Raw genomic sequence first — 60948 nt, 5'->3', positions numbered from 1 at the left:
GGCACGAACTTGCGGAAGTCTATGTCCAGCACTGGACTGCAATAAGCTGAACCGACTAACTGACTGTATAACTATAAAATAATATAATCGAATACCACGTGCTGACGCCGCTCTTATCCCGCAATCCTCAGTAATTTTTGCGCAGAGCGGCAACATCAAAGAGGTATTGGTAAAAATATCGTCATTTAGGTAACGTTATCGTTATCATTATAATTCGATTTATCGGAAAAATTAGAAAATAAAAAATGTAAGCTAACGCTTACAATACCGTAACCGGTAAATATATTACCGTTAAAAAAAATTAACGGTAGAAAAGTTATCGGAAAAAAATTAAAGCTATCTACCGGTATTTTACAATGGTAATTGGTAACGCGTTACCATACCAAGCCCTGTTTGTATAGCAGAAAGCCATCAGAGATTTCTTACAGGTTTCTTTCCATTTACATATGGGCGAATTTTTATTTTGTTTGAGAATAAACATTTTTATTTGAGTTATCAATGGGTTTAATAAGAAAACAAGGTTTAAATTAATATAACTTTTTATTTAGAATATATTATGAGATACTGCAATATAATAAATAAAAAACAAATGTAGTTATATAATAAATATTCTGGAATAAATCTAGTCCAAGCCATTTCTTCTTTTAGGGAACATTTTTTCTTCCACTTGCTCAACCTTCTGAGCAACTGCTGCTAATTTTTCTGATGCTGCAGATGCTGCTGTTCCACACATCTCTGCTAGTTCTTGAATACCATGAGACACCTAGAAGATAACATTAAGATTATTCACAATTATTTAAATGCTTTTAAACTATGTTTTAAAAATGGAAGGATTGTTAAAACATGTTCTTATAACTCATTCTATAGGTAATATTTGTTACTCAATTTACACATACATAAATTACAAAAATATGTTAGATTTTATAACCGATATATATATTTTATTATTTAAATAATAATACAGAACTATTTTATTTTTCTTTAGCTATATTATCTTTTCAGCCAAAGAGTACTGTATCTTTTTGGGGTGTGATAAGTGAAGGCTTTTGTTATTACATTATCATGTCCGTAAATTAAAATATATAAAAATATGACATTGCTTTATATTATGTATTGCAAATTAAAAAATCAACAACTTGAGTAAATAGTTAAAAATATTGTTTGTTGGAAAACGAAAAAAAAAAACCGACTTAAATTACATTGACAAGTAACACAACGTAGGTATAATGAAAAAATAGTCAAGTGAATACGCATTAGTAAATATAAAAGTTGTTATCAGATCTCGATGAAATTTAAATGTGGCTGTGATATGATAAACATCTGCTTTCGATTAAATTAAAATTCATCAAAATCAGTACACCCAGTAAAGTTATGCGGATTTTCGAGGGTTTCCTTCGATTTCTCTGGGATCCCATCATTAGATCCTGGTTTCCTTATCATGGTACCACACTTAGGATATCTCCTTTCCAACAAAAAAAGAAATATCAAAATCAGTTCATAAATGAGGAAGTTATCCCCGAACATACATAATATATATATATATATACGATCGAATTGAGTTCGAAATTGAGTAACCTTCTCCTTTTTTGAAGTTGGTTATCATTAACTGAATTCAACTGTCATTTTATTTTGTTTAGCTTCAAATTACGATTATATTAGTAAATTCGACAAATGATACTCACAGCATCAGCCTCTGCTTTAACCTCTGCAGCAGCCATGTGTAGTTTGTTGACAGTAGCCTGCATATGCGGAACTTGCTGTATTGCCTCTGATTCTAGTACCGGGGCAGCCTAACAACATATTTCAAAACAATATGTTAATTTTGTACTATAAAACTTAGTTTTTTTTATGTTTATGAAATAAAATTGCCTATAAGGAGAAAGGGGCTTTACCCAAATAGTATTATCTAATAGACTAAAAAAACATAATTACATTTTTGTAATTGATACATTATGTAGTATGAGCACTCATCTTACCTATAACCCATAATCTATATTAAAAAGTAATTTCTATTTAATTATTTATTAAATTATATAAGACATGAGTTTCTATCGCTGTAAAAATTTTTTTTCAAAAAATAATAAATACTATAATACTACAACTGGTATAAATAATTTTATATTAAAATTCAGATAACTTCAAAAGCTTTTATGTGAAACATACCTGTTTACAGCGGTGCATGCATTGACAGTGGTGTTGGATGACAGGCTCCGCTGCAACTACTTCATGCATATGCATGTTATTTTGTTGCATCTGGAACCACAATATGTACTGTGTTTGTTTTTGGTTATGTACATAATAGCCAATTTTTCAAATGAAGGTGGAGTTTAACTCAGTAGTACTGAGGTTCACTTTACATTTACTATAGTTTAAGTTGTTAATAGTATATTTTATAACTCTAACATAATATGTAAAAGCCTTGAGTATAACTGTATTATAGAGTTCAGATCAGGGTCAGTGGGGGGAGTATTACATCTATACTTCTATAGTAATATTATAAAGAGGTAAAGTTAATAACTTTGTTTGTATGTAGGGGGTAATCTTCGCAAATATTGATCCCATCATGAAAATTCTTTCACTAACAGAAAGCTACACTATTCAGGAGTGACATAGGCTATATTTTATTGTAATTGAACAAAAAATTCAGTAAATAAGAAAAAGATTAATATATAATATCAAAATGGTAAATAAACTAGCGCCATCTATCGCTAATAGAAAACAATTTATTAGTCTTTCGACGTTATTAATTTAGTCTTATTTTAGTCTATCGACGACGTTTTCTCGATTTTTGATAGATGGCGTTGGAGCAACATATTATTTATTTAAGTGCTATAAAATGAGGTAACTGAATTGAAAAAATGGTTTAACTGAGGTAGGGCACAGCAGGAATTTCCTGCTCAAAATATGGAGCAGTCCGACTGGGGTAGTACCTCGACCTTACAGGAGACCACAGCTAAATAATACTGTTTTCAAGCAGTATTGTGTTCCTGTTGGTGAGTAAAGTGAACAGAGCTCCTGGGGGGGGGGATTGGGGTCCGCAACGCGCTTGCGATGCTTCTCGTGTTGCAGGCGTCTATAAGCTACGGTAGTCTCTTACCATTAGGTGTGCCGTACGCTTGTTTGCCGAACTAGTGATATATAAAAAAAAAATTGTTCTTTAAAGTATGTCATTTGGTTAATATAATAATAATTAACGCTCAACGAAGTGGACACGGGTAGGCTAGTATATTATAAAGCTAAAAAGTTTGTTTGTTTAAACACACTAATCGCAGAAACTACTGGTTTGTATTGAAAAATTATTTTTGTTTAGGATAGTCTAATTACCGAGGAAGGGTATAGAATATTTCGGTATGTCTTTTCTTCTAATAAATGCGATTGAAACCGTGGACACTTTTAGTTTAAAATAAACTACTTACGTTCTCAACAAGGTTTGGATCAGTGTAATTATTCAGTTCACTTGCTATATTCTTAGCCTCAGAAAGTTTTTCATGTCCTGTAGTGGCATTGTTCATAGCTTGGGCCGCATTTAACAGATTTGTCGTCACAGAATCCCCTTGTTGACCATCTTGTTGTGCATCAACGAGAATATTATTATTAACACCCAATTTAGCTTCTAATTGTTCTATTCTACTTTGTAAAACCGCAATTGGATCCATCTTTAAAACAAAATTTAATACTATATTTAAAAAAAATGAGATCTTGTCGAATAAATATGACAAGCTATTCAAACAATTTGTTATTTAAAAATGTCTTTCAATAAAATTAAATTTCGAATTTAGAACTCTCAAATGCAAGATTTTATATTGATTGATGATTGATAGAATCGGAGTATATAAAAATCATTGAGGTGAGAAATTAAAATTAAAAGTTAGATTTTATTTTTAATGACATCACAACAGGGACTTGACAGTGACAGACTCACGATCTATAACGGGCGTGTTCCACCACAACGCCATCGGTCCCGAGTCAACAACAACAACCAATAATATTGGCCTAAAGGTCTAGATACCAGGCCATAAACTCCAAAAAAAAAAAACCCTATAATAATAATAATAATAAAATTTATAGCAATAGCAAATAGCAATAGCAATAACGTTTAGACTTGCGCAAAACAGTGCTTCAAAGTGTAATGTAATATTACATTACATTTCGTACTGAGTAATATGGCATCACACCATCACACCGAACATTACCCGAAATGTGTACTGTTCGGCGTGACATATTTCTTATGAAATGCTATATATCACGTAATTGTCATCACACCAAACATTCCATGAGATTTTGTACTTATAGTATGTTTAAGTGTACGGTGTTCGGTGTATTACGTAGCAGACCAAACATCACTTTAGCATAAAAATGGTAAATGAGAGGTGGAAACTGGCTAAAAATTCATAATATTTGTTTTGTTTTTTTTTGTTTGGTTTTCTAAAAGTTTGTTCTAAAATTAGCTTTGATTTGTAAAAAAAGTTGGTTTCCCTTCATACTTAAGTAAACCCCAAGGAAAATTGGGATATTTATTCCAGGCTTAGGATAATCCAATACACATGGACAACTAAATTAATACTAGCCGTGATCCGCGATTTTACCTGTTTAGTTTCGATCCTCATGTGATTATTGATACCAAATTTCATCAAAGTCAGAAAACGTAAAAGGTAGATAGAGTTACTTTCGTATCCCTACTAATATTATAAATGTGTGTTTGTTTGTTCGCCCTTCTTTCACGTCAAAACGGCTGAACCGAATTTGTCAAATTTTGGTATACAGATAAAACAGACCTTGGAGAGCCTTAGGCTACTTTTTATCCCGGAATCATAACAGGAACGGGAACTACGCGAGTGAAACCGCGGGACGCAGCTAGTTTATAATATAAGTTAGGAATAAACTAATGACCATGAATACTGGCGTATTTAAAAATCAACTTTATATACATACAATGATTACCTACTTTTTTTATGCCAATACTTCATTTATAATTTTATTTTCACAAGCAACATAAACAAACAAAACATTTTAATAAATGCAAAAGCAGAAATTTGAACTCGAATTTTAGCGGCAGTCAAGTGCGTAACGCATTATTAAAAAGTATTACGTACAGTGTTGTGCTATAATATGCCTTAGCATTCTTAAATACGATTCATATTTCACTTAAAAAAATGACGGAAACTCGCCACGGCTCGGAAAATAATATAGAGCTAGAGAGTGAGGTTATGACTGGTTGCAAAAGTGCGCCGCGCATCACCGTGTCTCACTCAGTAAGTGAAGTTAGACAGAGCAAATAGATAAGAAATCCAACATTCCGACCGAACAGAGCGCGTAATGTCAAGTGTGATGTGTAATACTTCATTTCGTCGCGTAATGTGTGATGCCATATTTCATGTTCGAGTAATATCACGCGTAATGTATCAATTGCATTACTTACACATGTCTAATAACGTTTGTCTTTTAGATTTCTATACTATAAAAATATTTTGTGTGTTTTGGAAATAATAACTTGTTTTGAAATATAAATAACTTCTCTAGACCAAGATGGACGAGGAACAAGGAGGACTAACAGAAGATGATTTCTACATACCGCCGGTGAAGTACGAATGTAAGCACTTATTTTATTTTATAAACATAACCTATAAAACGCTTCTGATAGGATTATCGACTTTTGATACACATAAATTTCTTACTAATAATTTTCAATGAGAAGATTGATCGTCAAAGCATGGTGTAATATATATAAAACATTTTCTATGAGATTGACAATTTTTTATTATAAACATACTAATATTATAAATGCGAAAGTAACGTCTGTCTGTCGCGCTTTTACGCCAAAACTACTGAACCAATTTAAATGAAATTTGGTACACAGATAGTCTAGTCTGAGAAAGGACATTTTAATGCGAAAAAGGGGTGTAATGGGTTGAAAGGTGAGGATGAAAAATTGCATGGAAGTATCATCGGTTTTAGAGCTAGAAGCTTGAAACTTATTTTATAGGCTGTCGATTCGATATTAATAAATATGACATTCAAAGCTAGTAAAAGCTTTACCCTCAAGGGTGTAAAATAAGAATAGGGAATAGAGGATAAAAGTTTGTATGGAAATATGTAGGATTTATGTGACGTTTCATTAGTTTGCGACAAGAGACAAAGTATTAGAGCTATTCTGATGTCCAAAATAAACCAAAAGATATATATCCAAAAAATGCTGTCCACTATTCCATGCGAACGAAGTTGTGGGCACAGCTATTATCTTATATATATAAAATGTTTTAGTAATAAAGATAACAATAAATAAATAAATAATAAATGTAAAGCTAAAAATGTCGAGAAGAAAAATAAAGGGATTTTTGAATTGTTTGTTTACAATGTTATTTTATGGTACAAAAATAATTAAAATTAATTCTTACTTTCTGACACATTTAGATAATATGACCCGGAATAGTAACATGTAATATATTTTATTTTCTTTACTTCCTTTTTATTAATTTTTGTTACTTAATAGTTTTTCGCTTTTTTTATTTTATTAGTAGTATTAAGTTTATCTATAATAAACTCACTAATTTCAGGTTCTATTGCTCCAATTTTCAAAAATCGTAATAGGTGCCTTATTCATAAAAAAACTATCAAATGCTACACTTTTCATACATATGAATTAGATGCCAGAACTATTCCCAAATAATCGTAATAAAATATGATAAATAGTATTTAACTTCTCATTTTCAGATCTTGATCACACAGCAGATGTTCAGTAAGTGTAGATAAATTTTTAATTGTCTTATATTTTAATTGTCTTAATTATGTCTTATATACTAATATTATAAAGAGGAAAGATTTGATTGTTTGTTTGTTTACATTGAATAGGCTCCGAAACTACTGAACCGATTTGAAAAATTCTTTCACTGTTGGGATGCTACACTATCCGTAGGTGACATAGGCTTTATTATATTTTAAAAAAAAAAATATTTTGAAATTTTTGTTAAATACCACCGTGCGAAGCCTGGGTGGGATGCTAGTACATTATTGTCACATGACATTAGTCAGTAGTGAAAATTAAAAATATCTTTGTTCAAATAATTTTCAAAAATATCTCAAAATTGTCATTTTACATATTAAAAAATTTTACAATTTAAAAGTTAAGCTACCACCGGTTCTGAATGCAGATTCTGCAGAGAAGAACCGGTAAGAAACTCTGCAGTTACCCTTTAAAAAATATATAAACTGTTTTTGTACAAGTTTGGTAACATCTTGCATTAAATACAGTGTCACTAAGTTAATTTTATTTAAAAATGTTAAATATTATTAAAATTCAAATGTAATTTTCATTTTCTGGACATAGGCCTCCTTCTACATGGATAAAGAGGCCTTTGTCCAGCGGTGGGATGCTAGAGGCTGAATCGTGAAACGTAATTTTGCTTAGAGTGCAAATATAACATGAACATTGTGAACATTTCAGATTGCATGCATGGGGAGATACTTTGAAAGAAGCCTTCGAACAATGTGGAATGGCCATGTTCGCTTACATGACTGAAATGGAATATGTTCAGATCAAAGAAGTTCACACTGTAGAAGCAAATGCTGATGATCTGATGGGCTTACTTTATCATTTCCTTGATGAATTACTCTTTCTGTTTTCTGTAGAACCATTTCTGATTTGTAAGAAACTAGTGATAACAGAATTTAATACAGAAGAATTTAGGATAGTTTGTAAGTGTTATGGTGAAGAGTTCCAGATTGGTAAACATCCTCAAGGAGCTGAGGTTAAGGCTATCACTTATTCAGCTATGCAAATCATAGACCAACCTAAGGATAATAAATATGAAGTTTTTGTAATTATTGACATTTGAATATATTTATTTTTTAATTATACTTTTTAATTTATTCTGTTCAGAGTAAACCTAAAGAATACAAAGTAATATGAAATTACTGAAATAAAATATATTATCTAAGTATTACCATAGGTGTTTTTAAGATGTATCTTTTATATGAAATTATATTTCTGTATAGAAAGTATGGTTTTTGGAATTACTATATGCTTTTGTTTAACTTTAAAGGAAAGGTACAAATTAGTTGTGTTGTTTCTTTATGCAAGCTTAACAATAACGTCATAAAGCCTATTATAGATTTAGTATGTTGCTGTTTACATGAATAAAAATATGTATAACTTTTTTATTGTGAAGTTGTCACAAATGAAAATCATTTTAATTTTTCATACTACAAGGATAAATGTATGATCTGTGATTTATGTTGTAAGATTTTTATGTAGCACAAAATTTGTGTGACTCATATAGGCGATAATGATCTGATAAGCATAGGGCTTCTTTTATTTTAATTTATTATTCAGATTACCAATAGAAATATCTGACAATTAAACAGAATTTTGTGGTAAAAATTAATGGTGCATACAGCCTAATTTTTAGGTGAATGTCAGATAGCTTTATACAATAAAACTTATAAATAAACTTTGTAAAATTATAACAAGAAAAACAGGCCCTCGATGAGCTTAAATGTTTTGCTACTGATTTCTATTAACACGTGGTTCAATAAGTCCCGAGACTAAGTACTAAAAAAAGGTCTTTTTTATAAAATTAATTTTTATTCATCAACATAGTCTCCTCCAAGAGCGATACAGTCCCTCCAACGCTTTTCTAACTTTTCTATCCCATGTGTGTAGAACGATTTGTCTTTGGCTTCAAAATAAGCCTCCGTTGCTGCGATAACTTCACTATTTGAGTCAAATTTCTTACCCTGAAGCATTTTTTTGAGGTCTGCAAACAGCCAGTAATCGCTGGGGGCCAAGTCTGGCGAATAAGGGGGATGAGGAAGCAATTCGAAGCCCAATTCGTTATTTTGGCCATCGTTCTCACGGACTTGTGACAAGGCGCGTTGTCCTGGTAAAACACCACTTTCTTTTTGTTCATGTGAGGCCGTTTATCCGCAATTTCGTACTTCAATCGCTCCAATAAGCACATGTAATAGTCACTATTTATATTTTGCCCCTTTTCAAGGTAGTCGATGAAAAGTATTCCATGCGCATCCCAAAATATAGACGCCATAACCTTACCGGCCGATTTCTGAGTCTTTGGACGCTTCGGGCGGCTTTCACCAGCCGCTCTCCACTCCGCTGCCTGCCGATTGGATTCCGAAGTGAAATGGTATATCCAGGTTTCATCCATTGTTACATACCGACGTAAAAAATCCTTTTTATTATGATTCATCAGCGCCAAACATCGCTCTGAATCATTGATACGTTGTTCCTTTTGATTAGTTGTAAGCAAACGCGGCACCCACTTAGAAAAAAGCTTTTTCATGGCCAAATTTTTATGTAAAATAGTGAAAACACTACCAGCTGAAATCTTCACTATCTCGGCTATCTCTCGCACTTTTACCTTCCGATCTTCCAATACGATTTTGTGGACTTGGTTAATATTTTGTTGAGTCACTGCTTCATTTGGACGACCTGAGTGTTCCCCATCATTGGTGTCTATGCGACCGCGTTTGAAGTCGGCATACCACCGACAAATGGTTGCTTTAAGGGGCCTACTCAAAGCACTGCCTGCAGGGCCTGCTTGCAGTTACTGCCGCAGAGGATGTTGCTCCACAAAGCACTGCAAATCATTTACGTGGCATACGTTGTCGTGTTCATTTGTGTTCTCTTTGTCCTTGCCTAAATTCGTCAGTTTTTATAAATGGCTCCTACATTATTCAAACACCAAAAAATAGCATTGGGTTTGACTGTATTGAGTACTTGTAGCGTTCAAAAGAAAAAAAGGAAGCACTGGTGTAAAAAAGTTTTATATTTTTCATGTAAAAGCGACATAGCCTGCGACCGCATATCTTTGTTATGATAATGATCGTGGTTAGTTTTCCAAAGACATGGCAAATCCCTATACAATTAGATTACGTCCCTCCACACGTCTTTTTCTCGCTGGCTCATTTTTCTTGAAGAAAACAGAGCCAAACAAATAATATAATAAAACCAAACCAACTAACCACCAACTAACTGATTAATTGCTAAATGACAACCACTGACAAGACAAACCCCAGGTCAAATAGAGTAGACAAACGTCGTAATGTACCGACGTAAACAAAATGGTGGGCTAAATCGGCCCGACCTAGCTACACATGTCCCTGATTGCAGTTTACGGAGTGGGGAGATCGTGTGTCGGGCTGGCAGAACGACACTGCGGCCCTGCGACAGGGTGAACAATTAAAATATCGGCCCTGCATGCATACATACAATACGATCGGCAGTGGCACTGCAAGCAGGGCCCTGCAGGCAGTGCTTTGAGTAGGCCCCTTTAGAGGGAGCTGATCCTGCATAACATTTTATAAGCCATTGCTGTGCTTCAACGGTATTTTTTCCCATTAAAAAACAATGTTTTATCAACACGCGAAACTCGTTTTTTTCCATTGTATCGAAATTACAACCGTAGCATCACTTAAATATTTCAAAATCAATAATTTTATTGTTCCATTTTTAAAAATTTGACACATATTCTTGTATTGATAGCCAGTACTTTTTAAAAATCAAAAGTTTTTTTAATATATGCGCCATTTCCAGGTTAGTCTCGGGACTTATTGAACGATCTAGTATTATTTTTACACAGTCATTTAATAACCATGTCCGGGGGAAAACCAATATTGTAGATTATTTAATTAACATACCTGCTATTAATAAAAGAGTAAATACTTTTGACGAGATCGTTAAGGACGTAATAGCGAAATGCTCTCACCATTTATTATGTATAGGGTTTTGAGTCTCTGAAGCATGATGTATAAAAATACGCATGCGATTTGTAAATTACAACTATATTTTATCAATGGTAGTGATGATTATAGACATTCTTTATTCGATTTTAATGTGCTCAAAGACAACTTTGTCATATTATTCTACGAACCCATTGGCGCAGTTGATAGTGATCCTGCTTGCCTCCCCAAGGTTTTGGATTTATTTCCGCCTAGAATCTTGTTCTAATATTTCTGTTATTATAATCGATATGTTATTATTTGCATTACTTAAACATGGTATCGTTCGACTATTACGTAGGTATAAGTAGGTAAAATTATTTAAAACACAGTATTAAGTCGCTTACCTCAGGAGCAGATATCCATAATTATGTGTATGATAAACATATTATGTAGATATATAATACTCATAATGAGTTGTGAATAAATGTGATTTTAATTGTTACCTACCTACTTTTTTGTCTTTATAGTGTTTTCTGCGTACTTGGAGACGCGTAGGGGGAGGAGTTTCCGTTTGCCGCGTTTACGAAATACTACTAAAATTATTGACAACGTTTTGGTATGGCAAAAAAGATTGTTAAAAATTTTTCGTCTCATTTGAGCATAAATTCATATTTTTTTATCCTTTTTCTACATCTTGAAAATAATGATAGATAAAATTAACTTGTAATAAATTTGTTTGTAAGTTCAAAGTAAACTTTAAAGCCCATTCAGATGTTTTTTTTATGTAAGTATTTGATGTATCAGACGGCTTATCGAAGCCGACCAGCGCACAGAGGGTGATTTGACCCAAAAAGCTGGTCAAAATTCAAAAATTCAAAATTTATAAATTTTAGAAAATTTTGCTACATAATCATAGATAAGGACATAATGAATGATATACCGTAAACTTTCATTCACTCTTGCTTCGTTAAACATATCAATCAATCGTCATTTTACCGTCTCGTTTAGATCGTCTTTGTTCTATACGGTTTGCTGCGAAAAACAATTGAAATTTATATTTTATTTGAAACAAGATTAAGTGAAACTGAACTTTTTTATACAATGGACCTTTATGCACCAGGTATGTGTAATTAATGTTTATTAGTAACTTGGTATTATATTGCTTAGTATCTTTAGAAACAAGTTTTTTTCTAACTACCTTCAACATATTATTTATTTTATTCAAAGATTAAATACTTAAGTTTTTTAAATATGTTTCCCGAATGGTCCCAGCTTGTATTTTTTTTCTACTATTAACCTAATGAGTTGTGAAGAGAATTACATAAAATTTAGGTGCCAATAAGTGCCAATTTTGAAATGATATTTTTTAAATTAAATTTACTCTTTTACAAAGCAAAGTTTTATTTGCGTTCAGATATTTATTTACCGTATTTTATGGTTGTAGGTTCTTCTGGGTTAACTGTTTTATCAAGACACAGTATATATATGATGACTAAGAACATAAATGAGAAGAGTTTTAGCGAAAAAATAGATAAGGTACAAGAAATAATAATAAATAAATACAGTTTAAATGGTAAGGAAAGAAAAAAATTATCATTAAATTTTCAAAGCTAAAGTCGGAAATGAAGTCACAGTGGATAGCTGCAAAAAGAACAGAAGATAAATTTTTGAAAATGAATCGAGATTGGCTGCAAGGGACAATATCAATGACGAGAAAAAAATATCAAGTGTTGGTCGTCCCTCTAAAAACTTTGAAGACTTATCGGAGCGTAGCAAACGTCGCAAAACCGAGCCTTTTAGAAAGGAAATGACAGCACCAGAACTTTTATATGCTAGTCAAATGGTACTCCGTCAATCAGGAAACATAGGTGGGGCTTCGGTAGTTAAAGATATAATAACATCGAGGTGATAAGTATAGAAAAGCATTGCAAGAAAGCAATAAGTCTGATATTGCGGATAGATCCATGACACCTACTCAAGCTTTATCAATTTTTGTGGAGGCAGAATTGACGAGGAGACAATAGAAATAAAATACACCAAAAAAATCCAAACCTTTTACGCCAGCTGCTCTGGAAATGCTAGTTGCTTAGAAATATGATCAAAATGATGATGATGATCAATTGTCTAATATGCAGCTGCACATAGATCAAAGTGATGAAACTTCTGATGAAGAAGCATGGGATGGTTCTTCAGACTGATTACTTTTTTGTTTGATTTGAACTATATTTTTTGTGTGAATATGCCTTTTAGTAATTAATAATTACAATATGGTGACTAAATATATATTTTTTATAGTAAAGGTGGGCAAACGAGCAAAAGGCGCACCTGATGGTAAGTGTCACCGCTGCCCATAACCATCTGCAGAAACAGAAGATCCACAGTGGCGTTGCCGGCCTTTGAGGAAGGAATATGCTCGTTTCTTGAAGGTTATCAAATCGTATTGGTTCGGAAAGACATCCTCTGGGAGCTTAATCAAAATTTTGGTATATATTTTACCAAATTGCATCAAAATAAGACACAAAATATATTACATTATTTTTGACCAGCTTTTCTTATGAAATACCCCTCTGTGCAGCGCAGGCAGTTAGTATTAGCAGTCGTCTCAAAGTAACTACTATGGTATATATAATGTACTCTGTGCTACTACGTATTTTTTTGTCGAACTCCGACCATACTTGACAGAATTCAAGCTTTTTACAACTTTATTCTACGTAGTAACTACTACTTCTAGTCAAAACTATTTTGCTCGCTATTAAATCCAAAAGAAACAAGTTATAATTAATTTTATAAACAATGATTTGATGAAATATAGTTCGTATTATAACGAAAATTAATAAGCAGCCAAGTCTGCCTGATAATTGTTTTACACCAAATTTAAGGATGAACTCAACAATTTGAGAGTTTCCTCGACGTAGTGCGTATTTAACAGAGCATGACAGCCAATCACTCATCATTTCAGCTTATCGCAGTCCACTGCTTGACATAGGCCTACACAAGTTCGCGCCAAAAATGGAGTGAACTCATGTGTTTTGCCCATAGTCACCACGCTGGGCAGGCGGGTTGGTGACCGCAGCTACAGGGCTAGCTTTGTCGCACCGAAGACGCTGATGCCCGTCCTCGGCCCGTGTATGTCAAAGTCAGCAGTTGGATGATTATCCCGCCATCGGTCGGCTTAACAGTTCCAAGTCGACAGCCAATGATTATATAAAATTATATAGTAGAGCATTTCACACAAGCTCACGTCGAAAATTAAACACATGTATTTCTATACACTATTTATTTCTATTTACTCTTTACGTAAGAAAATTTGTTCGACATTACGCTACATATTCTCATTTAGGTGCGTACATTCATGATGCAGCAGCTCAGCCTATCTTACTTGATACCTTTTAATTTCGACCTGTCAAATAATATTTACCTTAAAAAACAATTCGAGAAGCGGCTGAAATGTCTTTAGTTTACTCCTTTTAAAAACGATTACCGTGATATTTAAAAATATACGAGGTTCGAGGTCTGAATATGAAAACAAACCCAGAAAATTTTAAAATTATTTTTATTTTTTTTCGTAAACACCACTCTTCTCAATGCTCTTCTTTCATCTGATTTCTAAAGCCCTTATACCAATTTTTTAAAAATGCCTCATATTGGCCGCCAAAAGGCAATGTGCTGAGCTTCAATCTCTTCGTTTGATGAAAATTTCTGTTCTCCTATATGTTTTTTTTTTTTTTGATTGGGGATGAGGTCGAAGTCAGATGGTGTCAAATTAGGCGAATAAGTGGGATGTGGAAGTAATGCGAACCCACAATTATAGGTTTTTTTTAGTTAACATTACTGGGCATTTTTTCTTAATTTACAGATAGTAATAAGTAGAGTTTATAGTGGTTCTTTTCGGTAGGTAATCGATCATAATGATTCCCTTTGAATCCCAAAACACTGACACCATTACCTTGCTTACAGACAAAATTACATTAGTTTTCTTCGGAGGCTTTGAGCTTGGTATTCTCCATTTTTTTTATTGTTGTTTTGACGCAGGATTATTGTAATGACCCAAGATTTATCAGTAGTAACAAATTTCTCTAAAAGGTTTTGTGGATCGGCTTCAAGTAACTCCAAAAAATCGTGCGAAATCGTAAGTCAGTTGCGTTTACGTTCGGCTGAAAGGAGCGCCAGTACCCATCTTTCAGAAACCTTCAAAAACCCCAATACATTATGAATTATATTTTAAGTTTGTTCATACAATATGCATATGATGTCACCTATCTCTCTGATTAAATCTACGGTCTCCCAGTATAAAATCGCAAAATTTTCCGATGTTTTCTTCAGTACTCGAAGTTGATGGCTGTCCAGTGCGTAAGTCTAGTCATCAAATGTCATTGGGAGAGCATGGAGCTCTCCCAGTGACATTTGAATTCTGCCGACCACATACGATGGAGGTAATTCTCTTAAAGTCACCACCATATGTTCATGAATCTGTTTCGGCGTTAACACTTTTTTAAACAGATACTTGATAAAGCAATGTTAGATTTTCTCCGTTTTTAAAAATCGCTTCATTTAACGCTCAATAAAACACTGTAAACTCTTAACCTAAAGTAACACTAAAATGAAACTTCACACAATAAAAACTAAAGAGTTACTGAACATAATGAAGACATAAAAAAATTAAAATTGTAATCATGTCTATATGATGCCGCAAACTTTTCAATCCACCCTCGTATTTATGTCTTTCTTGTAAGGGACGTTATGCGATAATACGTCTCTCAGAGCAGGTCGCGACACTACTCAGCGTTACTGTTTCACACGATTTTACTCCCCATAGTTTTTTCATACCACGGCCTTAAATCGTTTTTAGGAGTAAACTCCAATACATAAATGTCAAATTGACAATTCGAAAGTGTCCATATCATGGAGCGTTTTAAACGTACCGTAATTCAAACTTTCGTGTACACAGTGTACCGATAGATACGCCTCACGAACCCACGTAAAATACTGTAAGACCTATGACATTCACATGAAAGTTTACTACTTTATTTTAATGACTTGTAACGTGATATAATCCTGCCTGAAGCCTATAATCTTCCGCTTTAAATGAACTTCAAACATATTTAAAAAAAAAAAAATCGTCCTCGTTGATAGTTGTTAGTGCTTGCCAATAAACAAACTATTTCTTACTGATGATAAGTGGTTACCATAGCCTTTGGTCGCTTGACACACCAGGAGCAAACGCGATGACGGCTCTAAATCCGCTGTAAATACAGTGCATCCCTAATAGCTAGCTTTTGGTTATCTTATTGACTACAGGGACACCACACTTTTTGAGAACAGAAAGTACTATTATTAGTATTTTGAGCAAAATATTTCTTGAGGTGCCTCAACTCAAATAAATACACGTTATGCAGGAATCAGGAGTTGCTTAAGCTACAAAGCAGGGGTTGCGGTGCACCTGGTCGCAGTATGTCATTGGACACCGAAAACCGCATACCAGGGCAAATGTAATATCGATATAAATGTTTTAATATTTAACCCGCACGTTTGGGGCAGATTTTTTTTTGTCAACAAGGTTCAAGGTACCTATTAGTTGCACTCGGGCAATACATGGGCTAGAGCCTTCCTTGTTAGGAATTTAAATTACAGACAGATGCAGACAGACAGACAGGACAGTATGGAGAAAACGTACGTAGTGACGTTAGTTGGCGATTATAATATTGTATTTATCACCAAATCTGTTCAGAAATGTATTGTTGTCGAAATCACATTAGCGAGCCCCATTTTCTTTCCTTTCCGAGATGTAAGCAAGTTCGTATCTCGTCCATTTAAAGGTTGTAGTCTATGAAGGTATGTAGTTACATTGGTCTCGTACCTATCTGCACTTAAGAGAATGTGTGAAGTGATTGAAACAAATAATCATCTATGGTAGATTGCGACCATCGCGGGGTATCTTTAAAGGCGAGGCCGTGAGTGTGCCTCCACTGTGCCTAGACCTAACTACGCCACAGGATAGGTTATATCCATACATTTTGAGGACCAATTACATTGCTAAATCAAAATTGGCATCGATTTATTAGTAAATAAAAAACGCTATTGTGCTTTATGTGAGAAAACTTTAAAAAAAAATCTAATATATAAAATTTTCGTGTCGCGGTGCTTGTAGTTAAACTCCTCCGAAACGGCTTGACCGATTCTCATGAAATTTTGTGTGCATAAGGGGTAGGTCTGAGAATCGAACAACATCTATTTTTCATCCCCCTAAATGTTAACGGTCCACCCCTAAAATATAGATTTTTTGATTTTTAGATTCTTCGTTGACTAGCAAACTTTAGTGTGTCGGTTTTTTTTTTTGTTTTGTTTAACGCGCCAAAAGAATAATAAAGAACAACAAGTATAACTTTAAAAAAAATTGGGTGTCTGTAAAGTCGGTTTATGGACGATAGTTTTAAGTTGGGTTTAGACTAAACTAACAAAGTGCTAGAGCTAGAACAAGAGCATTCTTTCTTGATCTTTATGTATAAAAGAAAAAAGAGCTGTAAACGAAAGCTAGATCAACTGAATGAATGTTCTTTGCTCATTCGTATCAACTCTGTGGTTGGTATTGGTAATGCTTCGTTATGTCTGACTCTGACAGCGATATCATAGTTGCAAGTGCAGCGTTTATTCTTTTGTCGCAAAAACTCAAAAATAAAAGAAGACAGAGACGTTGGTGATTTACAGATTTAATAAACGAAGGACACTGGATAATGTAGGTGAAACACATCTGGAATTTTGGTAGGCTTCTATCATTAATAAACATTTTTCTTTAGACCAATCTATGATTTAATCGATTAGATATTTATACAATCGCTAAAACACAAGAACACTTTGAAGAGACCGCTCAGGGGCGCGAGCACGTCCTAACACGCAAGAACGCTCTAAGCAAATGTTCGCGCGCTCTAGCGCCACGCTACATCGAGCGAGCGAACATTCTTAGAATATTCCATAGAATCTTTGCGAATTCACTAAGAACAACGAAAGAATGCACTACGCCTGTTTACACTAAAATAATTTGATAAAATGAGGATGGAATGAGCATTCGCTCGTCTGATGTAAATCGACCTTTACGCGATAATGTCATAAAGAAACATTGATGAAAAATTGCATATTTCTATGAATTGAATTGAATAATTATTATAAGAGAGATAAATGTGTCACAAGCCAATGCTAGGGCCAATCGTGCCTCTCTATCGCTTGTTGCGAGCTCTTGCTTGCACGCTCAGGCTCGGGCCGAACGTGACACTTATTCGTGCGTGTAGTAGTAATATTGCTTTTGCCATACTCAAACACCTTAACTCCTCTTCATCAGTTCTGGATTGGTTCTCCTCCTATCTCCGCGGTCGTCAACAGGCTGTTCGTCTTGATGATGTCTCTTCCAATTGGCTTGAGCTATCATCTGGTGTTCCTCAAGGTGGCATCTTGTCTTCTCTTATTTTCTCTCTTTTTTATTAATTCACTCGCATGTTCCATCGAATACTCTTACCATTTCTACGCAGACGATTTGCAGCTTTATGGCCACGCCAAGTTAGAGGACTTACATTCAGCTATAAACAGGATTAATAAGAATTTCCTGAATGTAAGCAATTGGTCTAATGAATTTGGCATTTTGCTTAACCCTACCAAGTGTCAGGCGATCATTATTGATAGCTCTCGCCTAGTCTCCGCCATCGACCTATCCTCTCTAACATCTATCATGCTGAATAATTGCATAATACCATACTGTCAACGCGTTAAGGATCTCGGCCTCCACATTGACTTTTCTTTAAGCTGGAAGGTTCACATCATGGAAATCATTCGCTCTATTACTTCAAAGCTAAGGTATCTTAATCGCTTAAGAATCTTTCTTCCTACAAAGACTAAAGTTCTACTTGTCCATTCTCTTATATTTTCCATCATAGACTATGCTGATGTCTGTTATCCTGACCTCAATGAAACGTTTCTTGACAAACTCGATCGTCTTTTAAATAATTGTTTGCGTTTCATCTTCTGTCTCAGAAAATTTGATCACGTGTCTCGTATTCGAATTCAACTCAAATGGCTTCCAATTCGACAACGCAGAGAGTTGCGAATACTTAGTTACTTCCCTATACTCTATTCTTTTTCACCCAAACAGTCGGCCTTATCGCTAAAAAGCGATCTCTTCCAGGCAACCTAGGGGCAGAGGAGATGGTATTGTGTCAGTGTAGGTGTTCAAATTGAGACATAAACGTTTGAATATATTTACTTATTTACATACATACATAAATACATACATACGTACATACATACATACATACACATATACATACATATATACATAAATACAAATATACATAAACATATACATACATAAACATATACATACACAAACACATACATACAAACATACATACATATATATATAATTTTATTCACGTTGAATATCAAGATAATACTTCCTGACAGCCTTTTTAAAAATAGAAAGCGATTGTACACGTCTAATATGCACGGGTAAAGAATTCCAAAGTCGAGAAGCTTGAACAGTGAAAGATTTAGTATAAAAGGAAGAGGAGTGAGGGGGAATTTCAAGAAGTAAGGTATTCTCAGAACGAAGACTGCGTTCATGGATATCGCTAAGAAATTTAAATCGTTGCATTGGATAAGCAGGTGCAACAGGGTTAAATAGAATAAAGTAAGTTAAAAATATGCGTATTACTGCGAAAGCGAATAGGGAGCCACTTAAGTTTTTTACGGAATTCAGAGATATGATCATATTTACGAAGTCCAAATACGAATCGTATACATAAATTCTGGTTTCGCTCAAGTTTATTAATCTGCTCTTCAGTAATGTCAAGATAACATGTGTCTGCGTAGTCCAGAATTGGTAATAGAAGACTATTTGCAAGAGCAATTTTGGTGGGAATTGGAAGTAGGTTACGCAGCCTGCGAAGAGATCCAGCCGAAGCAAAAACTTTACGACTGACTTCAAAAATCTGCGGGCCCCATGATAGATGTTGATCAAAAATAACGCCTAGATTCTTCACATTTTCACTATATGGAATTACAATACCATTAAAAATTACAGGAGGTAGTTGAGATCGATTTATACGGCTAATTAATTTAGAACTTCCTATAATTATAGTCTTAGTTTTGGTTGGATTTACTACTAATCCGTAAGCTTTACTCCATGTAGTAATGGCAAGTAGATCACCATTTATACGAGATACACATTGAGGCAAGTCACTTACAGTAGAATGAGAGTATATTTGGAGATCGTCTGCATAGAGGTGGTAGAGAGAAGTTATAATATTACAAATGGAATTAATAAATATAGAAAATAATAGAGGGGAGAGCACACCACCCTGGGGGACACCAGCAGCAACCAATGACCAGTTTGAAAATGTGTCATTCAATTTAATTCGCTGCCGGTGACCCTGCAAGTAACTTTGAAACCAATCAGTGGCCTCTGGAGATATGTTAAGAGAACGCATAATGTCACAAAGTATATCAAAGTCTACAGTATTGAAAGCGTTACTGAAATCAAGCAACGTCAATACTATAACCTCGCGCCTGTCCATGCTAGATCGTATATCGTCAGTTATTTTGACAAGTGCAGTAGTCGTACTATGACCAGGACGGAAACCGGATTGCGAGGTATTTAGGAGACTGTGTTTCAAAAGGAATAGGTTAAGTTGATTATACACAAGGCGCTCGAAGACTTTGGATAAGAAGGGAAGAATAGAAATGGGACGATATTCGGACAGGGATGATGGATTAAGTTTTTTCGGGATAGGTATAATATCAGCATCTTTCCACGTAGACGGAAAAGAGCCAGTGGAGATTAAAGTATTAAAAATTTTGGTTAATATGGGTGTAAGTAAATTAAGGAGAGGAATGATCATCTTACGACTAATGCTGTCAGATCCGACGGAGTTGGACTTAATAGCTAAAATGTTCTTCTTAACATCACATTCAGCCAGCTGATTAAGAAAGAAAGTGGGAGTATTAGGAGTTGGCAAGGTTGAAAGTCGATTTCTTGTTTTGACAAGTTTTAGTCACACTATCAATGGTAACAGATGAGGAAAAATGGAGATTCAACTCGTTAAGGTCTAAATTTTGAGAGCGATAATTCTGATGCGCTTTGCCAACTCCTAGTGGTTTTAGAAAGTTCCAGACTTTACTAGGATCTTCTTCTTCGATGACAGATTTATAGATGTGGCGTCGTTGTGCATCTCTACACACCCTATTACAACGATTCCGAGCCTTAATATATATCTCTCTATTAGCTTCACAGCTATTCAATCTGTATCGTGACTTTGCGCGAACCTTTTTCTCCTGTAATTTTTATTTTAGAATTTTTTTATTTTAGAAATTTATATATTTTATAACTCTGCGCACTGAACAACGACGAAGTCGTGGGCACAGCTAGTCTACAATAAGATAGTGTCAAAATTATTAATTTGGCTTCGATGGTAATTGATATCATGACCGTGAATGATAGCTCATTATTTGCGGGATTGATTAAGTAGTAAGTAGTAGTAAATTTTTTTTTAACTTTTGTAACTTGATACACCGATAAACATAACGTAGGTACATAATTTCTAATTTCACGTAATTCATTGAACAGCGGCTTAAACCATATCAAGAAAATTTCGCAGAAAAAGATTAAGATATACCTACATAGGACTTTATGATTAACAGGTTGTTTAGCTCGTGAAGGAAAAATAGGGATGTTATATGTTTGACGCCAATGTCTGTGTCGCTCTTAGATGGATGAACCGATTTACCGACAGGTAAAAAATTATCCAATAGTTTAAAGAGTATCAAATCTTTTTCAAAATAAAAAAGCATTTTCGGCATATAATCGAATTATTTTCGATTGTCAATCAACTTCGTAAAAAAGAGGCGGTTCTAAATTCGACTGTATTATTTTATGTGTAATACTTCATTACATTTCATTAGGCGGACCGATTTCGATGATTCATTTTTTAATCGAAACACCTTTCGTGCTTATCCTTTGATCTTATTTAAATTTAATCGAGATCTGGCAAGTGTTGTGTGGTTACGGCAGTAAAGAATATAGTCACTCCCTCTTTTCCCGTGGGTGTCGTAAGTGGCGACTAAGGAATAACACAGTTCCACTACCATCTTGGAACTTAAAAAGGTAGCGGGATAACCATCCAACTGCTGGCTTTAAAATAAACGGGCAGGAGCGTATTTGATGCGACAAAGCCAGCTCTGCGGTCACCAATCCGCCTAGACTATGGGCAACACATATGAATTCACGCCATTTTTTGGTGCGAACTTGTGGAGGCCCATGTCTAGCAGTGGACTGCGATAGGCTGAAGTGATGATGTGATGATGAGATCTGGCAAGTACTTATTCTGTTATATCTAATGAATAATAATGCGTATTTACTAGACTAATTTTTGTCGACCAACGTTGTAATGATTCCTCACAACTTTTTACTGGGTATATTAATTTTGATGATTCTTTTTTTAAGCGAAAACTGGTGCTTGTCATGTTTTTTGATTTAAATTTGATTGAGATATGACGAGGACCTACTTTTTGAGCGATTTCTAATAATGGGTCTTGACTTGACTATTTTTTCTACCTACATTGAAAAAAGACGACAAACGACTACTCTCTACATGATAGTCCTTTAAATCAATCAAGAAGTTTTAGATAATATCGGGAAACACCTTTAATGTAAAATAAAATAAAACAGGTAGTTAATACCTTTTAGTTTAAAAACTTTTTACGCTTTTAGCAATAAGCTCTTATTTGACACAACAAACAAACACTTCAGTTTTTTTTTTTACTAAAAACAAAATAATTTATAGTTATAAATTTTATTGTTTCCATACCTACTAAATTAATTTCCGATAGACCTTTTTATCTGAAGTGTCCCTAATTGTTATTCTAATAGCGTGTAGGGCAAATGATCGGAGGAAGTAACTAAATAAACAATTAATTTTCTTTTTAGATATATTAAATTTACATTACGAATTAAGCAAATTTTATTTTATTTGTGCTAATTTTGATGTCTCCCTGGCTACCCAGCAGGAATGGTTTTTAATTCGGCAAAACTTGGATCCAATACCTGACCTTTTATTTTTTTTAACGCTGGAAAATCCTTTCACGTACCCTGCTGCTGGCGGCGGAAATGTGGCACTCTCCCGCACGGACAGAACGTGCCGAAATACCCACTAAAATCCAGCGGTGCCCTCATCGTCATAGTCGGGCGCTACGGAATCGCTAACGCATGAAACTGTGACGCGACAAAGTTTGGTTCGCGTATACGTGCCGCCTTCGCCTTTGGAGCGCTCACGGGCATCGCGAGCGCTCTATTACCCGGTGGCGAGGCAGGAATGGTGCCCTCCTCGGCTCTCCCAGTCTATTGCAGAGGGTTAAGGAGCGCAAGTCAGCGTCTAATTCTATTCTGTCATCTTCTGCGGAGTGGGTCACCGTGAACGTCGACTTTGTGCAGTAGCTTCGCAGACTCCTTTAAAGCCATGACCTACCCATACACTATCCTGTTAAAAACCTGAAATGAGAAAGACATGACAAATTAAAGTTTCAAATGCGCTAATTAATGCTTTTTAATCTTATTTTAGGAGCCTAGGTAGATTTAATTGCGAAATTATTTTAAAGAGCAAGCTACCATTATAATTCAACGCATGAAGCTAAATTATGAACCCCTTAGACACGGTCCTAAAAATCCTAATAAAATAAAAAAAAAAAATCCTATGATGATTTAAGACAGACTTATTTATAGCTGTAAGAAGTCCTATTCTGAACATTAAAAGGTATTTTGGGCCACTTTATAATCGATGGATACTAAAAAAAGAAACTACCTACTGCGAGCTTACGAGCTAGAATACTATTAGATACTTCTTGTCCAGTTCTTGTGAAGTTCAGAAAAGTTCCGTTTGCAAAAGGGGATGAGACACGATGTGTAGCTACTTATCAACATCTCATTATAGCGTGGTCCAGTTTCTACCATTCTTGTTTTATTAGATACGATATTTTAAATATTGTTCCATAAGTGCATCAATCATTTTTCACATTAATTGAAAAAAGGTAATTTACATGAACATGATGAAACAAGGCTACTTAGGTATATTTTAATTTCCAAAAGGTCAACTTCTAACATATTTTAGATTTTTTTACTTTTGGATATCCCTTGATATTAATATTATTTTAATTTATAAAATACCAAAAGAATAAATGCAGATATGTTTTAGAATAGAATAGTTTTAATTTTTATGCGATTAATGCTTAGAAACTAAATCAGAAATTCATTTTTGAACTTTTGAAATTATAGAGGTCACAGAGGCCCATGGTTATAAATCATAGTTTTATAATGAGTGAGTCATTTATGTAAGATCCTGTGCAATTCGTCAGAAGTTATTGTAATATTTTTGTACAAGTAAAGATAACGGATTTGAAGATGGCATGACGACCAAATGTTACTTTATTTTATTTTAAATAAAGATTTGATATGATCAATTTTAACTATGTAGGTACTCTACTACTAGGAACTAACCACCATAGTTCTGAAAGACATGAGCGTAGCGAGGTACGAGCAGCGTACAAATTAACTACCACAATACGAAAAAAGGACCGACTAACTCTCTAGATAGACAGATAAACAGACAGCGGAGTCGAAATTTTGATGAAGTTCGTGATTCACTATTCTGGTATATTGTTTTTAGTTTAGCATGGGACCGATGTAATTATGTGTATGATGAATAAATAAATAAGGTAAGTGTGATAAGGTGCATGATACGGAAAAAATCGTATATACCATTTAAAGGCAATAAAACATTCAAGAATATTATTAAAAAAAAAGAACAACGGATATTACTTCTGACAAAACATTAATAGACATCAAAACGTAAAGACTACTTTTTTCAATAAGCAGCCCTTTGTACCTTGGTGTACAAAAAAAAAGTTGTGTTATTTTATCTATAATATACCTATATAAAAGCGAAAGGTCACTCACTCATCGCGAAATCTCCGAAACTATAACACCTACAAACTTGAAATTTGGCAGGTAGGCTCCTTATAGGACGTAGACATCCGCTAAGAACGGATTTTACGAAACTCGACCCCTAAGGGGGTAAAACGGGGTTTGCAAGTTTGTATGAAAGTCCTATGTTTTTGAAGTAAGAGACTTGAAATATAAAATGTACGCTCTTTAGATGGTGAGAAGGTGTCCAAATAATGCATCGTTATCTATATATATAAAAGAGAAAGGTAAATAACTCATGCATCACGAGAACTCAAAAACCGCTGGATGGTCTATCCATCCAGGTTGGACAAAGATAAAATTTGGCAGGCCATTACCTCACATTATAGTTAGCAGACGTCCACTAAGAACGGATTTTACAATATTCCACCGCTAAGGGGGTTTAATTAGGGTTGATAGTTTGTATGAAAGATATACAGCCTGAAAACAAAACTAAAAATGTGGTGTATAGAGAGGTTTTATAAAAATAACTATTAAATTATACTAATACAAATTAAATTGAAATCGGTTTTATTTGTTTTGACATTTATATTATACTTTCCTTTTATAGTTCGACGAATTTCATTTTTTATGAGTTATGTAATTTTAATTATGTTTTATTGACTATGTTTCAAATTTGTATATTTTGATATTTTATTTTATTGTATTAATTGCATTTTTATCATGTATTTAATTGGATTTTATTTTTACTGACTAGGTTTAAACTTATTTATTGGTTTTAATTTATTTTATTTTTAATGAAAATTATTAAATTGACGAAATTATTATAGTTTTTATTAATATAGATTATGTAATTTGACTATGTATTGTGAATTTTTAATAATAACTTAGTTTTATTTTGTTAAATGAAATAATGGAATTGAATGTGATGTCAATTTTTATATTTGTATCTTCATATGACATCTATTTAATACGATAACGACACTAACGCATTAGGATAATATCCTGTAATGTTAGATGTATGATGGAATAAATAAATAAATAAACAAAATAAAATAAACAAAATAAATTGTGCCTTTTAAAAAGTTACTCAGTTTGATAAGCATTTCAAGTGACTGAAATAAAAAAAAATATTTGCGTTCACCATCTTAATAGTAATGCATATCTTCATAACCACACGGACGTAGTCGCGGACAACAGTTAGTGTACTATAAAACAAAGTCCCCAAAAGTGTATGTGATCGATTCGCTCTAAATCTACAGAACGGATTTTCATGCGGTTTCACCATTGGAGAGAGGGCTCCACCACTGGCAAGAGGAAGGTTTTCGGAACGGCTAAGCCGATTTTGATGAGAGTTTCACTGGAAATTTACCGGGAAAACTTTGTGACACACTAATTTCAACGCGGGCGAAGCCGCGGGCACAGCTAGTTATATTATATTGGATTCGTAAGCCTGTTTATTAATTGCTTTCTAATGTATACGCGAATTTCACTTATTATAATGAAACAACTTCTGATTTTATCGCATTATCTTATATATATATTCTCTATATATCGCATTTCTTAAGTTTTTTAGATGCCCGACTTTTCGGATACTTTACAGCAGCCATGGTCACGGGAGGACTCTGTTTATTAAGTTTAAAGATATTATATAACGCTACGATTAATTTAAGCGATGCGGTAAGGAAAAATTTCAACCAATCACAACAAGATATAATCGCAGATGTGTTCAGTCTGAACTCAATAACTTTAAGTAATTCAACTCAAAAGTATATTATGCAAAAGTAAGTGTACTTATACCACTTGTTAAATGTTTAAATATCAAGTCCTAAACACATAGTAGCTAAGCATAGAAGTAAAATTATTTGTAAAAGGACTATCTACAGTAGTTTTTTTCAATGATATAAAAGGAAAAGGTAGATTAATTTATTAAATTACGTTTATTATATTTACAGACAACTATAACAACAATACAAGGTGTTTTTAATAAGTATTAGGAACAGACACCATTACTTACAGATAGAAACTGTTATTAATTGTGTTGAATTAAAATTAGATAAAGCGTAGCGAATACAATATATGTATATAAGTATAACCGTATCTTTGTCAAAAATAAAACGTGATTATGATATCACAAGTAACATTTACATAGCTTTAAACATTATCGTTTATGACATTAATTTACAATACATATAGGTATTCGTAATAAAATGTACACACAAGAGTTATTTTTAAGCGTTGTCGTGTAATACAAATAATGTGACGACAAAAAAAAAAAACAATGTGTAATATTATTAATTCCTCCTTTTTATAATAGAAATTGGATTCACCTAATTATTTAATGTATTTTACAAAGCGGTTGCTTTTTTGTTTATAAGTTTATTATATATGCCTGCTGTCGCCAATGACCGTTAAAAATTTGAACTTATTGGTATTGCAAGCTAGCAACTATAAATAATTTAACTCCGAAAGATTTCATAATATTTTGTTTATCGCAATTATATAAATTAATCTTTTTCAAGTAATAAGGTATTTATTGTATGTATATGTTAAATGATATTTTAATAGAATATTTAATCATTTATAACTTTTGTTTTTAATATAATGTTTTTTGTGAAAATTAAACTGAACAAGACCTTTCAAACTAAATATTTTCTTATTCTTTATGTTAAATTGAATTATTTATAAATTTACTTATCTTACACTTATTTTGGAGTTATAAGCACAAAGCACATTGTCTTGTGTTTATGGATAAGCATAGATAACATTATAATAATTTGTCTATGATAAAACGATTGTTTCCTGTCGTGTACAGTCACTTCCGATGAGGTCGCGGTTTCACAAACTTGACTTCCGCAATATGAAAAATAAAATGAGTTGTAGTTTTTTCTATTTCTGTAGTAGATACGAAATTTAAACAAAGGTATATTCTGAAGTTTATAAATGTTTAATAAGCAATATTTCGCTATTATTTTATTTATATATTTGATAAAAAATGACTACTTTCTGGTCATAGAATACTACACTAACAATTATAATGGCAATAACAAGAATAATTCGTATATTAATTATATCATAATTCATTTTTTAACTAAGTCTGGAAATTTTTTAAAGGGTTAAGGAGCCTGTATTATATAAACTTTATTGTAAGTTTTAAGTCATAGTTTCATAATTGTTTACACACTACAATTTGATTTATTATTATAAATTATTTTATTTATAAATGTTTAAAAGTAAGTATAATTATGATATATGACTTATTTAGAAAAAAAAAATTGTTCCTTAAAAGATTAATTATACACTGAAGGTAAGTTTACTTACTTTTGTTTTCATTGGGACGTAATTTTATAAATTTAACTTTAGTCAGATGAATAAATTATTTGCAAATAAGTTGAAATATCCTAAGGTCCTTACTTATCCTATTTTGTAATCCAGTCATAATATTATACATCATTTATATTGAAATTACTTTGATAGCTGATATAACATTTACACAACATTTTATTGAAATGTACTACGCGCAACACAAAGATTTATATTACCTATTAAGTTTAAGATTAGGCACCAATAAAAACATCTCACTAGCGAAAAAAGTGTAATGTCTTATACGAATAACCCTAAATATTTCGTAAGTTGTATAGTACTTTAATATTTGCGCTATTTATTGATTTTTTACGTTTTGACTATTTTAATAACACTAACATGCAGTTTACGTTGCCTTATTTAGAATAAAAATGTTCAGAACATTATAATTCTTGTATTATGATGAAAATAAATTGTTAAACTTCTACTAATCTACGAAGGATTTCAAATTAATGCTTAAAAACATTCACGTTTTATTAGTATTGGCTTCATTTGGACTTAGCGCAGTGCGTCGCGTTTCTCTGCATAAAACCGGTCGACGAACGAAAATTCAAAAATTCGTTATATTTTTTATGGCTTCTTAAACAAGGGGAGGAATTTGGAGAACGGCGTCGCTAGGGGTTGCTTGGGTCGTACGGTCGCTTCGCGCCTGCGCGCGTAGTTCGCGCCACTGCTACGTTGCTTGCAAGCCAGATGTTCTGAAAAGCTTCCTGTCGTCGTTACATTGCTCTGCATTTTTATCTAGATGTAAAATGTGGACTAGGATTATTATATTATTTTATGTTATGAGTGAAGTATTTAGTGCATAATTTAATATGTGTTTAGTAGATTGTGTCGTTTAATTGAAAGTTATCGAGCGTCTCGATGTCCACGAGTTCACTCGAGACCAACAAAGCGGCGGACATTTTATTTTGAGTACTCGATAATGTAGCGTTTGCGTCGAAAACATTAAATGTCGTTTTATGGTTCTGTATTCGGATATCGTTCGCTTACACCTTTCGTAAGTATAATAACTTCATATTGAGTAATTATAGTAAAATCATAAGTATGTTTGCAGCGTAGTTTAAAAGGCGGTTATGGCCAGGAATTACCGCTAGGACTACGATATTTTCGTGAAAAATGTCGTTTTAAACAGTGACGTAAGCAAAAACCGACCTGTACCCAAAATTTGAGGTCTTTAGCATTACATAAAACGTATTACAGTCCCTATCGACCCAATCTACGTTAGAGGCTTCTCACTTGCGATTTCCGCGCGCGCGGCGCCCCTAACCTCTTCACTAATTAAATTGAAATGATTACGAACCCTTTCTTATGATAATTCACAACTTTTCTATTGATTTGTTTAATAAGAATTTTGTCTAATAGCGATGCCGAGGGGGGTGAAGCGAGGGCCGGTGGAGGGCGAAGCTGAGGTGGTGGTACGCGTCGGAGCATCTCCGTCGCAAACCACACTCTTGGATGACAGCCCTAGCCAGCCTATCAGCTATCACTTGCTCGACCATGGCTATGGGGCCACACCTCAACACCAGATTCGGCGGGAGGCGCCCACCGCACCGCCGAAGACTTCAGAAGTAAGTGACATTGGCATACTTGCAGGATATTGTCATAGCAATCTTTTTAGTGTTGTAGGTGTTGAAGTGGGCAGTTGATCGCAAAGTTTGTTTGCCATAAATGTTGTTAAACAAATGTTATACTTATCAGCTGATCAACATATATACATCCTCAATTTATAGTCATTGATGCAATGCAACTCAGCGAGTTTCACTTCTTTTACTGCTAAAATGATAATACAATATGCCAACTCAACAATTTGTAACATATACATCAAACTCTTTGGTAAATTTTAATTTAAAATATAAATATGATTTTCTAAACTTATTTTATGGATTACAATGGTTTCTTGTAAGCAAAGACACAATCGTCAGAAAAGACAATATGTTTTCTATCTTAAATTGGTTTAATGATGTAATGTATTTAAAAATGTATTCATCATCATCATCATCAAAAATATTAAAAAGGTATTAGTTTATCTATTTTGTTACTAGGCTCTAATCTTAATATATTTTATTTTACTGATGCCAATTATAAAAGATTGCAAACTTATATATTATATAGGTTATACTCTCACTAAAGAAACTAAATCATGTTTTATTCAATACTCAACAAATTGTGCTTCTTGTAATGTATATAAAATTGTCTTGTCTGACGATATAATAAACATGGCTTCTTTACAAATCTGTAAAACCTTAATGTGGGATGATCATTGCTTCTCTAATAAAACTAGTAGAATGCAACACTAGTAAATTGAATTCAAAAGATTGGATTGGATAGCTTAAGTATAAAATAGCAATAAATGGTTTTTATAGTTCTTTTTAAGTAGTAACTTTAAAATTTTAGATTTCTTTTTGAGAAATGAACGAACTAATATAACAAATAATTTTAAGATTGCAGTGATTTTCGGGATGTACTGTGTAGGGGGTCAAAGACCTTTTTCACCCTGGGCCATTGAACTTTGTACTCTTACCTAATGTTAGTTCAAGCTATCTGTGACCATTTTACATGAAGGAATGTTATTTACACAATTGCACAGAAATAGGATTCTTTTTCTGTGTGCAATTATTTGGTTGATGTTTTAATAGCATATCATACCTCTATGGAAGAGTGACAGCACATTTTTGGAGTTATATCTGGAATGTTTTGTGTATGAGTGATGCAGAAAAGGATTTTTTTTTTTGAAATCTTGTATTAAATGCTACCTGTAGCTACGGTCTATGTCTACAACCTATATGATATATATATTTTTAGTCAGTAAAAACATGGTTTCGTCCTATCAGTACATTTTAATCAGTTGGATTGAATCTTATTGACATTGGGATGTCTGATTTTTATAAATTTTGATATTATACTTATTAATAAATATTACATTTAAATTTGGTTCCCAAGATTAGCAATTCTACAAGTGAGTACAAGATATGTGTTGAAATTGTTTCATAAATTATTCCAGCTGTGTTAATGTGTTTACTTAAACTAATAAGACTAGCGGAAATATTGCATATTCAGAATTACATTTCAATTTGATATCAATTATATATTTCATATTATATATTTGATATTATTTAAATTTGATATACATGTATGATAACATTTATTAAATTAATCTTTTTAAAGCTTTTTTGTTCATTTCATTTTTTAGCTTACTTTGTAACATTATTCTTGTTCAAGTTGACAATAATAACGTAATTATTTCATATAAGAATTTACCATTTTTATATTCATTGTTATATAGTTTCTAACATGAATTAAGATGACTATTTTGTATGAAGATGTAATCATAATAGATATTGAGGCACCAAATTGTTGTCAGGGTATTTTTTATTGACATTTAATAATAAAATAGCTTAGTGGAGAGGACCTTGTCTAGATGTGAAAATTTTATCAGATAACTAATATAAATGTTGTATGAATACTTTAGATTATCAAATAATGTCACCTAATAATTGCTTTATGATATTTTTTTAATAATCACATAGTATCTTGTGATGCCTCAATTTACGTTTCCTGCAATAACACTTAATTTAATTACGTTTCTTCTGTCGACCATCGGGAGAGTCCTTCCCTCTTAAATTATTCATTTCAGTTCGTTCGTAATTAGCTTCCCATTTCGTATGACACTTTTGGCAATGTTTCGAATAATTAACGGTTCAATTGTCGCTGCAGAAGTTCCCTTTCGTAAGTCAATAGATGGCAACTTGCCCGATGTCTTTGAACATTGTTAGAAAAATTATTTCGCGAGAATCAGCTGGAGGCCTCACCTTAAACTTGTCTTTTCTGTAACTATGCCTAAAATAGCCTGTAACAAGTGTTACCCGCACATATGTGAGTGGCGATCACCCGCAGTCGCACACATACGCCGTACGCCATGTGGTCGCTCCACCATGGGGTCACGTGGCCAGGTACTCATTTCCTGCGCTCCTACATTGCGCAACGCAACCGTCATTGTCCTTATCGTGCTCTAACGACACAACGCCCTTCGAGTGTTTTCATGGATTCGTTTTGAACGTTACACGCTTCTCGATAAAAATAATCGTTGATTAAATTAACTTTGCAGTTTCTACATGCGATGTGTAACCTTTATTCCCCTTTCCTTTCTAGCTAGTTTAGTACATCATTTGGTTTTTCTATTCATAAATTATCTATTAGAATAATAACAGGGGTTCAACTGATTGTGTGAATACTTTGAGCGAAACTTTTAACACAAGGGTATCGAACGATACGTTGTCTAAGATGTTAAGCTTAGAGGCACATCTGCTCTGATTTAGTCGATGCCGAACAATAAAATGAACCGCGAGACCTCTGCAACTCGGTTAAATTAACAATAAAATTTGTAGACTGTTAATAATAACAAAAATTTAGATAAGAAATTGGCATTCTTTTGATAAAGTCCCTTCCGAGAGCCCGGTTGCTTTTGTGTCGTTTCTAATTTATGTCGTGTATTGTGTAGGTACTGGTACCCTCCCCACACATTTCCTTAAAGGGGGCTTTGGCCCCACACTGCTTCACTTTGAATTAGTTGCATCAGCTTATTGAAAATGCTTCGTTCATATATCTGTCTGCGGAATTAATTTTGCATACTGTACATTTGAAATTGTGTTAGTGAAAATTGTTTCCGAAACTTTATTCTGTGGAGTTGTTTAGTGTATTAAAAATGTTTTCAATGTTGTTTACCGGCGAAGTGGTGTCAGTGCGGCGACAGTTTCATTCGCACAATGATTGAGGATAGTTGAATTAACGATGACGTACTCCGTTTTAAGAGTAAGTCGTGAGATTTATCCAGTTTCCTTCTGGCAATAATAGCTACAACAATTCCTATTACAGCGCTTCTTGACTCACTTTAATGACATTTATAATTAAGTGATGGAAAGCTTGTACATTTAATTTTTTTCTAATTGCCAATATATTTTTTAATAAACTCGCAGTGTAGATAGTTTATCATACACCTTGAAATAAACGTTGCATAAACATTGTGGCAAATTTGAAGCACCATCATCGGAACAGACTGGAGATCTTGTGCACGTTTTTAATCTTAACATTAGAAATATTTTACACGGCCGTCCGTTTGAGTGCCCATTACCTATGAGATACGTTGCAAATAGTTCCACAATCCCGTCTGACTCTCAACACTGATTGATGGTTTTTGTCGCATATTCTTGTCAAAAAATTATAAGAATGTTATAAGTTTGTGGATGTGTACATTAAAGCATCGTAGCATTTTAATCTATGTTTAGGTATATTGTTTTATTGTGCTAAATGTTCATTCATCTCACTATTAAAATTGAGGTAGTATAAAATGTAATAAATTAATCCTTAAACCTTAACTTTATAACGTTAATTTTTAACGAATCTATACATCACGATTGAAGGTATAACTTAAAAAAATATAACGTACGTTACTTTTTAAGTGACTTATTATTTAATTAACGATAGTGATAAGATAAAAAAGGAATAATTTCTCTAAAAGTAACGTAAATAGGCGGTGAAAAGAAGACTGAACCTGAGCGAAAGCAGCTCGGGTAGCCAGGGCCACGTGGTGCCGATGAAGGGTGACTTCAAGACGCCCAAACAGAAGCGCGTCAAAGTCCTAACTCCCTATAGCCGCCCGTCCAGTTCTATGAAAAAATACACCGAACGTTCCAGGTACAAAACTTTCGATACAGGTAAATTTTTTTTCGTAATAATTATGTAACCGTTGGATTATTCTTATATGACGGGTAGTATTGTGATTTTATACAGATGAATCGATGAGTCGAGCCGTGTGTAGGTTTGAAAATTTGTTCAATCGAATTAAATTTAAAGAAAAACTTTCTATAAATCTTTTATTATATAGTGTATAGAAACGTCATTTTTAACCGACTTCCAAAAAGGAGGAGGTTCTCAATTCGATTGTATTTTTTTTTTTTTTTTTTTTTTTTTTTTTTTTTTTTTTTATGTATGTTACATCAGAACTTTTGACTGGGTGGAGCGATTTCGACAAATTTTCTTTTAATCGAAAGGTAGTGTGTGCCAATTGGTCCCATTTAAATTTATTTGAGATCTAACAACTACTTTTCGAGTTATATCTAATAATGCGTTTTTACTTGACGCTTTTTTCGTCGACCTACGTTGTATTATACCGCATAACTTTCTACTGGATGTACCGATTTTGATAATTCTTTTTTTGTTGGAAAGAAGATATTCTTAGTTTAGTACCATGATAAGGAAACCAGGATCTGATGATGGGATCCCAGAGAAATTGAAGGAACTTCTTGAAAATCCGCAATAACTTTTTACTGGGTGTACCGATTTTAATAATTTTTAATATAATCGAAAGCTGATGTTTGTCATGTGGTCACATATAAATTTTATTGAGATCTGATAACTACTTTTTGAGTAATCTTTGATAACGCGCAGTTACTTGACTATTTTTTCGTCGATCTACGTTGTACTACTCGTCGATGTAATTGAAGTCGGTTTTTTTTCGTTTGCGAGCAAACACAATTATTCTTCAGTTTTTAACGATGGTAACGTTGATAGTATAATTACGCATACGTAATTTAATTTCATATTGTTTCAGGTTTGACACATCATTAGGTTTATTAACAAAAAAATTCGTAGCGTTACTTAAATCGTCACCAAATGGTGTACTCGATCTAAACATAGCAGCGGAGCACCTATCAGTTCAAAAGCGACGCATCTATGACATCACAAACGTATTAGAGGGTATAGGAATATTAGAGAAGAGATCGAAAAACAATATACAATGGAAGTGCGGTGAGTGCTGTTTTTATAGCGAAAGTATTTGTCAATTTTTTATAAGATTAGTTCGTAGTAAATGTGTTTTAAGCAGTTAGATAACTTAATTCAGTTGGGTAATACAACTTTGTTTATTTTTCACCATTTTACTCTTTTATTGTTAGATATAAGTTGTCTTATTTTTGTGTAAATAAGTACATCTGAAATCCCTAAGTGTCTTTATCGATATGGAAGCCATACACGTATTTTACTTCTTAAATGTTGGTAAGGCTTTATATTAAGAACTGTCGAATTATCTAAGCTCAAAATTTGACCGTTTATTGGTATAATTTAGATATAAAAAAAAAATAAAATAAAAATAACCCAACCTATCTAAGTTCAAAATGACGGTTCTTAATCTAAAGCCTAGCCTTAAATGTTTGTAACGTCTGGTTTTACCGGTTAATAATCACGTACCACAAACAGTTGCGAACATTTTAAAAAATTCGTAGGGTACCTTGAAATTGTACCATTATTGGTGTAAGTTCTCGATGCGCGATGCGGGTTACACCCGTGCAATTTCCTATCCCGTAACAATGTCGGTATAAAAAGTAGCCTATGTGTTACTTTAGACCTCCATCTATCAACGTTCTAGTTTATTAGATTCAGTTGAGTAGTTTTTGCGTCAAAAAGTAACAAATCTTCATCCATCCTCACAAATTTTCGTTTTCATAACACTAGCAAGTGCTTCGTGGTTTTACCAGTTTATGTGTAATTCTTGATCCATCTACATATTTCTAATCTATCTACGTACCAAATTTCATTATAATCAGTTTAGTAGTTTTTGCGTGAAAGAATAAACGACATCTACCATCTATAATCTCATATTTTCTTATTTATAATATTAGTAGGATTAGTAGGATGTAACGGATCGCTGTCTGTACATGGAAGATATACGAGAAAAAATATTATTGGGACCTTTATCAATGCAAATAGAACCCGAAACAATCATTGTTAGAATTTTTGTCTGTTTGTCTGTACGTTTTTGCACGCTATTCTCAAAAACGGTAAATCCGAATTAGATGTGTTTTTTACTAATATATAGTGGCAAGCTTAGCTTATTATTTAGCGTTTGTTTCATGTCAATCGGTTCATATATAAAAAAATTATGCCAATTTAAAAATCACGAACATGTACTGTCACTATTCCACGCGGACGAAGTCGCGAGCACAGCTACAGTCATAAAATATTATCCATACCCAGTCCGTTCTATATCGGGACTATCGGCACATAATTTAACTTGTATCAACATGTAACTTTTATGTACGTTGTTAATTCTCAAGCGACTAGTTCCGCCTTCGCACAATAAAAACGGTATTGACATACTAAAACTTTCTCGGTTTTTTACTGTAATCACATCGGAACAGTGTCTAACTACAGTATCACAGCATCTGTGATTTGTAATATCTGTTCTAAGCACTAAAATTGCTTATTGTTAAATTGTCGATTGTGATTAGGGTATTACTGGGCCTGATATTTTCCGCCTCGCTGAAAAAAGTCGTTCTTTGGCAAACTAATTTTTAAGTCTCGTTTATATTTATACAAATCTAAATCTTTAGATTTCCTTTCCAGCGCCATCGACAAAAACGTTGCCGTTTCATCCGTAGAAATTTCACCCTCACGCGCCTAAAGAAGTTTCACTTCAAAAACAATTGCTTGCTTGACGATTCAAAAAAATTATTAATATTTTACGATTGATGTATATATATATTTGGATGGTCTGTATTTAAATTTATTTATCAGCAGCGTTTTGCACCCGCCGTTTCACTCTCGTGTATTACACGAATTTGTCTTTTTCGCTTTGTCACTAAAATATAGCCTGTCTCTCGCAGATTATATAGCATTCTACTGGTGAAAGAATTTTTGAAATCGTCATAGTTGTTTTTGAGTTTATCTATTACAAATAAACTATATTACTAAATATTTACAAATGGCTCAGTAGGTTTTAATGTATGTATATAGCATCGTTATAATCGTAATGAATTATAGCTAAGTGAAATCTAGCCAATGGTGTGATTATAATATAAGAAATATAGACGTGATACTTGCTTACATGCAATTTGATTTACTAATCTATAATCTATATCTATATCTATATATCTATAATCTATAATATATATAAAAGCGAAAGGTCACTCACTCATCACGAAATCTCCGAAAGTATAATACTGTAGGTATACTTGAAATTTGGCAAGTAGGCTCTTTATAGGACGTAGACATCCGCTAAGAACGGATTTTACGAAACTCGACCCCTAAGGGGGTAAAACGGGGGTTGCAAGTTTGTATGAAAGTCCTATGTTTTTGAAGTAAGAGACTTGAAATTTAAAATGTATGCTCTATAGATAATGAGAAGGTGCCCAAATAATTTATCTTTAGAAATCAATTCCCTTTTAGGGTTAAAACGGGGGATGGTAGGTTGACTCACTCATCACGAAATCTCCGGAACTATAACAGCTACAAACTTGAAATTTGGCAGGAAAGCTCCTTATAGGGCGTAGACATCCGCTAAGAACGGATTTTACGAAATTCGACCCCTAAGGGGGTAAAACGGGGGTTGGAAGTTTGTGAGAAAGTCCCATGTTTTTAAAGTAAGAGACTTGAAATTTAAAATGTATGCCTTATAGATAATGAGAAGGTGTCCAAATAATGTATCTTTAGAAATCAACTCCCTTTCGGGGTTAAAACGGGGGATGGTAGGTTTACTCACTCATCACGAAATCTCCGAAACTATAACACCTACAAACTTGAAATTTGGCAGATAGGCTCCTTATAGGGCGTAAACATTCGCTAAGAACGGATTTTACGAAATTCGACTCCTAAGGGGGTAAAACGGGGGTTGGAAGTTTGTATGAAAATCCTATGTTTTTGAAATAAGACTTAAAATTTAAAATTTATGCTCTATAGATGGTGAGGTGTCCAAATAATGCATCGAAATCTATATATATAAAAGAGAAAGGTCACTAACTCATCACGAGAACTCAAAAACCGCTGGATGGTCTATCCATCCAGGTTGGACAAAGATAAAATTTGGCAGGGAGGTAGATTATAGTTAGCAGACGTCCGCTAAAAACGGATTTTACGATATTCCACCGCTAAGGGGGTTTAATTGGGATTGATAGTTTGTATGAAACATATACAGCCTGAAAATAAATACCTCCGTTTGATAAGCATTTCAAGTGACTGAAATAAAAAAATAATTTGCGTTAAACATCTAAATAGTAATGCATATCTTCATAACCACGCGGACGTAGTCATGGGCAACAGTTAGTGCATTATAAAACAAAGTCCCCAAAAGTGTTTGTGATCGATTCGCTCAAAATCTACTGAACGGATTTTCATGCGGTTTCACCATTGGAGAGAGGGCTCCACCATTGGCAAGAGAAAGGTTTACGGAACGGCTAAACCGATTTTGATGAGAGTTTCACTGGAAGTTTGCCGGGAAAACTTTGTGACATACTGATTTCAACACGGGCGGAAGCCGCGGGCACAGCTAGTAAACATCAATATGTCTTAAGGACTTGAAAATACTTTTTACTTTTGAGATTTTATTTTGGTGGCATTACTAAAATATATTTTGGATATTTTGTAAACAAGTTGTAGACTAACAATATATATGTACCTATATTAACAAATTTTATTAAAATCAGTAATTAGTAAGCGTGTATAGATAACATGAAATATAAATGATTATTTTTGGATGGATAAATATAATTCTAACTCGAATATTAATAGACGCGACACGTAGTGTTTATAATTATTATGTATTGTGTTTGATGTATTTTAATTTAGATTGTTTAAATACTAGTTGTGAAATTAGCTAAGTGTTTTGTTTTTATGATGTTGGTTCATTATTTAAAGTATTGTCTAGCGCAATGCGTGTTTTGTATACAAGACTAGAGGACCAGTACGAACTTCGTACTGTCGTATAATTTTTTTCGTAAATATATTATGGATTTATTTTTACATTTTCTTTTATGCTACTCTTTTCCTGACAATAACGAACATAAAGAAAAACTTATTTATGAAGTCCTTCGGAAGACTTCAGAGATTCATCTAATAAATAAAATTCTTCGAAACGGCTTGGCCGATTCTTATGAAAATTTTTGTGCATATTTGGTAGGTCTGAGAATCGGTTGTAAACTATTTTTAAAACCCCTAAGTTGTGTGGCCCAACCCAAAAAAAATTTTCGCCATTTTTTTATTTTTATTAGAATTTGGCATTGAAAAATACATTTAACCCTAAATTTTCACCCTTCTACTACCAACCCCTATTTTTTAATAGCGATTTTATTATTTTAGAAATAATATATATGGCAACGTTTGCCGAGTCAGCTAGTTGTTATATATGTATGGATTATAGAGAGACATTTAAGACCCACTCGTAACGCTTACACTTGTAAGCAAACAGTAGGATACCGTCGTCAACTTAAATATTTTAAATGCTAAGTTTCATGTGTTTGTTATTCGGGCCCATTCACCCTTTTTGTGTATAATAATAAATGTCTCATATTTAACGGCGCCCAATAAGAGTTCTCCATCGGGGGTCCGGAAACCCATACAACAAACTACCAGAACACGACAAACATCTGTAAGGACTATATAAAATAATTGTCATTTGCGGTATCGAACTAGCGACCGTTATCGGGACCATTAAACGCTTAAAAATTTTCATCTGAAAATACTGTCATATAATGTTAGTAAATTAGAGAATTGAAGTGTTACTTTATTTTATTTTTATTTAAGAATTTCAGTAACAGACTACAGAAAGTAGTTGTAGCAGAATGACAAAGTTGTAATAGTGTAATGTATGTATTTATATCTATGAGAATATATAAACCGATGAATTGGAAAGTGAGATATTAGTTTTGATGATACAAGTTTTGTTAGTTATTAGGCGGCTGCGGTTTTCACATATTGGAATATATGATAGTTACTTTGCTCCCATCACTCGAAGTATGTTTCTAAATTTTCTTAACAAAGAAGGGGTGACCGCAATGAGAATCTATTAAATTTAATTGACTTTGTTGTTTTCGACAATAACCGTTTTTAAAAAACTAAGAAATGTAGGTGATTTTTTCTTACATTTAACGTTTAATCAATCAGAATAATTTTTCTTTACTCATTCATGAGTTTTTATGCGTTATTGACGTTTACGGCTTAGTTGTCGTTTGGATGTATGGAACAAAAAAAAAAAATGTTTCAGAATTTCAACCTATCACCCATATATATGTGTTTAGAAAATATAACAAAATTTCCGAGCGGCAACTTTGCTATATGATTGATACGTAAATTTATTTTTAATTATGTTAAAAAATACCCTAGTAGGTATATACATGAATATAGCAAACTTTTTCTTAACTTTTCCCAATTACACTTCAAATTATTAGGTGATTCTTTCTATAGGAGATTTAGTATTATCCAGTACTATCATCAGATATATTACGAATGATAAGCTTAACATTTTTGTTATCTATATGCATATGCATTAGTGCAGCTAGGTGCGGCTTAGTGAGCTATTTTAACAAAAATGTAAAAAATAATAATGAGGTAAAAACAGCTGAGGGCATTTAGACTACTAGATACTAAGTAAAGTAGGTAATCGGCGTAGGTTTCTTGTAATTTTTTTGTAACAATACTTTTTCGTTAAATTTTAAATGATGTTTCAAACTTTGTTCATCATTATCATTACAGCCTATACAGTCCACTGCTGGACATAGGCCTCCACAAGTTTACGCCAAAAATAACGTGAACTCATGTGTTTTGCCCATAGTCACCACGCTGGGCAGGCGGGTTGGTGACCGCAGTACTGGCTTTGTCGCACCGAAGACGCTGCTTGCAAACTTTGTTATCAATATTTAAATTGAAAATATCTGAAATGACCCGCACGATCTCAATCTCAATCTTAATCTTAATTAATGTTTATTGTTTAGTTTCAATGCCTAAATATAGCTAGTAGATCTCAAGATGATATATAAAGTCATTGTTTTTTTTTGTAATTTACTAGCTCTACCCGCAACTTTGTTCGTGTGGAAGATTCTATCTCATTGCTCTTTTAACGGCGTGATTCTGGCCATCGCGCATCATCCAGTGCGAATTATGGAATAAAAAGTATATGTTGCCATTTGACGTCCGTTGTTTTATTTTAGCCGTTCCAGAGACAGGTGTACAGACATAGACAACACAGTGAAACGCCCTAAAAGTTAATACACCCGTTCCGAAGATTAGCTCGATCAAACAGAAAGACAGAGACAGACCGCCGCGATAATTAAAATCGTTTGTGTTTTAGTAACGTGTAAATAAGTATATGTACTTGTAAATTCACAGTTATTTAAATCACAGACAGACAAATTTTATTTCTATGTATATTCCTCACTAATTATTATTACTACTTCAAGTCGTAATATTAGTATCAGTCAGTCAGTTCAGACTATCGCAGTTCACTGCAGCTAGCTGGACATAGGTCTTTCCAAGTCTGCGCCAGAATATTAGTATTTACGTGAATAATTAAATTTTGTTTTTTGTGTTTTCGGTAGAACCTGCCTCTCTAGCTACTAGGTATCTCAAGTTGTACAAATCGTAGTATTATAATTGTAATTTTGTACACGTTATATTTATTCTAATAATAAAACGAAAAAATACCAAAAATTACATCGATATGTAAATTCGGCGTAAGTAGTCAATAAAAAAGTTCATAAAGTACGCATTATTATTTATTTGTGATTTTTCAAAAAATAGTCGTCAGGTCTCGATCAAATTTAAACGGGACCACATGACAAGCATCAGCTTTCGACTAAAAAAGAATAATCCCAAATCGGTCCACCCAGTAAAAAGTTATATGGTTTTAATACGAAAAAAAGTAAAAAATAGTCTAATTGTGAACCTTCTCATTTTTTTTTTGAAGTCACCTAAAAATAGATTTGACTCGGAAAGCTTATTTTTTTTTATTACTAGCTGTGCCTGCGACTTCGTCCGCGTGGAATTTAACAAAATAATTATTGTTAAGTTTGCAGCTATAGAAAAAAATCTAAAATAAAAATAGCCTAAAATACTCCTTATTACATCAGTTATCTGCCAGTGAAAGTCCCGTCAAAATTGGTTTAGCCGTTTCAGAGATAGCCGGAACAAACAGACAGACAAAATTATAAAAAATGTTATTTTGGTGTACCGTGTATATCCATATGAATTTAGTTAAAAGCGGTTATTTTAATATTACAAACAGAATCTCCAAAATATTTATTTGTATGGATAAAATTACATTAATATTAAAGAAAGATAAACTAGACATTTAAAAACTTAACTAATCGTAAATTTATCTTAAAGGTTTTGCACGTACATGCCCCTTTAGTTAAAAATTCCAAAGGAGGATCCGATTTAATATCACATAATGTGACTATTATATTATTATAACCGCTTTGGTGTAGTGGTTCGAGTAGTCGCCTGAAACACCCGCGGTTTGCGGGTTCGATTCCCGCTCGGGAAGGATATTTGTATTTGTGCAAATATTCCTTTCCGGTTTGGATGTCTGTCCTCGTGGGTCTCCCCACTGTGCCTCGGAGAGCACGTTAAGCCGTCGGTCTCGGTTGCTATCATAAATACCTAATAGCGACCGTCACTCATAGTAGGGAACATACCCGCAGTGGCGTAGCGTGGTGGACTAAGCTTCAATTCTTCTCCTGCACGGAGAAAGAACGTCAGAGAAGTACGTCAGAGCGGTAGTGACGTGTGGTGCGCGGCGCAGGTGTGGCGGGGGCCGGCGGCGCGGGGTCGGAGGCGCGCGCGCGGCGGCTGCGGCGCGAGGTGCGCGCGCTGGGCGGGCGCGAGGCGCGGGTGTCGCGCGCGGTGGGCGCCGCCGAGCTGGCGCTGCAGCGCCTGTCCGCCGAGCACGGCGCGCGCGCCTACATCACGTACGCCGACCTGCGCTCCATCCGAGACTTCCGCAACCAGACCGTCATACCGATCAAGGCGCCGCCCGACACGAGGCTCAGTGTGAGTTACACCTCGAATCGAAGACTCTTTTATATAACTAGGTCAGCAAACAAACATATGGCTCACCTGATGGTAAGCGATTACCGTTGCTTATAGACGTCTGCAACACCAGAAGCATCGTAAGCGCGTTGCCTGGCTCTGGTCAACTTCCTCACCAACAGAAACACAATATTACTTGAAAACAGCACTATTTTGCTGTGGTTTTCTGTAAGGTCGAGGACCTCTATACTCGGTACTGCTCGGAGTGCTATATGAGATCTATATCGCCGACTGGACGATATGGATTGTGGACTTTTTGCTCGATTTGCGTAATGCTTTCATAAACGTACAGCATCGCCACGACGTAGAAATTCAAACTTTAGAAATAATCATATGTAAAAACTGTTCACACGGACTAATTGTGTTGTTGTTGTCATTATTTGTCAGTTAGTAATTAGAATAGTATGTTTTGTATAAATCATATTGACAAATTAATTAAAAAAGAAAAATTATAAAAATCAAAAACCACTTTATTCAAATAGACTACTAAAGCACTTATTTGTAAGAAAATATAAGACTTAGTAAAAAGGCAGCTAACATTTCAGTATTTCTATTAGTTTGTATATTTGTATCACGTGTGCAGAGGTCCATTGAAATAGTTTAAAAATAAGATTTTTTTTTTCAAGGAAATAAGTAGGTTACAAAACATTCGTCCCTAAAATTTACAACTTTACCCCATTTAAAGTTTTCTTGTTTTGAGATAGGCAATCTTATTATTTTATATTGTTAATAATTTATTATTAATAACACATATTTTACAAGGATAACAAATTATGGTTGATAAAGGATTGAGGTTTTGCGGAAACATGATTGTTTAGGAATTAATTTAGATCTGATGGGATATGTAAAAACATTATTTACGTTATTTATGTTATCTGTTACAACCTCACAACTTTGAATAATTATTAAATATATTTTTTCCTTGGAATTTTTCAAATATCTGTTGTGTTACTTAGATAGTACGTAATGTAGATAATTTAAAATGGTCGAAAACAAGCAGATAGGTTCATTTGCGAGGTGTAATAAATGCATAGAATTGGTGGAGAACAAAGGTGTAAATACATAAATCCTCATGTTGGTTTCTAGATCTCTATAACCACACCAGTTTAAAGACTCTATTTATTCCAAGGTTTTTTAATAGTCTTGATTATGGAGATGTCCTCAATCGTGTCAATGATTAATAGTCACCTTCTATGGTGGTAAAGAGCTTTTAGTGCACCTGATTGTTAGCGGTTACCATCGCATGTCGAAGCTGCGACACCAGTAGTATCACCAGTATGTTACCAACTCTACCGTTGTCAATATACTGTATACCCAGGAGTTCTATTCATCTTACCAAAGGCACGCAGCGTCATTTTAGAGCAGTAATTTTACTGTGATCTTCTGTATTCCCGTGCTCTAGGTGTTGAGAAGGATGTTCGAATGTTTTGTTCTCTACCTCAAAAAAAAAAAAAACAACCAGGTTCCAGCAAAGTATTTGAATTATTAATTATTGTGTATTGTAATTTGCAGGTACCACATCCAGATGAGAAAGGTTACATGATACATTTGAAATCTATGTCTGGAGAAATAGAAGTCTACCTCTGTCCTAAAGAAAGACCACCGACACCTCCTCCCTGTAAGTAAATAATATGTGACATAACATACATAACTATAACTATACTTATAAGAAATATTCTTAGATATGTTGCGAGTTCATTCATAACATAAACAATTGATGACAAAATATGCAACAAAAATTCATATGTAAATAGTAATTTTTGAAACTTGGACCATGAACATTTATTTTAAGGCTTTTAGAATTACACTTATTATGAGTTAAAATGGACTATGAATATTTCTTTGCAAGTTAAATATCTGTTAGTATGGAGTTGTGAGTTCAATAGCTTATTTAAAGTGCTTTTTTTTTGTGATATAACTTCATTTTTTTTATTTGTAGCTTCAGGGTTATTGCCATCGGACCCCTTACTAGAAGACAATAAGGCTCTGTTGGCTCCACTCATAGCACAATTACAGTCCATGCCCTCCAGTTCCATCACTGCTACCTTTACGTGAGTTTGTATTTTAATATAATTGCTATAATTTATAGTTAAAAATTTAAATTAAAGAAAACCAAAAATTATGAAAATAACCTTTTTTTTAAAAACATTCAATTTGACTGCAGACTTAACATATATGGTAGTGTGTGTAATGTTTTTTTTTATTGATATATTTTTATATTTATTTTTTTTGTGTGAAGTTGTGAAAACTTATTTTGATACTATATTTTTTGAAAGATAGAAATTAACTTATGGTATCTAATTGTAGGACGCCGATGAAGCGCGAACCGTCGTCGTCATCTCGCCTTCTGTTTACTTCTGTTACTGTTTCTAATTTTAGAATCATATTAATGTTACTTCATTGTAGGACGCCGATAAAACGCGAGCCGTCGTCGCCGTCGTCGCTCTGGTCGCGCAGCCTGGTGGTACGGTCGCCGTGCGTCACGGACCCCACGCTGCCACTGGCCACGCCCCCGCCGGCCACGCCCCCGCAGCGCCCCGCCCCCACGCCGTCAGTGGCCACGCCCTCCACACCCGCCTCGCCACTGCTGGCCACGCCCGACAGTGAGTACATCTTCAGCCATAGTTCCGTCCATACTAGATGAGTGAGTGAGTGATAGTGGAATGAGTTTTTTTTATACGACTAGGTCAGCAAACTAGCGTAAGACATGATGGCAAATGGTTACCGTAGCCGCCTGCAACACCAGAAGCATCACAGAGAGTTTCCGCTGCTACGCCCGACCGTCACCTGGAGCTCCAGAAACTTTACTCACTGCAGGAATACAACAATACTTGCTACTTGAGAGTAGTGTTATTTAGCCGTGCTCTTCTGTAAGGTTGCGGTACTTCCCCAGTCGCATGTATATAGTTTGAGAAGGATTCTGCAGTGCCCACCTCAAAAAAAAATTTGAAGTCAGTTTTTAACAAGTGAACACTTAATCTTTTAACTTGTGAGACTATTTGGCAGACGAGTTTATTACTGCAAAGTACTGAACAAAGTGAAAACTATAAATATAATTAGTCTTCTTCTAATAGACTACAGCTCAAATGTGTTGAAGAAGTTACAGATATAAAGTCACGTTTTAATTTTGCACCATAACTCTTCTTGTTTAAGAGTCTGATGTTTATAAAATTTACATTGGATAGTCTGATCAATTTTGCTATCCTTTTTGAGCTGATTCATAAGAATAGTATGTGCGCCGAGTCTATCTGTCGAGTGAATCTTTTCAAAAAATCCTTTTGTTATCTTGTGATGGTTGTTATCGGTTTTAACATACTTCTTGAATACATTGCTCGCTTCAGTCTGTAATATTCCACTGCTGGGCATAGGCCTCTTTCCCCATGTAGGAGATGGATCAGGACTTGATCCACCACACTGCTCCATTGCGGGTAGGCGGATATATTCCTTACTATGAGTAATGATCGCTATCTGGTGTACATGATAACAACTGGGACCAACAGCTTAATTTGCTCACCGAGGTGCGGGGGAGAGACCCACAAGGACTAACAACCAGATCAAAAATAAATACTTGTATAAACACAAATATCCACTCCAAGCGGGAATCGAACCCGCGACCATCGGTGCTTAGGCGCTGCCGACACGGCACACGCACCATTACACCAGAGCGGTCGTCACACCAGAGCAGTCGTCACACTAGAGCAGTCGTCACACCAGAGTGGTCATCACACCAGAGCAGTTATCTCTTTTGTAATTACATTAATCAGTTATTGTTATACATATACACTCATTTCCCACAGATGGTAGTGCTCGTGGAAGGCTCCGGAACGCTCTCATTGCTGATAGTGACGACTTCGCTCCCATCATGGGCGGCGGTCGCTTCCAGCTTCAGACAGAGGATCAGGAGTCAGGTACTCGCTATTCACATACATGTTCTCTCTTTCTTCGGTCTATTTCAGTCCACATAAGTTGTGTCATTTTTTAGAGAGCCCACAAGGTCAAAAAAATCTTTTTAGAATATCAAGAGAGATAGAGATGAATGCAAGAGATGTAAACCATATGAAATGTATAAAAGATGAAGCGGGGAAGATTTTGACGGACGATGAGGAAATAAAAGAACGCTGGAAGAGATACTTTAATAACTTGATGAATGAAGAAAATGAATGGAGCGGAGTGTTAGAAAATGTACGAAGTAATGAAGGAATGGTGAAAGAGGTAAGTATAGAGGAAGTGAAGATGGCAGTGCAGAGTATGAAGAATGGAAAAGCAGTTGGGCCAGATGGTATACCAGCGGAAGTATGGAAGTTTTTGAAGGCGGATGGATGGAAGTGGCTGACTTTATTTTTCAATAAGTTGCTGCAAGAAGAGGTCATACCCGAGGAATGGTGCTACAGTTCACTGGTGCCCATTTTTAAAAATAAGGGTGACATACAAGACTGCAGCAGCTATCGGGGAATAAAGCTCATGTCACATAGCATGAAGATATGGGAGAAAGTGATAGCGCGACGAATGAGAGAAGAATGTGAGGTCACACAGAACCAATTTGGATTTATGCCGGGCCGGGGAACTATGGACGCCATATTTGCGCTCCGCCAACTCTGCGAAAAATATCGACTCGCACAAAAAGACCTACATATGGTGTTCGTAGATCTGGAAAAGGCATACGATAGGGTCCCCCGTAAGGTTCTGTGGTGGGCTATGAAAAAGAAAGGAGTGCCAGAGAAGTATGTACGACTTGTTCAGGCGATGTATGATAGAGCTAGCACCCACGTCCGGTCCGAAGCCGGGGTAACTGACAAGTTCAGTGTGGCTGTAGGTTTGCACCAGGGGTCGGCTCTAAGCCCGTATTTATTCCTTCTAGTAATGGATGTTTTAACATCAGACATACAGGAGGAAGCACCCTGGTGTATGCTGTTTGCTGACGACGTTGTTCTTGTCGGAGATAATGTTCTTGAGGTACAGAGCAGACTGGGAAAATGGCAGGAAAGACTGGAGGGCGCGGGACTGAGAATAAGTAGGTCTAAAACCGAGCACTTATTCTGCGATTTCAGCGGTTCGTCCGGTTTTTCCCATATTGCCTTGGATGGAGTACCCCTACCAGTCTGCTCCGACTTCCGCTACCTTGGGTCATTAATACAAAATGACGGCAACATAGACCGTGACGTGAAAAATAGAATAAATGCGGGATGGATGAAATGGCGACAGGTCTCTGGAACAGCTTGTGATCCACGAATGCCCCTTAAACTTAAGGGGAAAATCTATAAAACGATCATAAGACCTGTCGTAATGTATGGATCGGAATGTTGGGCAACAAAAGTGACGGATGAAAGAAGAGTGCACGCAGCCGAGATGAGAATGCTAAGATGGATGTGTGGAGTAACGAGGAAAGACCGGATTAGAAATGAGTATATAAGGGGAAGTTTGAAAGTAGCACCCGTGACAGAGAAAATGAGGAGCAATAGGTTAGCGTGGTATGGGCATGTAATGAGGAGGGATGAACGCTATGTTGGTAAAAAAATGTTAGGGATGAATGTCGAAGGACGAAGAGCGATCGGCAGACCGAAAAAGCGATGGATGGATTGTGTGAGTGAGGATATGAGAAAGAAAGGAGTAAGCACTGAAGTGACGAATAATAGAGAGGAATGGAAGAGGAAAACATGTTGTGCCGACCCTACATAAGTGGGATAAGGGCAGGAAGATGATGATATTTCAGTCCACATCTACATACATATTATTTCATGTGATCTACTGTCATGACTAGTGTACTTTAAATCTAGCATAGCAGTCTGTAGCTGGCTGTAGCACCATAACGAAAGATAGGAGCACGTGCCTATGATATTATCTCAAACTATTTTTATTCCACCTAACATTTTTACTTACAACACAGGAAAATGCTTTAACTGGGAAGCTCTACAAAAGCACATTTTCTGAATTGTACATTACATATAAAAGCTTCACCATTTGATACAATTTTTTTCATCAAATGAGTAAAATGTATTTTCATACATTAAAGTAAGCATTTTCATTGTATTAGGGATGTAATTTAAGTATTGTAATTAGGAACAATAATGTAGTTATCGCTTTAAAGCTTTGCTTGCGACTTGGAGTTTGGTATCAGGTAACTATTTTATACATTCTTAGCTCCTATTCTAATTAATGTATCAACCTAAAACATAATCCAGATTTAAATTTATAGGGAATAAATTTTGTGATTTCTATCAAATTTCATGTAGTAATATAACTACAGATAGGAAGGTTAAAATTGTAAGTAAATAAGTTAGTATTGCTTTTAGAGACGTTCGTTCGTCATCGCTTAATGTGCCGACGTCAGGAAGTCGCCGGGTGTCGCTGTGCGGCGGGCGCGTCTCGTGGCTAGCACTCCCGCTGTGACTTGTGTTGCGCTCACATCACAGTCAGAGTTCTAGCTGCGTGGCGCGCCGATCGACGGGCTGCATGGATGTCGGGACTTCATTGATGTTGGGACTTCATGGATCTTGGGACTTCATTCATATTTGGACTTCATGGATGTTGGAACTTCATCTAACATCGTTGTGTCGCATGTTTTCCTAATCGTCATTCATCCTTATTCATCCTCATTACGCTTTTACTAACTCGTCGAATCACATGTTTAGGGCTTAACTTGTGTGTGAACGTTAGTTTCGTCACTGCTCTTGTGTCTAACTTGATGTTTATGTTAAATCATTGGAATATAGAAGCGCCTACCGTTGTGGAATAATTAAATTATATTAATACATCATCTGGGTATCTAAGTCTCACTTTCAACCTTGTATTGTAAATAGACGAATAAATTTCACCTAGCACGCCTCATTCCTTTTCTACTATGTTATTAAGTTCAAAAGCACTATCTGTAAACTGAAAACACTTCTCGGCCAAAGAAACCTTCAGCGTCCAGAGAGCTCTAGCTACTAACCAACAGTCCAGTTACCCTTAATCGATTGTTAAAATATTTTACTGAGCTAGTTAGTGTGTACGTGGACTGGATTAGTGGTTAGTGGCTAGTGGCTAGAGGCCAGCGGTCGGGCGGAGGCCTAGGCCTGCGGCGGCGGCCCCGAGCTGCTTCCCGCGGGGCTGCAGTGTCGTCGTGTAGCACCATGGGATTCAGCTCAGGGCTCCGCCACTAACATCTACTAATACACATCGTAACACCGCCCTCGTCTAACCGGCGCTTCACGCTTGTGTCCTAACGCTTCAATGTGTGCGGAGCTATCTAATGTTTCGGTTTGTTTTTGTGTGGGTCCGAGTGTAAGTTTACTCTTTTACGGGACTTACCGCAATTTTTATTTTAAATGGAAAATAAAAAAAAAAAAAAAAATAAAAATCGCGGTAGCTCTTAGATTAAAAAAAAAAACTTTTTTATAGTGACGGTGAAAGTTTAAAAACTTACTACGCTTTTATAGCGACAAGCTAAAAGAATAATAATATTTTCGAGCTATTTTGAAATTTTTATGCATATCTAGTATTACAACAGCCTTAACGTAATCTTGCACTCGAGTCACTGATTTGTCTAAAACTTTGTTTTAACAGTTTTTGTTGATAATGAAATAATAATTGACAAATATGTAAAGAACAATTGTAGATATCACGATTTTTGTAACAAGAAAACACTTGTATATTCTTTGTGTACATACAGTCCAACTGGGATTTAGTAATAAAAAAGAAAATCAATTTTACCAAAATTTACCCTTTTAAACGTATGATATATACCGTTCACTGCACTTTTAAGTTGTATAATGATACAAACAACGTGTATTACGTTTAAAAAATTACAATGAGATTTGTTGAAACACGGACGTCATTGTCGCTGTACTCAATAAGTATATAATTAGAAAACATCGGTCTTTATGATAATAATGTTTTGTCTATTTCAAATAATCTAGTGTCAAGTATTATTCTTTTTTTATATAAAACTAGGTCGGCAAACATGCGTACGGCTCGTCTGATGGTAAGCGATTGTCGTAGCTTATGGACGTCTGCAACACCAGAAGCATTGCAAGCGCGTTGTCGACCCCATCCCACATACCCCCAGGAGCCTTACTCACCAACAGGAACACAACACTCCTTGAAAGTAGTATTATTTAGCTGTGATCTTCTGTAAGGTCGAGGTACTACCCCAGTCGGGCTGCTCCATATATTGAGCAGAAAATTTCCTGCTGTCCCCTACCTCAGTTGATTCTTACTCTAATTAAATAAATTTATACACGTATCGTACCCACTAGTTCAAAGGAAAAGAACCGATTGACCAATCATATAACAATATAATAATTTTTTACCTAGCTCCTGTGCCATTGGCGTACCTGGAGTTTTGTAAAGATTGAACAAAATCAAATAAATGTAAAAATTCCAATAAATAGTAGAAATTAAAAATTATTTTTAATTACTGCAACTTTTCATATAGCTTCACTATCTACACTACTTCAATAATGGCTTGCTAAGGTTTTTGCTTAGTCCATTTAAATTTTTCTAATTCAAATTTAAAAATTTTATTCACTTCGTGTTAGGGTGTCTTGCCCCACTGTGGGCACGTTCATGTCCTGTGCCTTATTTCTACCACTAAATAGGCTTAGTTTGTTTCTGCGCGGGTTTGAAGACAGCGCTTAATATCCATGCCCGATAACTATATTAAGTCATTTTCAGTTTTCTCTATGATGTTCGTTAGTGTGTTAAAGTGATATTAACAAATATGCAATAAAATTTACAAATTCTAAAAGCGCCAAGCGTATTTAAAAGTGTTTTCTTTGTTTTAAATTAAGTATCTCATGTTCAGAAGTTTTTTTTAACTGTCTGTGATAATTCGTTTATGTAATAGGATTTCATGTCTAATGTGTTGCAAATATCATATTTTTAATACACGTTTATTGGTTAAATTTTAGTATTTAGCATAGTACATTATTAATAGAAAAAAATGTTCATTTTTATAGTCTCAATTTACAATCTATTTCAAATCGATATTTTGTTGATGGGCAATTTGTTTATCAAAATAATGTGCATAAATTAGGCTATTTTTTGTGTCTAAAAACACCGGACACAATTTAATATCACAGATGTTTGTATCAATTAAGATTAATACAGTCTATAAATGTCATACGCTGAGCCCTTTGCTCAGTTTACTTCGCTTTTACCTATACATAAGGCTTAGTCGAGGATGGCAAATGAAAATGACTGGCCGACGGTTTCACGTGGGTTTTTTGAGGCACGGTGGGAAGACCCACATGTCAATACTTCAGACAAAACTGACTGAGAAAGTGAAAAAGGCCATTGATATTGTTAATGAAACTAGTCATCATTTTTGCACCAGTTTACAATTTGGCGAATTGTGATAGGTTACCATATACCTATATACACATTAGATACCATATACCTATAATACCATAATATGTACATTAGGTTACCATAATATAACTAATAAATAATACGGCAATGAAAGTATAAACGTCTTTGTTTAGGAGTACATAGTATATTTACACATGTTTTGTAATAAATTATAGAATCTTTCTAAAATCTAAAATCTTTTTTTTAAGTTATTATAAATCTAGGTTTGGTCTAATGTTTAATAAAAGTATTCTGACGTATGCACCATATTTAACATGTGGATGATTGAATATTTTAATAAAGTCTAGAATCCCATTAACACTAATAAAAATAGAATTTCAATATACAGTTTTAAATCTTTTAAGACAGTTCTTTAGTTTACTCGATAAAAGCGTTGAATATTTACACAACCGAGTACAGCAAATGACTCAAAAAAACAAACAAACTGTATTTCAGAGTCGTTGGAGCTGGAGCCGTTCCTGGCTCTGGAGCCGCCGATGTCCGCCAACGACTACGGTTTCTGTCTCGACCACGACGAGGGCCTGTCGGAACTTTTCGACTTCGAGTTCTAGTGACGTGAGCGTGCTCCACGGCTGCGGCCGGGTGTGAGTGCGACCGTGCGGGTTCGTCGAGGGCGAGTGCAACAAGGGAGATTTCGTCGCGGGCAAGGACTACGAGGGGGATTTCGACAAGGCCGAGTGCAACAAGGGAGATTTCGTCGCGGCAAGGACTACGAGTGGGCTTTCGACGAGGCCGAGGACTACGACGGGGATTTCGTCGCGGGCGAGGACTTTGAGGGAGATCTCGACGAATTCTTCGTGGACGAGTTTGACCCGCTCTTGCGTGCCCTCAGTGATGTGCGTGTTGTGACGTTAGTGGTGCCACGACTAAGTACAGTTTACGAGTATCTACAGCCGAGCTGGAGTGTTACACTGTTGGTCGATAATAAACTATGCACAAATGAGTCGCGAGGAGTACGCTTAATTGTACATTGTAAAGAATGATTTTTTTATATCGGCCGTGAATGCTTTGTGTATGCGCAATATATAACATCGAATCTACAATAGAACTGCATGTTTTTCATTTCATTTTGTGTGTGATCGACGCAGTTATTATGGCTCGAAATTTGTCGTTAACGACTGTTCCTGTATTTTTATTTAAATTGGTATCACGTGTGATTCAATAGGTACGCGATTGGTTAAAATTAATAGAATTAAAAAATACACAGATTTTTTTTGTCAACGATGCTACGGTGTCCTACGAATTTGGTGACTACGTTTACGTTTTGTTGCGATATTTCACATAGTTGTATAACAAACTGGTCGTATAATAATACTGTAGCGTCGTATGATTTGAATTGATTTTTGTAAAATGTGAATGAGTCAGACCGGTATTCACAGGTGAGTTATGGTGGTAGGGTGGTGCCGCCCGCTCTGTACATATTACGATATAAATGAATGGTGATATCTTAGCGGCCTTCGATTTACTTGTAAAGCTAGTTCTAATTACTGTTTATCACTAGCGGGAGGATACGGTTGCTAACATGATTATTGCGTTGCTTTAATTTTTTGGTGGGATGATTAAAATTTTTTTTAACACAAAACTGACTCGAAGCTGTATCCCGCCGCCGTTATTTGTGTCCTATACTTTAAAACCGTCGTTTGCCAAATATTTAGTTGATAAAACTAACTTTTCATTTTATTTAAGCTTCATTATGATTTTCATTTTAGTTGTCATTGTAAATAGACGCGAGCGGGATGGTGCCAGGCGAACTTTTGTCCCATCGCAGTATTGTTTCGATTAGTACAAAGTTTAAAGCTGACCGTCTCGACAGTCGCAAGAAATCGCTCGTTCGCCGTCGCCATTCCCTCTGAAAATAGTGTACAGCACAAATTCCATTGTAAAAAAGTAAACATAAGAGCATATCAAAATAAAATTAATGTTAGATATAATTTAAAGCACGTGGGCGTTTTGGAGAGCGGTTCGGGCGCGGTGCGATGTAAGGTTGAACCGTAGCGGCTGCAGTAGCGACATTTTTTTTTTTACAAAATCCTTTATTTATTATATGTTCAATACAGGTTCCGTAATATTGAAGACTGCGTTAAATATATCTTGAAAAATAATATCGTAATATAAACGATCTTTATACGTTGAAACCGTATTTCTATTCTTTATTTATTGTTTTCTTTCTAGTTATAGCAGAATCTGTTCTAATCGGTTTCTCTGATTAAATTAATGTTATTTTATTAAAATAATTATAAAATCTCTAAAGGGGATGTCCAATAGTAAAAACGGTAATCGAAATCTTAATTAAATAAATGAAATATAGAAATGAATTTTAGGCGCTTTTTCAATATCGTTAACGATTAAGTTTTATTTCATTTTTGATTTGATAAGTTTTTTTCGAATGTTTAGTTATTTCGGCGAGTCGTTAGAAACATAACTACAAAAAAGTATCGCGAAAGTAGTGTTTCTTTTGATGAGGCTGTCTATTCTTTAAGTTTATAAATTTTGATGAATATTACAAATCTATCCCTTAAAGACATTACGTCTTCAAAGCGAATAAATAATACTAGTAGTGTTTTTTTTTTTTAATGAAATTGTTTATTACACAAGTTCTGGGGCCAAAACAAACGAGAAAAGGAAGTACAAATGAAACAAAATCTTTCTCGTAATTTAGTTTAAGGTTTCTACACTTTTATCATATTTTATCGTTGATCGACTCTTATTTTAAAAAAAATCACCACATCATCAATCTATTACGTATTGTTTATAATTGTTTGCCTAAAAGTTAAAAAGTTGTTTTCTCTATTATTTATTTTTTCACGCCACACTATTGTCAAAGGTTAAAATTTCGCAGCCACATCGAATGATGGGTTATTATTTTACCTATAAAAATTAATTTTAAAACTTCGTGTGATTTTTTTGCACTTGTAGTGTTTAACATATAGTTGTTATATATAAATATATTAACGCTTTAAATTACAAAAGTCAAATACTAAAAGTATAAATGATTCCTAGTAGGTGATTTCCCATTGCCATGTAATGTCATGTACAAAAGTAATGTTTTGGTGGTCAAGGTCGAAAACAATGATCATGGTTGTATGACTTAGACAACTCGACTGCCCAATTTCAAAACACAGTAAGGGACAAATTTTTCGAAATCGATTTTTAGCATTTTTCGTTCCATTGGGGTCGTGTGAAAATATATATATATATATATATATATATATATATTAAAAAAATTGTCCCTTACTGTGTTTTGGAATTAGGCAGCCGCGCTAGTACGAATCAATATTTTGTATTATTTTGTATACATAAGTGTTAAAACAACTTGCAAGCAATGTAAAAGTTTATAGATTTTTGCGTACGAAAATATAATTAGATTGTAAATCGCTACAAGTGCACAAGAACGACGAAACAGCGAGAATAGAAATAAACGTATTCTGTTGTAGCGTTTAATTCAATTCTGGCATCTGGATTCCGCAGTCAGTTGGCTAAGAACGCGCTAACAATGTCGGTCTATTTATTAAATATAAGATAAGGTAACCTCATACTTACGCTTATATCATAGAAACTTATTGCAGTTCATTTCAAGCGTGACGCCGTGTCTTCTTGAAATGACCTGCCAGAGCAACCATTGTATAAAACTGTTACAACGATTTTAGTCCATACAGAGACATTGCGTCGGTTCGGCGGTCCACAGGGTCCTAATGTAGTACACGTTTCGTATCAGACAATATTTGTTGGTTTATTGACGACTTGTGCTGGTCGGCCGAATGATAATTTTATCCTTTATAAAGTTTTGCATGTAATATAGAAGAAATGAAACAAATAAATATAAATTATTTGACAAATTCTGAAATAAACCAGCGTAGTGACTATTGAATAACGATTAGAATTCGCTTTCTTGATAATTAAATTAAATTTATTAAATTATTGTTCTGTTGTGCACGTTTTAGCGATGACTGATTTATTTTTCTTGCTTTGATTTTATTGATAACACTTAAATACTTTGCTAAAAATTTGTTTCGATAAATGAAACGATAATATTGTGAACAGACATTTTCGACGGTATGTTTTTGTGTAAATATATTTTTGGTTTTAAATATAAAAATTGAAGGTGCAATGTTATATAATGCTGTATTGTGGTGTGTAGGAAGTTCGGAGTACGCTTGTTGGCGCCATTTGTTGTTGGTGAGGCCTGTTCGGTTGGTATTCATTTGTGTTGGAAGACAGGTTGATTATTCCAGTTTCGATGGACGGCAAGTTATTTGTTGATTGAATTTAAATATAAAGTCATATATATAGTTAGGTTATATTTTTTAATAAATATAATATTGAGATATGTAATATAAAATGTCTTTTATTTCCCTCATAACAATAATATACATCTACAGACTAGTTTGTGAAACTTAAAAATTATTATCATTTACCTTTACAATTCTATTTTACAAACAAATGCGGACTATTATGCAGCAATTAATGAATTATGAAAAAAAACTATGAAACTTATTCGACATATTATTTAGATCGTATTTCCGTGTTTGCCAGTAAAGCTGTTTTTCATGATCAGATATAACTAGTGAACCAAAAGTTGCAATTATGAATCGAGTCTTGACGGTCTTATCTCCTGCTGATAAAACTAATCGGTGACTTATTATAATGATAAACTTTTTGAGCAACCTTTGAAATAGCCCTTTAGTAATTTTCACACATTTGGTCTTTTCTCCATTAAAGAAATCTTTGATCGCTACATAAAATTATTTAGACTCTGGTACAATTTTTACGCAGGATATCTTAACTTATTCTTGAATGAACTCTTGTACTGGGAAGTCCTTAAAGGACTTGCTCCAGATGTCGGTGAAGGCTGTGCTCACAAGGTCGTTGATTAACGGACGGATCACTGCGAAGCCTGGCTTCCATGTTGCGTTTATTATGCGATCGAGAATTTGTTCTGTGGACAAGGAGGCAGTGTTATATAATGAGCATTTACAAAAAATAGATACACCTATAGCACCTGGTCTGGTAAAATCTTGGATCACATCAAAATTACTTTAAAAATTTTTTGCTTTGTGCTGGAACGTTGACCACTTTAAAAGAAATTTTGTGATCTGAAATAGGGTTGACGATTCTTTTAAAAAAAGATCGATTTTTAAATCGATTCGAATCATAACCTGATAAATCAATTTATAAAAAAATCGAGGTCCAAAAGATCGATTTCTAAAAAAAGGTTTTTTTCTAAGTTTGTATTTACAATGTAAATAGGTATAAATCCATTTTATGAAAACAGGAAAGATACCATAATAATCAGTTTCTGGGATCTCATCAGTAAAATCAGGATTTTTTAGTTCAGGGAATTCGATAGTAAAATTATTGTTATTACCATATCAAAGTATCAGTACAAGTATAAAAGAAGACATATTTTCTAAATATATTTGTTACATTAAAAAGTTACGAAACTGTAGTCAGGTTTATTCTATAGACAATCAGAGTTTTGGGGGGAGGGTATGGAGGGGAGTAGCGGGTTACCCTCTCGTACCATTCCCACCGTGTGAAACCCCATGGTTATGGAGGTATCATGGTTAAAGTTTTGAGGTTAGAATAGTGTTATTTAGAGCTATGAGTCTTACCTTAGAGCTCCGCGTCTGACTGCACCTTAGCTCCGGCGCTGCGGTAAAGGGCTGCGCTTCCCGCAGCGTCGGAGCCAAGTGTTATTGTAACTTCAAAACTTTAACCATGGATATTTTTAACCGACTTCCAAAAAAGGAGGAGGTTCTCAATTCGACTGTATTTTTTTTTTTTTTTTTTAATGTATGTTACATCAGAACTTTTGACCGGGTGGACCGATTTCGACAAATTTTGTTTTAATCGAAAGGTGGTGTGTGCCAATTGGTCCCATTAAAATTTATTTGAGATCTAACAACTACTTTTCGAGTTATATCTAATAATGCGTTTTTACTTGACGCTTTTTTCGTCGACCTACGTTGTATTATACCGCATAACTTTCTACTAGATGTACCGATTTTGATAATTCTTTTTTTGTTGGAAAGAGGATATCCCTAGTTTGGTACCATGATAAGGAAACCAGGATCTGATGATGGGATCCCAGAGAAATCGAGGGAAACTCTTGAAAATCCGCAATAACTTTTTACTGGGTATACCGATTTTGATAATTTTTGATTTAGTCGAAAGCTGATGTTTATCATATCGCACCTTCGGTGGAACAAGGGCGTATCTTACAAAAATTCGTAAAATGAGTTAAATATGCAGAAATGCCCAAAAAACACTCTAGTATCTAGTGGGACAAAGACTCCCATTAGATTCACTTTAAAAGTCGCTACACGGCAATAGTGTCTTTGTCATTTTGGATCGATTTGGTGGGCGTTTTGGCGCGACATCGTCTCATTGGTCAGTTGCGCCGTTGCCCCCGCGCGCAATGTTTTTATCTTGGAGCGCCAAAGCCGCGAAGGTAAATGTGCCTTTTGATATTTGATATTCCTGGAGAGACAAAGTCATATTTAGCACACTTATGCCTTTTTCTTGAGCAAATGCTTGGAAAGACAAAGCCATTGCAACATTTGTGACTTTGTACTTCCAACATTTTTATTATTTTATAGTGTTATGAACAAATGTGGTGTTGTTATTCCAATACATGTTTTATAAAATAGGCATAAAAACAATTCATACTTTCTCATACCGAATTCCTTTCTAACTCTGAGTAGTTGATTACACTGTGACAAATGACATTTTTTTTTTAATTTTAAAATGGTGTTGCTGTTTAAACTCTGAAGCTTTATTCTAAGTTATACAGTTAATTTTTCAGGGAAAAATGGGATCCCGAAGTCGAAAAGTTTTGATGATGTTAAATGATGACAAAGACATTCAGAATATCGAAGAAATGCATGTACCTCAAATTGATAGCATCCAAGCCACCTTCATTGAAGACCACCAGAATAAAAAAATCATCATCATCATCATCATACCAGCTCATGGACGCCCACTGCTGAGCATAAGCCTCCCCTAATGCTTTCGACGACGATCGGTCCTGCGTTGGTTCTTTTTTTTGGCAGCGGGTCTTGAAGAACTTAGACCCCACCGCACGGGCGATTTCCACCAGCCCGTCGTTGAGCTCGTCCACATTTACGCAGTCGGCCAGGCGACAGGCCAAAGCGATTTTGGAGTTCGAGTTGAAAGCTCTCGGGGTTTTGAATCTGAACAGGCGCAGGTCGGAGCGCAGACCCTATCAGCCGACCCCTCTCAAACTTGACATTGATATTCAATGTGCCTCGGACAAGTCGGTGATCACTTCCTGTTTTCACAGCATTGATCACTGAGACATCACTAAATATGTGCTTGTTCGTCGACATGATAAAGTCTATCTCGTTCCTGACGGTGCCGTCGGGACTCCACCAGGTCCATTTGCGCCGTTCCGGCTTCCTGAAGAAGGAGTTCATTATAAAGAGTCCTTCCTTCTTCATGAAGTCAGTCAGTAGCCAGTCCCGGGAGTTCCGTTGCTCGTATTCAAATTGCTCCACTCACAACTCATCACCGCATCGTCTGCTTAGCTTCGCATTGAAGTCCCCCATCACAGCAGTGTAGTGGCATGTAGAGCTATGTATGGCTGTAGAGATTTCCTCATACATAGCTTCCACTTCGTCATATGGATGTGTCCAGGTCGGTGCGTAAACCTGTATGACCTTTAGCGAATACCGCTTTGATATTCTGAGTATAAGGTACGCCACCCTGCTCGACACTCTCCTGACGACGTCGATGTTGTTGACGAGAGCTTTGCGGACGAGGAACCTGACACCACCCTGGGACTGTTGGTCGCCCTCCCGATAGTACAGCAGGTTGCCAGACTTGAGACATCGAGTCCTCTCCCTCTCTTCGGACTTCAGATAAGCCTATAATATCCCAGCTCAACCTGCTGAGAGCTTCTTTCAACTCAATGAGCTTCGCGTCGGTCCGCAGCGTCCTAGCGTTATATGTTGCCAGGGCCAAGTGTCGTCGTTGGGTGTGGTGGCCTGGCTTCTGCCGGAGATTATAGCCTCCTGCCCCGCCGTTATCGTGGCCTCCACCGTAGCCAAGACTAGCGGGGCCGCCGGGGACTGGGGGATAATTTTTTGTCGTGTCTGCCATTTAGGGGGATTTGGCGTAATCGCCACGCTTGCTAGGCTGTGCTTAGAAGGCGCTGCTGCCCACCCTCTAGTTGTTTTTCCTCTATCGCCTCTTACGATACCCACGGGATGAGATGGGGTGAAATTACAGATACATCTTTAAGGGATAGATCTCGTGCTACGTGATTCATTTGTTTTCTATGAAAGCATCGTTGCTATTATTATTTTAGTTTCTTAGATACGTTTCCTTTTTATCGTTTTTTTTTTTTGTTAAATATTTACTGTAAAATGCCAAAGTGGTCTGTACAACAATAACTATGAAGATTGTTTGTAGTTTTATGTTTGTTAGTTTTGATTTGTTCAAGTGGAGTTAGTGAGTGAGTTTGATTTGTAAGAGTAAAGTAAAAACGGACTGATTACTATGGACAAAGATTTTATAACGTTAATATTGACGCTAATTTTAAAGGCAAATTCCAAAGAGTTTCGCTAGAGTTTTTTAAGATTTTTCAACAGAAGTTCCTAAAATAGATGTTTAATTATAAAATAAAACATTTTTTGCAACAAATAAACTAGTTTCTATTTCTCAAAATCTTTAAAACACGAACGATAAATATGGTCATAATTACAAAACGATTTAAATGTTGGTGGAAC

General features: G+C 34.8%; 4 protein-coding genes across 6 annotated transcripts in view; 2 read left to right on the top strand and 2 right to left on the bottom strand.

Annotated features, from left to right (window-relative positions):
- Positions 1-486: 486 nt before the first annotated feature.
- On the bottom strand, positions 487-3982 carry LOC123663323. Of its 3 annotated transcripts, none has more exons than XM_045598032.1 (5): positions 3923-3982; positions 3417-3656; positions 2164-2253; positions 1683-1790; positions 487-763 (listed from the first exon to the last, which is right to left on the bottom strand). In XM_045598032.1, exons 2-5 carry the CDS (start codon positions 3654-3656, stop codon positions 623-625), a joined length of 579 nt encoding a protein of 192 aa, XP_045453988.1. In that variant the 5' UTR covers positions 3923-3982; the 3' UTR covers positions 487-622. The 3 variants fall into 3 exon arrangements, with proteins under 3 accessions (XP_045453988.1, XP_045453980.1, XP_045453973.1); XM_045598024.1 differs by having other exon boundaries at positions 3890-3923; XM_045598017.1 differs by having other exon boundaries at positions 3417-3928.
- A 1450-nt stretch (positions 3983-5432) lies between these two features.
- Positions 5433-7850, top strand: LOC123663350 (protein archease-like). The gene is made up of 3 exons (XM_045598043.1): positions 5433-5590; positions 6712-6736; positions 7442-7850. Exons 1-3 carry the CDS (start codon positions 5527-5529, stop codon positions 7830-7832), a joined length of 480 nt encoding a protein of 159 aa, XP_045453999.1. The 5' UTR covers positions 5433-5526; the 3' UTR covers positions 7833-7850.
- Positions 7851-28694: 20844 nt separating this feature from the next.
- Positions 28695-53246, top strand: LOC123663313 (transcription factor E2F2). The gene is made up of 10 exons (XM_045598005.1): positions 28695-28997; positions 29363-29568; positions 33528-33691; positions 34608-34804; positions 42564-42811; positions 44363-44468; positions 44796-44901; positions 45257-45453; positions 46648-46758; positions 52634-53246. Exons 2-10 carry the CDS (start codon positions 29365-29367, stop codon positions 52747-52749), a joined length of 1449 nt encoding a protein of 482 aa, XP_045453961.1. The 5' UTR covers positions 28695-28997; positions 29363-29364; the 3' UTR covers positions 52750-53246.
- A 3293-nt stretch (positions 53247-56539) lies between these two features.
- LOC123663304 overlaps positions 56540-60948 on the bottom strand; it is a 15925-nt gene continuing 11516 nt past the window's right edge. The window contains exon 6 of the mRNA XM_045597994.1: positions 56540-57134. Within this exon, the coding sequence (XP_045453950.1) occupies positions 56983-57134 (152 nt within the window). The 3' untranslated portion in view covers positions 56540-56982. The remainder of the gene's footprint in view (positions 57135-60948) is intronic.

This window comes from Melitaea cinxia, chromosome 2 (genome assembly GCF_905220565.1).
Source record: "Melitaea cinxia chromosome 2, ilMelCinx1.1, whole genome shotgun sequence".
Classification (NCBI taxonomy): domain Eukaryota; kingdom Metazoa; phylum Arthropoda; class Insecta; order Lepidoptera; family Nymphalidae; genus Melitaea; species Melitaea cinxia.
The sequence above is the reverse complement of the archived record's forward strand: the minus strand, read 5'-3'. Positions and strand labels throughout refer to the sequence as shown.

Excerpts from the sequence above, each read along its gene's own strand:
- LOC123663350 (XM_045598043.1), top strand. The coding sequence starts at position 5,527 with ATGGACGAGGAACAAGGAGGACTAACAGAAGATGATTTCTACATACCG. Across the intron at positions 5,591-6,711 it reads ACCGCCGGTGAAGTACGAAT|ATCTTGATCACACAGCAGAT; the intron begins GTAAGCACTTAT and ends TCTCATTTTCAG. Across the intron at positions 6,737-7,441 it reads GATCACACAGCAGATGTTCA|ATTGCATGCATGGGGAGATA; the intron begins GTAAGTGTAGAT and ends TGAACATTTCAG.
- LOC123663323 (XM_045598032.1), bottom strand. The coding sequence starts at position 3,656 with ATGGATCCAATTGCGGTTTTACAAAGTAGAATAGAACAATTAGAAGCT. Across the intron at positions 2,254-3,416 it reads ATCCAAACCTTGTTGAGAAC|ATGCAACAAAATAACATGCA; the intron begins GTAAGTAGTTTA and ends TTGTGGTTCCAG. Across the intron at positions 764-1,682 it reads TTAAAGCAGAGGCTGATGCT|GTGTCTCATGGTATTCAAGA; the intron begins GTGAGTATCATT and ends GTTATCTTCTAG.
- LOC123663313 (XM_045598005.1), top strand. The coding sequence starts at position 29,365 with ATGCCGAGGGGGGTGAAGCGAGGGCCGGTGGAGGGCGAAGCTGAGGTG. Across the intron at positions 44,902-45,256 it reads TCCATCACTGCTACCTTTAC|GACGCCGATAAAACGCGAGC; the intron begins GTGAGTTTGTAT and ends ACTTCATTGTAG. Across the intron at positions 45,454-46,647 it reads ACTGCTGGCCACGCCCGACA|ATGGTAGTGCTCGTGGAAGG; the intron begins GTGAGTACATCT and ends CATTTCCCACAG.